This window comes from Diabrotica virgifera, chromosome 3 (genome assembly GCF_917563875.1).
Source record: "Diabrotica virgifera virgifera chromosome 3, PGI_DIABVI_V3a".
NCBI classification, from domain to species: domain Eukaryota; kingdom Metazoa; phylum Arthropoda; class Insecta; order Coleoptera; family Chrysomelidae; genus Diabrotica; species Diabrotica virgifera.
Window position 1 is genome coordinate 201899385 of NC_065445.1, and position 72089 is coordinate 201971473.

The 72089-nt window shown below is 34.6% G+C and overlaps 1 protein-coding gene and 1 long non-coding RNA gene across 2 annotated transcripts; one reads left to right on the forward strand and one right to left on the reverse strand.

The window, feature by feature from the left end:
• Positions 1 to 7461: 7461 nt before the first annotated feature.
• On the reverse strand, positions 7462 to 11813 carry LOC126882309 (uncharacterized). The gene is made up of 2 exons (XR_007697264.1): positions 9255 to 11813; positions 7462 to 7636 (listed from the first exon to the last, which is right to left on the reverse strand). It is a non-coding gene; the product is annotated as an uncharacterized LOC126882309 (long non-coding RNA).
• Positions 11814 to 14542: 2729 nt separating this feature from the next.
• Positions 14543 to 50648, forward strand: LOC114329621 (beta-ureidopropionase). The gene is made up of 8 exons (XM_028278792.1): positions 14543 to 14791; positions 20395 to 20654; positions 20717 to 20811; positions 31740 to 31946; positions 36834 to 36944; positions 37747 to 37953; positions 39147 to 39233; positions 50464 to 50648. The coding sequence occupies exons 1-8, from the start codon at positions 14691 to 14693 to the stop codon at positions 50548 to 50550; spliced, it is 1155 nt and encodes a 384-aa protein (XP_028134593.1). The 5' UTR covers positions 14543 to 14690; the 3' UTR covers positions 50551 to 50648.
• Positions 50649 to 72089: the final 21441 nt, after the last annotated feature.

The following is a 72089-nucleotide window of genomic DNA, read 5'->3' on the forward strand; positions in this document are numbered from 1 at the left end:
TTTGAGCTTGTTTCCAAATAAACTTTGCATTTTTCTTCATTAAATCAGATAATGGCTTGGACACTTCCGCAAAATTGGGAATGAATCTTCGGAACCAACTGCAAGTTTGAAGAAAAGATTGAACGTGTTTCACGTTACGTGGAGCCCGCATCGCAACTACAGCTTCTACCTTGCTTGGATCTGTAGCGATACCTGATGGGGTTATCAGATGTCCTAAATATCGTACAAATGGTCGGACAAAAGTACATTTATCGCGATTGACGCATAAGTTAAAGGTTCGGAGTCTTTCTAAAACACAACCAAGTTCCTGAAGATGTTTTTCAAAGGTGTCTGATATTACAATCATATCATTTAAGTACGCTAATATTAGTATACCCTGTAAACCACGCCGGTAACGGTCAATCAACCGCTGAAAAGTTGCCGGTGCATTGCGTAATCCAAATGCCATACGGTTGAAACGGTATATACCAAATGGAGTGATAAATGCGGTATTGTCTCTATCAGCCTCTCGCACAGATACCTGATGGTAACCACTCTTCAGATCCAGAGTAGACATGTACAAAGTTCTACTCGCAGCATGCATTAAATCGTCCATCCTTGGAAGAGGGTATCTATCCGGTATAGTGATACTGTTGAGCCGACGGTAATCAACGCACATTCTATAACTACCATCCTTCTTAGCAACCAATACGGTGGGTGCGGCATAGGCGGAATCATATTCCTCTATTATGCCCTTATCTAGCAGGGAGTCAACTTCGGATCGTAAGATCTGTGACTTTTGAGGTGTCACCCGGTATGGTGGCACAGCTATAGGCGTATCGCTTGTTAAATTTATACAATGCTCTGCATAAGGAGTGGGCTTATTTTTCTCTTCGAAAACATCCCTATTTTCGTCAATAACTGTTTGTAACTGCTTTCGTTCCGTATCACTCAGTTGTGTGCCCTCATCCTCGCGCAGAGACACTTCGAGTAAATTCACACAAGTAGTCAAAGAGACAGCTTCTTTCACAAAGTCGTACTGGACGTGAGGAGAAGAAGTGAAGGCAAACTTCATCTGAGGAACATTTATAATCAGATTTGCATTGGTGATAAAATCTACACCAAGAAGGGGTTTGGCAGAGGAATGTTCTGGAATAGCAACAAAAGTTGTTGGAATAACCTTGTCCATAAGAATGACAGGACATTCAAATACATGAGCACACACGATGCGCGACTCGCCATCCGCAAGGACCATAGTTGTATCCTTGATACTATAAGGAACATTAGCATCGATTAGATGATTATATAACCTTGAACCAGCGATGCTACATTTAGCACCGGTATCGACATATGCACATCCTTGTAAGCCTAGGATCGATATAGGAAGAAGGGGTCTCAGATTATTAGAATCTGTATCTGCCATAAGAAGTTCTAAGGAGGCAACATTTTGTGTTGAAGTTGACGCACGTGCGGTATTTTTGCAAGTAGGACAGTTAGAACGGATGAAACCTGGCGTATTACAGCCATAACAATAAATTGTCGGAGTCCGTGAATCTGTAGAAGAAGGTTTGGATGCCACATTTGCTTTGTTTTCTTTGGATTGGCTAGCAAGATGTTTCTCATATTTTCGGCAATCGGCCTGGAGGTGCCCGAAATTTTTGCAAAACGTGCACTTGGGTCTAACCTTAGATTTTACTTGATTCGGTTCTTGCATCCTCACGGGATGCGACTTCGTTTGTTCGTTATCGATACTTAACTTAGATTCCAGCAACGAAGCTTCAATATCTCTTGTTTCTTTTAGCAAATCTTGAAATGTTTGAAATCTATTACGCGGAAGTCTTTTTCTTATCTTCCGTTGCAGTAATCCGTACATCATATCCAATTCTGCTTCTTCTGACAGAGTGTACGGTAACTGTGCGAGTAATGCTCGTACATTGCAAACGAACAATTCGGTCTGTTCATCTGTGTTTTGTTCGCGCGCGAATATCTCTCGAAAAATTAAATAGGGCGGTAGCTTTTTGGAGAAAGAATCCTTTAGTGCTTGCACTGCATTGGCCCAGGTTAAAATGGAGGCTTTTATCCCCTGCCACCAAGTTGCGGCAGTACCATTAAGTAACATGGACAATCCACGTAGTGCATTGTCATCGCTCACATGTGTACATTCCTTAAACGTAAGAATATTATCCAGAAACGCTTCTACATTGGCATGCTCACTACCGTCGAAACGAGCTGTGCACTTTACGAAATTTCCCGTCATTTGTGACATTGTAGGAGTAGCCGAACTCTCACGTAGTCGGGTCAAAAGTTCTTCGTTAGTTCCCAATGTCGAACTTCGCAATTCTTGAATTAAGGTAGTAAATTGAGCGTTTGACATTGCAATCATATTTTCAGAGACTGAGCTGACCTGTGCATCACTAGTACGTCTACGTGGCATGTTGTAAAAAATAAATAATAACTTTCAAAACCTAAAGTATAAATTCAAATACAAAATATAGGTATTTTATTATATAAATGCCAAGACTACCATGCAATTTCTCAAAGAAAAGTGAAACAAAACAGAATATTTTAAAATTGTTGAAAACTTTTTACTTTGAATTGAAATTGAAATCAGAAAACCCAAAATTAGTTAATTTCAGACCACGATCTGGCAACGATAAGCAATCAGTAACACTTTCTACGAAAAATATCGTTGAACTATTAAGTAGGCAACCAATACTACCAGTTGAATTTATAATCGATTAACGATCGCAATCGGTTTTGGTTGATTGATAATCGGTATTGAAAATCGAAAAGATCCTACCTTTTGCGTCTGCGATTTTCGAAGCACCATGCACTCACTTTGGAGGTTATGTCCTTAAAACCGGACCGAATTAACAAAATGTTATTAATTGCACCAAAATACGCACACCGAAAATGTCCAATTTTATCACAGCCCCACGTTGGGCGCCAGCTTGTAAGGGGTAAAGGGGTTCTGGTGATAAATTATGGTCACACGGTGGATAGGGAGCAATGGCGGGAGGTAAAAGGACTTATGGTGAAAATGCAGTAACTTTCGGTTCACACCACATTTATTCCGTGATTAGCAAAACATGAACAAACAGTATAGGTAGTTACTACAATAGTAATGCAATAATAATAAAATTTAACATTTCAGTCTATTTTCGCAGAGACCAGGTACGCGGCGGTATCCCTGGCTGGGGTCTTCTGGCGCGCCGTCGCTTCGATGTGTATCGAATGAACATTCGATTCTTCAAGGTCTTTGTTTAACGGGTGGATCGGAGAAGCACAGGGCCGGCTCGTTACAAAATACATTTTACTGCTCCCAGAAAACAGAACAAAATGTTTATTTAAAAAATATTCATGCCTTTTCGCTTAAATTAAATGTCCTAACTGTCACGAGGCTGCTGGGTGGCTGATTGAATATTGAATTTAAGCAAAAAACAATATTTATTTGCCAAATAAACATTTTTTCCTGTTTTCTGATAGCAGTAAAATGTATTTTGAATTAAATAAATTACACACATTCTTCTTTTTATGTCAATAAAATTAATTCCTTTATTCAATAAAATTAATTCAAAAACAATTTTTTTGGACACCCTGTATAAATAATTATGTTAACGTTTATATTACTGAATAGAAAATTGAATTACCTTTCAAATGAGCTATCACACAATCTCGATTTTCATTTAAAAAAATCATCGATGACGTCATCACGCCCAGATGGGTGACGTCACTAGTATAATATATATGCCAAAAAGTCGTAATTTAAAAATAAAAATTGACCTGTTTTAGGATTTTTTCCAAAATCGTCCATTCTCGAGAAAATGAATTTAATCCAACCTTTACGTGCTCACTGTATATCTAGTATACGCCTAGCAAACATTTATTCACGATGACGCACGTTCCTGATGAAACATCAATCAGTCGTGTGATGAATAATTATCGAAGTTATTTTTAACGTTTGCGTTAAAGTTAACATAACTATAAAATATAACTATCTCCATAACTATAAAACGAAAAATCGGTGTAATGGATCATCCACCGTTATGAGATGAGTTATTTCTCAGACGTTATCGGGCGGAAGAAAATCTGCCCTGTGATGGATGACCGAAGTTATCGTTAACGTAAAGTTATCCTGTAGTTATGTTATAACCATCGAATTGGTGTGATGTATCATACTTAACTTAACTATTTGCGTTATTTCTTGACAGTTCTTGAGTTATCTGGTCACTTTATAACGCGACGTTAAACCTCAAGTTATGAGATAACTCTGTAGTTATGCAAGGTTAGGTTCATCTTTTGACTTGTTTTTAGACAGAAATCAAGTGAATTTAGAAGCTAGTAATTTAATAATTAAGAATAGAAGGGTAATACAATTTTAAAAATTATACAAAAATCAAATCGAGCGATATAAGTTGAAATTTTATTTTAAGTACCTACTGAGCTTTCTATCCAGAGTTGCCAGATGATATTTTATAAATCCCCCACTTAGAAACTGAAATTCCCTGAAATTGAAGCTCAAATACCCCAAAGTCCCCAAATTTAAATTGTTGCCGCATTTTAATAAATTATTAGTCAAATGAAGAGAACAGTAAAGCAAAATTCATACTACAATATCAACGAGGGCCATGGAAATAATTCATAGTTCCTATCGTCTTCGATTATATGGGAGTATAATATACAGTTCTATGTACATTCGCAAATTTAATTTACCATGACCCCTTAAAATCATCCATAATTTTCCGCTCCCAAAAAATCCCACTACAATTTCTGCTTAGAAAAATTTCAATAGACGCTTTCAAATTAACCCAAAATTTTGGGAAAATACACCAATCTGGCAACCCTGTTTCTGTCTACCGTTTGAAAGCAACTTAGAAACACCAAGGAACCCAAACAGCTGTTTGCTGTTCGGTCATCGGCAGTAGCCGACGACGGGTATGTTCGGAACAATCTCTCGCGCTCACTCCAACTTGTACTATTTGTACATAAGGTTCTCTTTGTTACTTCAAAATTTGTTCCTCAAAACTTCTTTCTAATATAACGTTGATGATATAACTATTTCATAACTGGGAGCGATACATCACACCAAATTTTACCTATACAGTTATGAGCACGTTATTCCTGAGAGTTATCTTAACTTTAACTCAAACGTTAAACTTAACTTCGGTCATCCATCACACGACTGAATATTAAGTTGTCTAAAAAGAGAACCTTATGTACAATCAGTATAAGTTGGAGCGAGAAAGAGAATCACGAGAAGACCGGCTACTGATGACTGAACAGCTGTTCGCTGTTCGGTGTGGTTCGGTGGTGAATCGTAAAAGTAGATACTTAATTGCTTAAACTAAATATACAATCAAGATGCAATAGAAATAAACAAACCAAGACACGTTAAATGCTACTAGTAGCACTCTCGGATAATAATTTACAATGTATAAACTTTGGAAATCATGATTTGGGATTTACAATGTATATTGGTACATTGTAAATTACGATTCGGGAGTGCTTCTAGTAGCATTTAACGTGTCTTGGTTTGTTTATTTCTACTGTATCTTGATTGTGAATTTAGTATTATAAAACGCTTGGATTTGGATGTTTATAAATATAAATTTCAATTTGTATCTCTCGATTTGATTTTTGTATAACTTTTACCCTTCTAGTTTTTTTTTTCATTTTTATTATTGTTTTAATTTTATTACCTACGTGTTTTTAATTGTTATCTTAGGTCTATGTTTTTGATAATTTTGTGCTGCTTTATATTTGATCTTAAGTTTGATTTATTAAAAATAAAATGCCGCACAAGGTCCTGGGACAACCTGAAGCAGCGTTCTACGTTTAATATTCACTTGATTTCTATCTAAAAACAAATCAAAACATAAACCTAACCTTACAATCCTTAACATAACTACAGAGTTATCTCATAACTTGAGGTTTAACGTCGCGTTATAAAGTGACAGTTGATATACCAGATAACTCAAGAACTGTCAAGAAATGTTAAAGATGCCCTCTGGCCAGTGGCGGATCTACGGGGAGGGAAAATGAGGAAATTTCCCACCCTAACAAGGTCCAAAATTAAAGAAAAAATTGTTCAAACATAAAAATGTATTAACTGACATATAATCGAAACCACAGAACGACAAATTCATTCCAATAAACACTCTAATTATGAAAATTAAGGAACTTCATGCCTATATGTTATTATTTATGTCTTTTATGTAATCTTATAATGATATGATGCCCACAGCTAGCGATCGGCAGATCGACCGTAGATGATAGAAGGAGTATTCATGTTGGCGCATCCCCTCTACATACCCCACTAAAAGAAACTGAAGGAAAAATGGCACGGAGAGCGTATTTAAGATGAGGAGGAGAATCATAAAGTCAGTCCTTCTTGACGGATTGAATCAAGAAGGGCTCAATGGCAGAGATGCGGCGGGTTGAGCCAGTACTTTGCCGAGGTAGGCGCCTCAGTATTGACGTGGCGTTTCACCGGAACCGTTACCACAGTGAGCGGTAGTGACGATGGACGGGCGACTGTGTGTCGCTGTTTAATGTTATCGCATTGGGTTGAAATGCGATGACTCCGAGTCTGAATGTGTAGATAGGTTGATTCCTTGTAGCGAGATTGCTACTCTATATATTGTGTTGTGTATCATTTTAATTGCTATTATGTTTTGATGAGAGTAATAAGTATAATGTTATTTTTCCTTTGCAGAAGATATAATTATATTTTATTTTATTTGTTTTTAACTGTATATACCCTAATAACACAAAACATTCCATGAATGTTCCTAGAATGTACTCACAGGACATTCCAAACATTCCTGGAATGTCCCCAAATGCACACGAATGTCCCTGGAAAGTCCCTGGAATGTGCTGTGTCAGCATTTTAAATATTCTTAGAATGTTCTGTTGGAACATTCCATGAATGTCTACGAATGTTCTTTGGACATTCACAGTATATGTTTTAGACTGAATGTCTTGTTGGAACATTCCATGAATGTTCTTTGGACATTCACAGTATATTTTTAGACTGAATGTCTTGTTGGGACATTCCATGAATGTTGGAACATTCCATGAATGTTCTTTGGACATTCACAGTATATTTTTTAGACTAAATGTCTTGTTGGAACATTCCATGAATGTCTACGAACGTTCTTTGAACATTCACAGTATATTTTTTAGACATTCTCTGAAATATATCGTCAGTGCTGTGACAATACCTCCTATATCTTTTTTCATGAGGTTTGCAGGAGACGAAAAACATTTTTTAAGGTCACCTCCTGTTGCATACGTAAGTTCTGGCTTGTTTTGTAGTAAATAGATAGTTAAATTTACTGCAAAACAAGTCAAAAAATATATGAAAACAGGAGGTGGCCCAAACAAGTTTTTAGTCTATCTTACAAATCTCATGAAAAAACAGATAGGAGGTATTGTCACATCACTGACGATATGTGGCCATACCAAATAATGCATCCTTGATAAATATAAACATTTTTATTGCAAAAAATTTTTTCATACATTTTTTTAATGTAATTTACTGATATTCCTATAAAAAAATGTGTCACATTTGCTTTGTAAACCTTTCTTTTGCCTTTCATAGTCACATATTCCATTTCCTTCCTGGTTTTTTGTAGACCATTTCTCTCAGCTGATTCTAAAAGAAAATAAAATAAATGGTAATTTTTCTATCCTTTACAATTAACAATCAGAAGAAATATTTACAGGTAATAATATGCATATAATAATAATAATAAAATAAATAATAAATTAAATAATATTTAAATAAATAATAAATAATATTTAATAAAGAAAATAATAAAACATTTTGTATTTTGACAACGACGTCCGATGTGGAAGTAGAAACCATAATAAAGTTATTTTTTCAAGTAAATTCTGGCTTATTTCCCCATTAAAATAGTTACAATAATTACAAAAATGCCACAAAGAAATAGCTTTTTCACAAACTAATAAGTATTTTGTTTTATTATATTTATTGTTTTTATTATTTACTTTAACTTAAGATTATAACTTAATTCTTGTTTTCTATTTCTGATGTTTTTATTTATTTGCATTCAATATTAATCTGTTTTCTTGTATAATCTACTTCGCAATAATTATGTGATATATTGGACTTAAAATGAATTCAAAAATTTTTTGTAATTGGGCAACAATGTCAACTTAGATCTCTGATGTAGATAATGAAGAACAACGGTATCTACAGTTGGAAAAATGAAAGAATAGGGCTTTTCATCAATTGTCATTTGTTTCGAGCTTCTGTCATGTGTCACATAATATTAATATATCTACGTCATATGTCTTTGGTTTGTATCTATTATTGTATATACCAATAACGTATGTCGTAGATATATTAATATTATGTGACACATGACAAAAGCTCGAAACAAATGACTGTGAATGAAAAGCCCTATACCCATGAACGATCACATCAATCACTTATTTTGTATTTGCTATCTTTTTCTATTTTAGAACAAATAGAAAATGATATAAAAACATTAAAAATAAAAAACTGGAGAAAAAAAGCACGAAACAGATCAGAGTGGAGAAGAATCCTGGAACAGGCCAAGACCCAGAAAGGGCTGTCGAGCCAATGATGATGATGATCTTTTTCTATAGGTAACAAACGTTTGTGATTTATAGAAAAAGACAGCAAATAGGGCTTTTCATCAACTGTCATTTGTTTCGAGCTTCTGTCATGTGTCACATAATATTAATATATCTACGTCATACGTCTTTGGTTTGTATCATTGGTATATGCCAATAACTTATGACGTAGATATAGTAATATTGTGTGACACATGACAGAAGCTCGAAACAAATGACTGTGAATGAAAAGCCCTATACAAAATAAGTGATTGATGTGATCGTTCATGGTTATAGGGTTTTTCATTCAGTCATTTGTTTCGAGCTTCTGTCATGTGTCACATAATATTAATATATCTACGTCATACGTTATTGATATAATCAATGATACAAACCAAAGACGTATGACGTAGATATATTAATATATGTGACACATGACAGAAGCTCGAAACAAATGACAATGAACAAAGCCCTATATTGCTTTTCATCGATTGTCATTTGTTTCGAGCTTCTGTCATATGTTATATAATCTGTGTATAATATTAATACAACACGGATTATACGACATATGACAGTAGCTCGAAACAAATGACTGTAAATGAAAAGCCCTATTCTTTAATTTTTCCAACTGTATATTGTAATTGTATTATTAATTGGGTTAAGCATATTACCTGTGTGATATAAGCTATTGGAATAGCACAGTCTCTCAAACGGTTGAAAGTGAAGTTCACGGTTGAAAGTGAAGTTCTGTCAATATCTTTTTCTAAAAAATGTTTTGAACATACTGCTCTATTAACAAATCTGATCAATACTTCATGCCTTCTTCGCAGGATCTTCTGGAAAGCTAAAAATACAAAATATATGCATTACTGAGCATTATTAACAAATTTTAGTTTTAAATAAAAAATATGATTAATGAACTCACAAAATATTATAAAAAGCAGCTTAGAAATTGTTTATTAGTATAGTCGTTTCCCTAGCCACAACTGGCTAGTGATTTTAGTAGGTAATTTTTTTGTTTTTGGCCATTTTTGCCAAAATTACTAACTATTTAGTTATTTTTTTGCCAATTTTACCAAATTGTCAAAATTATTTACTAAAATCACTAGCCAGTTGTGTCTGAGACTAAGTTTAGCGAACCGACTGTACTATTCATACTGTGTATTCATTAGTTGGTACTATTATAGTGTGTGGTCTACCATCCTGTTTATAAACGCATACATTAGCAAAAACGCAAAAAAAATTTTAATTTTACAAATAATCCGTTTGTTATTATCTCTATTTACTATTTTTGTTAGGAATAAGCAAGTTTGTGGCTTATTCGCAATTATTAAAATAATAAATGGATATTTTCTGAAATAGGGGCATGCCTTTGTTTACATATTTGCATATACTAACCTTTGAAACATTATTCCTGCAGATTTTTTATCTACATTGCTTCTGCTACTCCAACTGATTTTATGCACTATATTAATAATACTATTAAAGTTATTATAAAAGTATCCGAATTAAAAAATATTCTTAAAAAGCACAAATAAAAACAAACAACGATCACGCACGGCAAGGTGGCCAAGGCCAAGATGCATGTCAAGATGGCCGAAGCACCGAAGTCTGAAGTGAGGTCATTGGTCGTTTTTAGTCACGTGATGCCCTCTCTAAGCACCATGCACAAATACATGCGCCGTGAGTTTGAAAATGAACATATTAACAAAAGGAACATTGGTAGTATGTTCACAGAATGTCTTATGGTAACATTCCACGAATAATTTAATCAGATGTTCACCGAATGTTCCCTAAATGTCCAGGACATTCAAATATTGATAGAACTTTGGTAGTACATTCCTGGAATGTTGTGTGTTAGGGTAAATGTCTTAAATATATTTACTTTGTTTTTAACCTGTGTTTTACTGAGTCTGTCGCCCTGAAAGAGTTACCGTTAAAATCTGAGTTTATATTTTTTGTCTTTTAGTTGGTTTTCATTGGAATTTCCCCCTAAGGCAAATTTTCCCTTCTAAGGCAAATTTTTAGATCCGCTACAGCCTCTGCCGTGAAAAAATCTTTAATTCTAGTCCTTAATTCCGAAATGGAAGATGGTGAATCTGTGTGACTCCTTCAGCATTCCTCATATGTACGCATCTGGTGGCGTTAGTTCTGGTGAGTGGCAACTCCCAAAATGATCGGGCAGTATTCGAAGAAGAGGGTCCCTGGCCGTATGACAGGTTGTCCCGTTCTACTGAAACAAATGTTAATTTTAAGTTTGGACCGTTTTCGTGACCTTTTCCGTATGACCGAAAATAGTACTCCATCATAATTTTTTTTCTGTAAAACTGAGAACCATTCTGAAGCACCTAACATTATCACGACATTCACATACGTTATACGACCGTCGTTCGAAACCACTCAGTACGTTTCGGTGCGTGACACATACAAATTTGAGGCATACGAATTTTAGTTCTGTTTATTTTGCCGCAAACCGTATATAAAAAGGAACGTCCAAGATTGTATTACATGATATATGTTATATTCGTTTATAGCAACCAAGTAGCCTTAATGATTAAGTACCCATTTCCCATTAGTATCAGGTGTCGGTCATCTGAACCGATGACGAACCGATGACCGACGCATCCAGTGTCAACAATGTCAGCGGAACTACGACGTCCACACATTCTCACAATCCATTTTGTTAATTGCATAAAACCATCTATCGGGATTAATTATTCGTTAACAAATATTTAGATTTATAGCAAGTAACTTTGATTTTTAAAATAAATATTTTTATAAAAACTAAAAAGTGCTTATTGATATAAGAATTGCCTCAGTCAGTAGGATCTGGAAACGTTAGCAGAGCACGGAAAACCTAACTAAGAACAGTGGATTCCAACCCTTTATTCAGAAACGAACCAGAAAACTCTAAAAAGCTGAGCCGTCATCATTTTGCAGAAATCTATGGTGGACGAAACACCTGGTGAAGCCCCTGGTAGACAAGCTGTCGAGAACTAGACTACTAATGTTTATGAAACTAATGTAAGTCTAATATTGCATTATCTCGTATATAACATATTTACAAGGCCATGCAGAAAGCTGTACTACTCGCAACGGCCAGATGTGTACGAAAATTCTTGGGTGATACTGATACACCTGCATACCAAGTCACCTAGGTCTCGATAACACGGAAAGAGTCCCACCAGAGCTCAATCCTTTTGATACCGTAGGTATCTGGGATGAGTCAATTTTCCCCTTAGAGAGAGTGTGAGCCGTATGTCCCGTATATTATTATTATTTTTTATTATTATTGAATACTGTTCGATATTCCAATATTGATTATTTTGCAAATCAATAAATACAACTAAATATTTTTTTCTCATTGCTTTGTTAATTATTTGACGTTTATTCTGTTAATTGTCATTTTTTTATTTTTTTATTATCAGTATTGTTGTTATAATAAAAATGCTGGTCATAAATTAAATCACATTTTCTGGGACCAAAAATAGATCGATTGATATGAACCTAACTTACCTTTGTACAAATGTGCACATAAAAAAAGTTATAGCCCTTTAAAGTTACAAAACGAAAATCGATTTTTTTCAATATATCGAAAACTATTACAGATTTTTTATTGAAAATGGACTTTTGGCATTCTTATGGCAGGAACATCTTAAAAAAATTATAGTGAAAGGACCCCGCAGAAACCTTATGGGAAATGGCTCTCTGTCAAATGATCTAAAACTTTGGATTCTGGTAGTCTTTGATAATATGTAGAACAAAAGACTCCATGGGCGCGTAGCTCCAAAAAATCATAGTTCTAAGATATAAGCCTCTGAAGTTATAGGTACAGTGAGGACGTTTGAGTTGGACATTTTCTCGAGAATGGGAGACTCTGGAGATAAATTACGAATCAGCTCGATTTTTATTTTTAAATTATAATTTTTTGGCGTATATATCATACTAGTGACGTCATCCATCTGGGAGTGATGGCGCAATCGATGATTTTTTTAAATAGGAATAGGATCGTGTGATCATATTCCGATGTTTAAAGAATATCTACCTACCTTGGCAACATTGAAATTTTCAGTTAAATGTCCAATTCAGGGTTAAAAATGGCCGATTTCGCAATTTTTACATTTTTAATCGCTTATAAAATATGTCAAAAACTTTTAACCTAAGAGAAAAGTCACTAAAGACCATTTCTGTTTGGAATGATTCAAAAAACCTAACAAAAACTTTGTTCGATGCAAAAAAAATAATTTTAGGAAGAAACCCTAATCTTTCCCCTCGCCTGGCAAGGTCTTATGCTGTTCAGAATCGCCTGTCATTGTACACATTTCTTCTAAATGACTTACTCAAACACATACTTAAATTTAAACTTTAGAGGGGAAAGTTTATTTTACCCCCCAAACTATGCACTTTTCGACTCACCTGGTAGATACACGTGCAGGGCTGATACCTTGCAGGTCATGGTTTTGGTGTGCTATGAATTATCACTATACTTTATGGGAAATAAATATGGGAAATATGGGATATATGCCCAAAAAATTTTTTTGAATTAAATTAATTGAGACAAAAAGAAGAATGTATATAATTTATTTAATTCGAAATACATTTTAATGTCCGAAAACAGGAAAAAATGTTTATTTGATAAATAAATATTTTTTCCGCTTAAATTCAATATTAAAGCTGCAACCCACCTGTCTCTTAGCAGTTTGAACATTTAATTTAAGCGAAAAGCAATGTTTATTTTTCAAATTAACATTTATTCTGTTTTCTGATACCAGTAAAATGTATTTATAATTAAATAAATTATATACATTCTTTTTTTTAATCTCAATTAATTTAATTAAAAAAAATTTTGGGCACCCTGTATAAATAATTATGTTAATGTTTATATTATTGAATAGAGAATTAAATAACCTTTCAAATGAGCTATCACAAGACCCCTTTCGCTTAAATTAAATGTTCAAACTGCTAAGAGGCATGTGAATAGCAGCTTTAATATTGAATTTAAGTGAAAAACAATATTTATTTATCAAATAAACATTTTTTTCTGGTTTCGGACAACAGTAAAATGTATGAATAATATTGTTAATATTTATATTATTGAATAGAGAATTGAATCACCTTTCAAATGAGCTATCACACGACCCCTATTCTTATTTAAAAAAATCATCCATTGCGTCATCACGCCCAGATGGATGACGTCACTAGCATGATATATATGCCAAAAAATTATAACTTAAAAATAAAAATCGACCTAATTCGTAATTTATCTCCAGAGTCGCCCATTCTCGTGAAAATAAATTTATTCCAACTCAAACGTCCTCATTGTAACTATAACTTCAGAGGCTTATATCTTAAGACCATGATTTTTTGGAGCTATATACGCGCCCATTGAGTCTTTTGTTCTACACATCAAGGACTACCAGAACCCAAAGTTTCAGAGCATTTGACAGAGAGCCATTTCCCATAAGGTTTCTGCAGGGTCCTTTCTAGCCTTACAGGAAGACCGTTACTCGGAGGGTTCACGAGCTCTTAGACTATAACTAAAATGATTATTTTATTATTTTTATTAGTTCTACTCCTATTCTGAGTACTGGGAACTAATCTTTGGTGGAATTTTACCGTGCTGGACAGGCGGGTAGTGAGATGCAACCTGCACATTTAGTGAGATGCACATTTTAGAAGCCACTAATGGTGTAACCAGAAGATTAGCTTTAATAAAGATTTATTTTTAATATTGTTAATATTAAAAGTAAAACTTTCGTTTGTTTATTTAGGTATGTCTTTGAATAGATAAATTAATTTTCTTTCTAGGTTTTTGTCCAAACGAAACAAAAGGTTATCTAAAATAGATTGTTCTCTTGAATGTGAATGCATTATTGTAAAATAATGGTTATATAATAACCTATTTAAATAACATATTTACCAAATGAAAACAATTGTGTGTCTAAAGATTTAAATTGACGTTTTATTATCATTTAACACTGAACGCAAACAAGGTGAAGTTATTTATACATTATACGAGTACCACAGTATTAAAAACAAACGAGTACTATCTACTAGAACGCTAGAAAGTTATTGTAAACGTACATTTACATTTTTTATTGTTAAACATGTCAGCAATAGAATTAGATAGTATAGAGAGTGTGTTAAAAACGCTTTCCATTGAAGATTATGAAAAAGTGTGTGGTTTATTATATGGGAAAGGAGTAAGGTAACTGTTTTCATAAATAATTTAATTAATATAACATATAAATCAATGATTATAATATGATTATAAAAGTATCACATAAAAAGATGTTGGTTTTGGATATAAAATAATAGTAGGGAAGGCAAGTATGCTAAATTTGCAGTTACTCGAGCGTTATGGGGACCTATTGGGTTGTAAAGATTAGGTCCTAAAACATTAGGTCCTAAAAGTTAAGTAAAGTTTTCCATTTAAGTGGGGACTTTCCATATTTTAATTTAATTTTCCATTTCTAACAATCGTTTATTCCGATTATAGCGCGATCTATGAATAATTCGAAAAAATGTCTCGAATAAAAGTTACTTATATTTACGTAAGGAATTCAAATCTGCAATAAAATATGGGGGTTCCTGTTTAAGATTTTAAAGTAATCCGTTACTCCACCTCCGTGGAGGTCGTGTTTGGTGTCATTCGATAGATTTTTCAAAAATATTGAATACGTGTATTTTGCAATTTTTCGATTTGATGTTCATTTCGCGAAATATCACGGGGTTCCTATCTAAAATTTTAAATTTACCCCCACCCCTCTTCGTGGGAGGTCGTGTTTAGTATCATTCGATAGATTTTTGAAAATATTGAACACGTATTTTTTAGTTTTTCGATCTGATGTTTATTTCTCGAAATATTCGCTTTTTTTGTGAAACTTTGTGACTCACCCATTTCCTTACGCTCATCGTCAGATTTTTGAAATATACACTCTTTTGCATGTACTTAACTTACCTTATCTTAATCTGACGATTTCGTGTTTTTCTAAGGATAGATTTTTTTTCGAATATCCCTTAACGAACTCCCCTGTATTCAGATCCCATTTATGTTAGGGGTGCAATTATAGGGTATAAGGTTTCTCCCCATGTGATAATCTGACGCGCTCAAGTAACTGCAAAAATCCCCGTTTGGGCTCCCCTAACATTAGGTCCTACAATAGAAGGCATTCTAGTAGGAACTGCTTTTCAGTCATTAAGGAAAGATGAGTTTCTTGGTCAGAAAATCACTGAGAAAATACTTGGATGGTTTGGATATTCTTTTCACTCTTCATAAGTAAATTTAAATGCAGCCCATTTTAATAACTTCGAATAATTCGAAAGGTTGTTTTTATTAGTTAAAATTACTTATCTTAAGATAAATAGAAATCTCAAGATAAAAAAATCTTCACGTAGCTTTGTAAACAATACAAAAATATAACAGCGCGATCATTAATAAAAGTTAAACTGTTTGGAAATTAATATTGTTTAGAGAGATATTATACGGCAAGGAAATAATATATAATATACACTGCCAGGCATATGTTAAGGAAATAAAAAATGTAAAAAATATAAAAATATAAAAAAGCAAACTATATTGTCAAAAATTATTTATATCAAATGTCATTTATAAATGTTTAAATTGAGAAAATTACTGTAAAAATGAATAAAACACCTTAAAAGTCATGATAATTCTCATATAAAACGAAGTCCCGCCAAAAGAATCCTATCTGAAGTTATTCGCAATCCTTTGTTGAACTTTATTAGAGATTTTCGTAGGTCCGATAAACAAAATTTAACGTTAACTGAATTAGTGAGAAGAGGAGCCCAAATTTGAAGAAAGATGAGCGAAATAGACTATTTAATTCCTTTTTATAAACTTTAAGATAAATTCATGTCGTTTTATAATCAAAATTTAACCCTCATGCACAAGTTTTAGTCCATGTGACTAACAACTTCAGTGAGAACTTGGGTTTATTATTATGTACTAAATGCTACAAATAAACTCTATTATTATTATATTATTCTATCTATTATTATTATTCCACATTTAGCCATACGGCTCACACTCCCTCTAAGGGGAAAATTGACTCATCCCAGATACCTACGGTATCAAAAGGATTGAGGTCTGGTGGGACTCTTTCCGTGTTATCGAGCCCTAGGTGACTTGGTATGCAGGTGTATCTCCCTCCAGATTTAGCCATACGGCTCACACTCCCTCATGATTTATAAGTACCAACTGTTTCTTCTTCTTTCAGCTTGTTCATTGGCGGATTGATACCTCTAAGGAAGGTTGTTACTCCATCTTTTGCGCGGTTGGCCGAAACTTCTTCTACTGATTGGTGATTTATCTCTTTCCCCCCTCCCATTAATAATGGGTCTCCCCCATTCTTCTCATGTAGTTATTCCATGCTTTTTTTTCTATTTATTTTCCATTCGTTTATACAGTGCGCTGGAATAAGTGTTACCCCCTTTATTAACTTATTTATTTTTAGCACATAAGGAAAACGCTCGGACAGGTCGATTTTTATAATAATCACTGTATACTGTACGTTGCATTGTCTTCTAATATCTTCACTCCTCTTTCGATCTATCAGCGTATTTCCTGTAATTCTTCTCAGTACTCTCATCTCTGCCGTTTCCAATATAGACCAGGGCATTTAGCACTTAAAACACCCGAATAAATAAATTTTTAAATACAGCACCTAGAGACTTGCAGTTTTTTGCATTATGTTCAGGATGACGTCAGGAAAAAAGTCTACTATTCATATATGGGTGAAACTGCATAATTGCACTGTAAAATGCATCAGATGCATCCAAAATTGCATAAATATAAAAATAAAGTCAAAATCAGTATACTAAGGAATAAAATTTATTATTTCGGGGTTTTTGGGGTCACTGAATATGATTACGCCATCAGAACTGACTCCCGGATCACCTGGTGCCCAAGGTCATGGAAAGAGACGTCATCCTCTGGAGTTTCGATGGTTTTCGCCATTAAATCGATGCAAACGGATAACTCACGGGTTTTAGGGGTCGCTAAATACGAATATGCCATCAGAATTTACCTCCGGAGTACCTGGTGCCCAGGGTACGTCATCCTCTGGAGTTTGGAGGGATTTCGGCACTAAATTGATGCAAAGGGACTATTCGGGGGGGTTTTGAGGTGGTTAAACACGAATATGCCATCAGAACAGACCTCTGGATCACCTGGTGCCCAAGGTCACTGCAAGGGGCGTCACCTTCTAGAGTTTCGAGGGCTTTCGGTTTAAATTGATGCAAACGGATTACTTGCGGGTTTTTGCTGTCGCTAATCACGAATATATCATCAGAATTGACCTCCGGAGTACCTGGAGCCCAGGGTCGCTACAAAGGCACGTCATCTGGAGTTTCGAGGGATTTCGGTACTAAATTGATGTAACTGGACTACTCGGGGGGTTTTTGAGGTGGTTAAACACGAAGATGCCATCAGAACAGACCTTAGGATCACTTGGTGCCCAAGGCCACTGTAAGGGACGTCATCTTCTGGAGTTTCGAGAGCTTTCGGTATCAAATTGATGCAAACGAATTACTTACGGGTTTTTGAGGTCACTTAACACGAATATGCCATCAAAACTGACTCCTTATGCACCTGGAGCCCAAGCTCACTGCAACGGGCGTCCTCTTCTGGAGTTAGAGAAATTTCGACATTAAATTGCTAAAAATGGATTACTCAAAGGTTTTTGAGTCGTTAAACACGAATATGCCATCAGAATAGACCACCGGATCACCTGGTGCCCATGGTCACTGCAAGGGACGTCATTTTCTGGAGTTTCGAGGGCTTTCGGTATTAAAGTGATTACTTGCGGGGTTTTGGGGTCGCTAATCACGAATATGTCATCAGAATTTGATTCCGGAGCACCTGTTGCCTAGGATCGCTACTAAGGCACGTCATCTTCTGGAGTTTCGAGGGTTTTCGGCATAAAATGGATTCAAATGGATTACTCGGGGGTTTTGAGGTCGCCAAACACGAATATGCCATTAGAACAGACCCACGGGGCACCTGGTGACCATGGTCACTGCAAGGAACATCACTGTGCTATTCAATTTTCTTACTTATGTATATATAAAATTTACATAAACTGTATTTATATCTGACAATGTTTTTCCTTTATTTATTTCCAGGTCGATTTAATATATTCTATTATGACAATGTTATTATGCGTTAACGTTATTTTTGATCATCGTAATCACTAGATACTCCAGAATGCTTCATCTTGTGTTCATCAACCCCAAAAACCCAAAAGTAATTTGTTTGCATGAATTTCGTACCGAAAACTCACGCAACTTCAGAAGATAACGTTCCTTGGGCTCCAGGTGCTCCAGTGTGTGTTCTAACGGCGTATTCATATTCACCAACCTAAAAAAGCCATGAGTAATCCGTTTAAATAAATTTAGTACCGAAAACTTTCGAAACTCCAGAAGATAGCTTACCCTAGGCACCAGCTGGTCCGGTGTCTGTTCTGATGGCATATTCGTGTTCAGCAACCCCAAAAACCTACAAGTAATCGGTTTGCGTCAATATAGTACCGAAAAACCTCGCCCAGAGGATGACGCCCCTTGGAGTGACCGCGGGCACCAGGTGCTACGATGGTCTGTTTAGATCGCATGTTCGTGTTTAACGACTTTAAAATCCCCCCGAGTAATCCATTTTCATCAATTTAATGCCAAAATCCCTCAAAACTTCAGAAGATGATGTCTCTTGCAGTGACCTTGGGCACCAGGTGCACAAGGTGTTGGTTCTGATGGCATATTCGTGTTTAGCGACCTCAAAAATCCTCCAGTAATCCATTTGCATCAATTTAATACCGAAAGCACTCGAAACTCCAGAAGATGACGTCCCTTGCAGTGACCTTGGGCACCAGGTAATGGGGTGGTCTATTCTGATGGCATATTCGTGTTTGGCGACCTCAAAAACTCCCGAGTAATCCGTTTGCACCAATTTAATACCAAAAGTCCAGAAGATGACGCCCCTTGCAGTGACCTTGGGCACCAGGTGATCCAGAGGTGCCCAAGGTGCCTGATGGCGTAATCGTATTCAGTGACCCCAAAAACCCCCAAATAATAAATTTTGTTCCTTAGTATACTGATTTTGACTTTATTTTTATATTTATGCCATTTTGGATACATTTGATGCACTTTACAGTGCAATTATGCATTTCCACCCCTTTTTGAATAGTAGACTTTTTTCCTGACGTCATCGTGAACATAATGCAAAAAACTGCAAGTCTCTAGGTGCTGTATTTAAAAATTTATTTATTTTGTTCTAAATGCCCTCGTCTAATAGTCTTTGTGCTGTTGTATCGGTTGTCCATTTATTCTGACCTTGATTTTGTTGTTTTGGTAGGTACATGTTTTCAATAGTTTTTATGATATCTAGGGGGACTTCTCTATTATATAGGAGATGGATTACATCTTTGAGTTTCACTCTGCCAAATAGAAATGCTGGTCTATTATACTCTAGTGATTTCTCAGTAATTTTCTTTATGACGAATATTCCATCTGTACACGATATTCCATTACGAAAACCCTGTTGTTCGTCTGCTAAACTTATCCTCTGATTCATTAGTTCTTGTATAATTTTAGTTGTAATTTTGAGGGTAGTATTCTAGTATTTAACAAGTTGATACCTTTGTAGTTTTCTGGCTGCTTTTTTTATCTTTTTTGAATAGTAGAAATTGTATAACATAAATAAAAAGAAATCCTGTAGAAATTATTTATTAGTAATATCAACATGTTTCTGATAGTCAAAATACGAATTACCCATAATAGGTGTATATATGTTTTTAGCAAAATTACTTTAAAAGAGGAGGTACTTCATCTTGCTGAGAAGTACGACATAGAAGTTGCAATTGAAAAATTCATTTCCCAAGAAGAACAACTCCGTTCTCCTAGAAATACCCGTGTTGGTCTTTTCCAGCACAAGACGCCTCTTCCAACATGGAGTCGTATCAAAGAAATGAGGGACGCTATGTTCAAACTAGCCTCAGAAGCTTTGGAGATTGCATACAAAGGAGGCGTTAACGTATTTTGTTTCCAGGAAGCATGGAGTAAGAAGAAATGTTTTATTGTTGAATAGAATATTTTGGTGATATATATGGTGATGTTTTAGATATGCCGTTTGCCTTTTGTACGAGGGAAAAATCACCATGGTGTGAATATGCAGAGGAAGCAGAACATGGACCAACTACAGAATTTTTGAAAGGGGTATGGTATATAATATATTTATTTTAGTGTGCTAGGAATCATTATCATTAAATCTTCGCTTGTTTACTGCTGGACATAGATCTCCCTCATAATTTTAATTCTGTTTCGATCTTGTGCTCTTGCATAAAATTCCTATGGCAACGTTTTAGATCGTCAGTCCAACGTGTTGGTGGACGATTTCTACTTTGGTAGTTATCATTTGGTCTCCATTCCAATACTCGCTTTGTCCATCTGTTATCCGTCAGTCGAGCCACGTGACCTGCCCAGTTCCTCTTCAATGTTGCTATTCTCTCTGCATATAGTTTTGCCTCATACTGTATCTTCTTTTTACGGCACCTATCCATTCCGGATGTTGGCGATCAGCATGGCTATCCTAACTTTGCGTGCTGCTATTCGAAATAGTTTGGTTGTAGATGTATTTAACCACTTTCTCAGGTTTTGAAGCAAGATATTCTTCTTCTTGCTGGTCCTCTCTTTCCAAATACCTGACCCTAAAGAATGAGTTGTAACAAGCCATATCTGTTCATTCGTCATAACATGACCAAGATATTATAGATTGCGCTATTTAATTGTGTTAATAATCTCGCATTCCTTGCCCCTTCTACTTAGCACCTCAACATTAGTCACAGGATCCATCAATGAAATTCTCAAAATTCGTCTGTAACACCACATCCCGAAGGCCTCGAGATTTCTTAAAGAAGCTTCAGAAAATGTCCAGGCCTCTACTTCATATAATAACGTAGAAAATATACAGCAGCATCTGATAATAGAGATTTTGGTACCAAGTGGTAAATTCTGACTTCTGAAAAGAGACTTCATCGTTACGAACGCTGATCTTGCTTTTCCTATGTGTTGTTTTATTTTAGTAGAGTGGTCCCATTGGTCGTTTATGTTTGTACCAAGGTATGTGTAACTGTCGTCCACCTGTTTCAATTGGTTCTTGGTTAACCAAAAACCCTGTATTTAATAGTTCGCGCTTACCGACTACCATATATGTACTTTGTTTTTTTTTTCTTATTGAGGTCAAGTCCATATTCTCTACCTATATCTGATATGCGCGACATTATTCTTTGCAAACCATCTAAGCTATCTGCAAAAAATACTGGGTCGTCGGCATATCTAATGTTGTTTAGACGCACTCCGTTGACTAATATGACTTCCTTTAGTTCAGCCAGTGCCTGCTTGAAGATAAGTTCAGAGTACATATTAAATAACAGCGGGGACACAATGCATCCTTGTTTCACTCCTCTACCTATGGAGATTGCCTCTGTCAACTGGTCATCCACTTTAATGTTGGAAGTTTGGTTGTAATATAAATTATATTTGATTATAAAGTCTCTCGGGCTAATAACCGGCAAAATATCACAAAAGATGGAAAACGTATTAAGTTGTGAGATAAAAAGAAATGATACTAGTCGAGCTGGGAAATTTAACGATATTAACTTATAAATTTACATTATATTGATTGTTTGCCACCTTTACACGTATCAAAGGAGTATGACAACTAAAACTGTCACTGTGACAGTGGCAGCTGCCAAACTCGTCCAATACGTCTAAAGGTGGGAAACAATCAATATAATAATGCATATTGATAAGTTAATATCGACCGCAGACGTTCGGAAACAATTAGCGTCTCTTTGCAAAGACAATGACGTCGACTTTGCAAAGTAACAAGACACTTACTCAACACACACACTACACATTACTCCCCTGACTTAGTAATAAGTTATACAATTACGTGGCTAAAGGTTCTAGTTCTAAACCAAAGCCAGAATCAGAGAAAAAAAAAAAAAAAAAAAAAGTTAATATCGCTAAATTTTCCAGCTCGACTAGTTTTATTTCTTTTTATCTCACAACTTAATACGTTTTCCATCTTTTGTGCTATTTTGCTGGTTATTAGCGCGCTCATCACTGTATACGTCACAGTTGACATTCCTACACTTCTGTATAAGCACGTGGACAGAGAATAGAGCCTCTGGGGTGCTCAAGGTAACGCGCGATCCAAATTGTATCCATGATACTTTTGCTCTTCGAATTTTTCTCTTAGACAAGGCGAAAACGGCGGGTTCTTTAGAGAAAATATTCCCATGAGATTTATTTGCAGAATCACATTCGTGAGACATTCCAGAATAAGATTCAAGAAGTCGCCCACGTGAAAAGTGGTCCAAATTTATTTTTTTTAACAATTTTTTTTAATCAAATTGCAAAAATCAAAATTTTTGGCGGAAACAAATTTTTTTTAGGTTTTTTGGACCATTCTGGATAAAAAAGGTCTCTTATAATTTTTCTCTAAAGTTAATCGTTTTCGAGGTAAAAGCATTTTAAAATTGAAAAAAACGAAAAATGGCAATTTTCAAGGCGTAATAACTCGGTTAAAAGTTATTACAATGAAAGTCAGAAAATAACTAAATCAAAGTTTAAAGTCCCCCTACAAGATCCTGAAGAAATTTTTGTCATTATTTGATTACTAAGCTGTTATTTTTAAGTAAAAATAATGAGCGCTATGCACGTATTAGGCGGACGTCCATGATGAGTGCGAAAGAGATGCCATTCAGGCAGTCCAATGGCGCATCTCACTCACACTGAAATTTACAGCGGCGTCAATACGATCTTACCACTCATTATTAATAATTAAAAATAACAGCTTAGTAATAAATTAATGACACAAATTTCTTCAGGATCATGAAGGGGGCTTTAAATTTGATTTAGTCACTTTCTGACTTTCATAATAATTATTTTTAACCAAGTTAAGTCTTAAAAATGGCCATTTTCGCGTTTTTCAAATTTTAAATTGCTTTTAACTCAAACACGATCAACTTTAGAGAAAAATTATGAGAGACCTTTTCTGTCCGGAATGGTCCTAAAAATCTAAAAAAAAATTCTTCGGGCTAAAAATATTGATTTTTGCAATTTGATTAAAAAAATTGTTAAAAAAAAATTGGACCACTTTTCGCGTGGGCGACTTCTTGAACCTTATTCTGGGGTGTCTCACGAATGTGATTATGCACAAATATCTCATGGGAATATTTTTCCAACGAACCCGCCGTTTTCGCCTTGTCTAACTGTATATTAGGTTTTTTCCAGATCTTCTTCGCATTTTGGCTAATTTTATTGTGAAGTATTCTTAGAAACATCGTAGGGGTGTGGCTCATTAGGCTAATTAATCGATATTCTGAACATTTCCTAGCATTGTGTTTTTAGGTATGTCTGTGGGACACGCTCAGTGTTATATTTTGCGTTATAAAGTTTTACTACTACTTTTATGTTATCTTCATCTATTGGTGTCTGAAACTCAGTCGATGTATTATCTGGATCACCAGATTTCCTAATTTTAGCATTTTTTATAGCGTGTTCCACTTCTAGTGTCATAATTTTTGGACCGCCATGCCTGTACAATTTGGAAAAAATTCAATATTATTATTTCTGTCTTCGTTTTTGTCACTGGATTCGTTTTAACCTTAGTTATCTGCCACAAGAGTGTGGTGAAAAGATCAAGTATTTTGTCCTGAATATGTAGTGAGTTTTTTAACTGCATTTCGGAAGCGTTCACTTACAAGTAGGCATATGTTCTATTTAATTTCTTGAAGACTTCACCCTGTCCTCGATCGTTACGTTGTCTAAAACCATAAAACCATAAGGAGCTACAGTTTGACCTCGTCAAAATTCCTCAATTTTTGGTTAGATGTCGCCTATAATACAGGGTGTTTGGTAAAAAGTGAGCCATAGCTTAACCTTGGATTCCTGAGCTTAAAATAGGTAGATTTAAGCTAACTTACCTTAGTACAAAAGTTGATAACCGAAATACAGGGTGTCAAAGTTAAACTTTTATTTTATTTCTTTTTGAATATTTCCTGACAGGCATGGGACAATAACACGAAATTTTATATGTAGTCCTGGTATTGTACAATTTACTAAATTATGTTAAACAAATGTTTCTGGCTAGTACCAGAGGCGTACGACAGTGGAGTGTGAATTGTTGACCCTTCCCGATTTCTACGCCACTGGCGAAATTGCTATTTTAGTGCAATTTTTTGATTCTCTAAAACTTTCCATGTAAAAACATACTACTCATTCGTAACGATAAAGCCATTAGTTTTAGAGATATTTGAAGCTAAAAACGAAGGAGCATAATACATTAATCAAAATAAGTGTGCCTCTTCATTTTTAACATCAAATATCTCGAAAACTAATGACTTTATCTTTACGAATGAAGAGTATATTATTTGCATAGAAAGTCTTAAAAATCTAAAAATTATGCTAAAATGTTTCATCAGTGGCGTAGAATTTGGGAAGGTTCAACCATTCACTTTCCCCTGTCGTACGCCTCTGGTAGTAGCCAGAAACGATAATTTTACATAATTTAGTAGGATGCACAGTGCCTACACTTTCTGCCAAGTATCACATGGATATGTCAAATTATTTTAAAGTATTCTTTTTTTAAATAATTTATTCTTTATTTAAAACTTTAAGAACTATGTGTGCCCGGTACTATAAAACTATTTGACATATCCTTATGGTACTTGGCAGAAAGTGTAGGTACTGTACACTCTACTAAATTATGTTAAATAATCGTTTGTGGTTAATACCAGAGGCGTACGACAGGGGAAAGTGAATGGTTGACCCTTCCCAAATTCTACGCCACTGATGAAACTGCCATCTTAGCATGATTTTTAGATTCTCCAATACTTTCTATGCAAATAATATACTCTTCATTCGTAACGATTAAGTCATTATTTTTCGAGATATTTGAAGTTAAAAATGAAAAGGCACACTTATTTTGATTAATGTTATGCTCTTTAGTTTTTAGTTTCAAATATCTCGAAAACTAATGGCTTTATGGTTACGAATGAAGAGTATGTTTTTTACATAGAAAGCATTGGAGAATCAAAAATAGCACTAAAATAGCAATTCCGCCAGTGGCGTAGAATTTGGGAAGGGTCAACCATTCATGTTCCCCCGTCGTACGCCTCTGGTAGTAGCCGGAAACGTTTGTTTGACATAATTTAGTAGATTGTATAATACCAGCACCACTTACCAAATTTTGTTTTGTTGTCTCATACCTGTCAGGAAATATTCAAAAATAAATAAAATAAAAGTTTAACTTTGACACCCTGTATTTAGGTTATTATCAACTTTTGTACTAAGGTAAGTTAGCTTAAATCGACCTATTTTAAACTCAGGAATCTAAGGTTAAGCTATGGCCCATTCTTTACCAAACATCTTGTATAAAAAATCCGTCTTTATTACGCTTCCCTAAGACATTCAAGATTTGATCATAGTACTTTTCGACTTCATCCTCATAGTTCCTATCTGTAGTCGGAGCATAGATTTGAAGTCACCTATTATAATTTATTAGGTATATGTATTTCTTGGAGAATTATCACATATTTTTTTCTAATTCTTGATGAAGCTCATGTTTTATTTTTAATTCGTATCGCTCTGTAGCATTGATCTGCTTCTTCCAGTGGCATCTCTGCGACGGAGGTCGGCAATCATCATAGCTATTGGGACTTTAAAGACGGCTGCTCTGAAAACTTCATTTTTTATGTACATTCATACCATTCTCTCAGGTTGCGCAGCCACAATATTCTTCATCTCCCTATACTTGTTTGTCTTTGTATCATTCCCTGCATATCAGTTGGAGCCAGTTGTATCTCTCCTCATGTGTAATATGTCAGAGATACTCTTTGTTTCTTATTTTATCTCGTAGCATTGATAATAATAGACATAAAAAATGTTTTTTTATTCTTAATTTACCTAGGCTCCCATTTTCTGCTTGATATCCTGCTTGAACTTATTATAAATTACAGAGGATACCCCAAATTCCGTATTTCCGCTCCCATATCCACTGTACTCGTATAGTTTTTCAATTTCTTACTCAGTCATACTTTTTCCTGGTTAATTCTAGTCTATAGTACATCGTCCTGTTTGGAAGATGATTAGAAAAGTCTTAAAAATGTTCTTAACTGCTTGGTTTAAGCGAGCCCACAACTTTCTGAAAAATTTCAGAGTGCAATTTGGACGCGTTTCTGGGTCCCGCGTCATTACGTTGTTGGACTAACGAAACGCGGCTGTAAATTTGTCGGACAAGAGATCGACTTCTTCTTCCTGTGTCGTGCTCGATTATCGAGCGTTGGCTATCAAATTGGCTATAGTAATTTTGTTGACGGCAGCTCGGAAAAGGGATGCAGAGGATCTGTTAAATCATTCTCTCAGGTTTTTAAGCCATGACGTTCTTTTTTGACCTGGCCCGCTTCTTCCGTCTACCTTGCCTTGTATTAATAAATGGAGCACTTACATTATATCTCTCTGGGTATCGCATAACATGGTCAAAATATTCAAGTTTTCGATTTTTAACTGTTCTGACGACTTCCGTGACTTTTTTCATCCGGTGCAAAACAACTTAGCTACGAACTCTATCCACCCAACTTATCTGTAGGATTCTCCGATATAGGGGAGAGTTGGACAAAACCGGGTAGGTTGATAAAACCGGGTACCTCTTAATTCTTCTAACTGTCTACTGCTATCTATTAGACAATGTTAAAATTAGTGTCCCTTTACCACCAACAGTCGTGTGTATTTATTTCTGCCTCATTTGAGTAATCTGTGCCGGAGCAGTAAGACCTCACCTCTTTTTTGATGCAGGAAACTCGATTTTTAAGGTAAGTTTATAGCTGTTTTCTCCTCTAAAGAATAACTAATGGCCATTTCAAAATTTAATACATGTAACCTAGTATATTACCTTTAATTGGGCCAAAAATTTTGAATATTATTTCATAACTTAAAAATTTAAATAACATTTAATGTCTTGTTTACGAGTTTGACAAAACCGGGTAGTCAGAAAATCGACAAAACCGGGTACCCGATTTTATCAGACCTGCTGTTACTTCCAGTTTCTGCAGTGGTTTTTTTGCTTTTAGTAAACTACAACACGTGGCTTCTTCTGTTGAAGAAGCTAGTTAGAAAGCTAGTAGGAAAAAAAATTAAAACTAAATGAACTGGACAAAAAAAAAAGAAAAAAACGTGGTAAAAGGGGCTGCACCAAAAACAAAATTTTGGAGAGTTTGGAGAAAGAAGATAATAATTACGATACGTGTTTATATTACAATTAACTATTTTCAAATTATAATGCGAAAGAAGGCTGGATAAAATGTGTCTTGAACCAAATGGGCTTATGACGCCTGTAGTGCCTATGATGATGTAGATGAAGTTTTTATTTGTTACTTCTGTTCATAGATTTTTGATTTTTGTTCACATACTTTTAATAAATATTTTATGTTCTGCCCATTAGTCTTTTACATGGTAATTAAGTTACTACCCGGTTTTATCATACCGGTTGGACAAAACCGGGTATTTTGCAATATTTTCATAAAAATAAAAGAAAATTAAAAATCTAAGAATATTTTTAAAAATTGACATTGGTATATCAAACTTAAGTCATTTGAGAATATTTTAATCTGCAGCAAACATTTGCTACTCTCACATAGCAAAAGATACAGACGGTTTTTGGAGTGGTACCCGGTTTTGTCCAACTTTCCCCTACCTACCCAGATTTCAAAGGCTTCCAATTTCTTAAGATCAACAATCTTTATTAATTAACTATAAGTACTTTAAATTGAAAATTAAGAGTTTTGTAATAACAAAATCGTATCGTCCGACCAGGGCCGCGCCAAGGCTTTCAAGCGCCCCGGGGCAAGTAATTTTAGCAGTAATTGTAAGTAGTTTTTTGCAACTTAGTGAATAAGTCCATTTATTCACGGTTTTTGCTTCGGATTTTAAAGCAGAGCTTGGATTGAAATAAAACTTGGCATAAGCGTAGCTAACATGTCAAAGAAAAACAGTGATATTGTGCCGATGTGTGCTTTTGCTCAGAGGATGAGTTTTACCCCTTCTCGGGGTTGAAAAACTATATGTTCAAAATAAGTCCGGAAATGGATAAAATGACTAATTCTAAGCCACTTTTGTTCTATAGAGTTTTTTCACTAAGTCAACACTTTTCGATTATTTGCGAGTGAATATGTCCATTTTTCAACAAAAAAAAACACGTTTTTCGCAAATAACTCAAAAAATATTTTATCGAAAAAACATTCTTAGGGAAAATATAGCTTATAAAAAAGTGAAAAAAATGGTGTATGCATGAAGTGAGTAGACCCAGATGAAGCAGAATTTTAGCTAATGAAAACTAGGTTCTTATTCGTCAAATTCCAAATCAAATGCCTATTTCAACGAGAAATAAACAATAAATGCACTTTTCGGGGTAAACTCATTACAACTTTTTTAAAGTGTTTAAAAAAACTTAATTTTTGAAGTTACACTTCTTTAGGCGCGATTGGAAATAATGTTGAGAGTGAATTTTTTTATAAAAGCGACAGTATGAAGCAGGCGCGTACCGACAGTATCAAGTTAGTTGCTAAATCTTCCAAGTTACGTATGTATCAATGGAGATAAAGTTTGAAAAAAAATATATTGGTGTTTTTAGTAAATATATTTATTTAACTTTTGTATCTTTGGATTTGTTTTCGTTGGGATAATTAGTATTAAAATATGATGAAAAGAAAATTAAAAAATTGTATAGAAAATCTGAGGGTTTTTAGGTTTTCTACGATTGATCAAGGGAAAAGTAATTGCGGGGAGGCTACAGTTCATAAAGAATGACATATTAACGTTATTTTTAATTTTTGGTATTATTTTAAATATTAAAATTAGTTTAATATTTAAATAAAAATACAATTAAACTGTTTAAAATATATTTATTTCGCCGAAATCATAATAATAGAAGTATAACTTCTTACGTGCGTACAAGATACACACACTCTTTTTTTGTTGTTTAAAAAAGTTTCTAGCATCAAAAGTAAATAAGTTACGCTAAAATAATGATGGTCCCTTTTTTTGGTAAACAAAAATCGTAAAAATCACCTCTTAATTAGCATATCAAATGAAATTAATTGTTACCGCTTCACAAGTTACTTTACTTATGTATTGTTTATATATAAGTTTCATCGGTTCAAAGTGCTTGTTTTAAAAAAAATGGCTTTAAAGTAATTTTTTTTAATTTGGAAAAAATGACATTTTTTTTTAAAAACTTAAAAATTATTAGTGATACCAAAAATCTCAAAGAGTAAAAAATCTACGTTTTGCTTTTCTGAATATTTTGGTTTTTTGTTTTTCTATTGGTTAATAGAGCAGCATCATCGGTAAAAAAATGTAAAACCGTGGAATTTTGAGAAATAACACCGATTTTAATAAAAAATTGCATTTAAGCTCGGTTGACCCCCTTCTTCAAAATCTACCCAATGCCGAACCGGGCTTTTGCCCTGGGGGTGAAAACAACCCCATCTAGGAAATGCAAATTTTTCAATCAAAATAACTATGGAAATCGTTAGATTGACCAATTTTAAGTAAATTTTGTTCTACAATTTTTTTTGCAAAGTTGATATTTTCCAAGTATATTAGCGATTGAAACTATGCATTTTTCCTTGAAAAAACTCACGTTTTATAACCGTTTTTTACATTGTATAAAAAACTTACAATTTATAAAAAATTTCACTACATTCGAGTTATTTGAGATTGATGGTTCTCCATTTCGAGGTTCTTCAAAAATAACCACCCCTTTAAAGAGCAATAACTTAGTGGTGGTTATTGGGTTTACATAGTTTTTTTACATATTTGTCATGTGTTTAGGAAAGTAACATACCTACCGATAAATTATTATGAATACTATAAATATTTACAAAAAACAACGATTACACCATCAGAGAACAAATATGGTTCAGTTTAATAAGAGAAATAAGGGTTCGTACAATTATGGGATCAAAGTAATACTAACTGCCATTTTTATACCTACCTACGATTGGTAAGTTTTAAATTTTACAAGATAATAAAATATAACTAATATTTCTGGTAATTTCGGTATTGTCAAAAAAAAATTTTCGGCTCCTACTGGCGCCTTTTGAATACGGCGCCGGGGGGCTCCGCCCCCCTTCGCCCTTATGGACGGCGCGGGCCTGCGTCCGACACCCGCAAGATGTCTCTCTAGCGCGGTAGTTTTGTTGTTACAAAACTCTTAATTTTCAGGTCAAACCGGCAAAAAGGTGTATGTTCTCAAAAAAATTGAAAGTGTGTAAAAAAAGTGTGTTTTTTTACACACTTTCAATTTCTTTGAGAACATACACCTGTTTGCCGGTTTGACCTATTTAGAAGTGTGTACAAGTCATACAGTCTGTTTCAATTCTTAATTTTCAATTCTTATATTTAATTAATAAAGATTATAGATCTCTTGTCCGACAAATTTACAGCCGCGTTTCGTTAGTCCGACAACGTAAATATGTTAATGACGCGAGACGCGGAAACGCGTCCAAGCTAGACTCTAAAATTTTTCAGAAAGTCCATTTTTAAGACTTTTGTAATCATCTTCCAAAAAGGACGATGTACTGTGGACTATTCGTTTTATTAAGGGGAAAGGCGCAAAATGTCTTCTTTCAAAATTTTCAATGTGTTTTAAATGTATTCATTTTTTTTTTTCGAATCTTGAGAAAACTAATAAGTATTTTTGAAAATTTTAAACGTAGAATGAAAGATTACGTTATTACCGAGGGCCGAAATTCCCTTAGAATAAATAAAATATTTCTTTAGAATAAAATATTTGCAATTAAAAATCACACTAAATTTTCTCTATTATTTTTACCCTGTAACTTATTAAAATAATCATTATAACATTATAGAAGTTTTCAGGGACTTTCGGGACTCGGTAATAAAATAATATTTCATTCATCATAATACTTTTCTCGGAATTCAAAAAAAATGAATACATTTAAAACACATTTAACATTTTGACAGGCGACATTTTGAGCCTTTCCGCTTAATATTTTTTGTAACCTCGATCATTCGCAACATGTATTAAAATTTATGGTTAAATATTTGTTTTTTAGCTTGCCAAGCGGTATAATATGGTGATCCTTTCGTCAATCTTGGAAAGGGATTCTGTACATGGGGACACAATTTGGAATACCTGTGTTGTGATTGATAATCATGGTGAGTATCTTGGGAAACATAGGAAGAACCATATCCCAAGAGTAGGCGATTTCAACGAGTCGACATATTACTTTGAAGGAAATACCGGACATCCTGTGTTCAAGGTAGGCAATGTCTATACGCTGTGAGCTCGTACGTAGAGGGGATATTTACAAATTCGCGAGCGCCAGTAGTGGCAAGTCTGTAAACGTTTACCGGAAATTTGACATAAATGTCAAAGTGATTAATTTAAAATTAAAATTAAAAACATTAATTATAAAAAATATTATTTGGTCAAAGCTGTGGTATATATTTTTACCTTAAATATACTTACGTTTTAAATACTGAATTTAAGTTTTTTTAATGTTCCATTATATGTAATTATAATTTAATCTAAAACTCTTAGCGCCATCTACACGATAATTGTGAAAGTATCCGAAGTAAGAAATTCATATTTTATCAATAGAACGTCAAAATGATTAGCAAAATCTTAAAAAAATCGATTACAATTTAATTACTTTTTTGCGTTGTAAATGTTAAGCGATAACAATTAAATAATAAATTTAAAAATTACCGGTGAAAGTTGAATTAGTAATCCGCTAGGAGCGCCACCAGCGAAGCTCAGAGCGTATATCAGAATTTTTTATGTACCTGTTTTTGTATGATCACTTTATAGGCGAGGCAATGAAGCAGAAAAAGCTGAAAACCTACCAAATTTTTGCATTAAAGCTCTGGTTTCCTCGAAAGCGGCACTGGAAAATTGCGACCGCAATATTGCGACGAATGGCGTCATAGAAAACTGTACCACGCACAACGATAGCAGTGGTTTTCAAAGAAGCGGTAGAATCCACTGCAATGCAACATAATTTCTGCTCACGAGTCAATAGAATTGGAACACGGAACACAACCTAAGACGTAATCAAATAAGACCGGCGTCAAAGGAAAATATTATTTTAACCTATTTCCGTTAGTATGTATATGACTACAACTTAATATTTGTTTTGCAATCTCTACAGTTCTATTTTTAAAAAGATCAGACTCATTTCTTCTATGAATTTCTTTCTCTGATTCCTCACCATCTAGTACTACTAAAAGAGCAACGTCGAGGTTGTCCATGGTCACTCGTTTTCAACGCATAACCCCTACTGACGACGCTTTCTGAGTTTACACATTTCATTGCCGCAATAAAGAAACCAGATTTTTCCACCGCAATCTGACGTCATTCATCGCATTATTACGGCCCAATTTGCCTGTACCGCTTTCAAGAAAACCAAAGCTTTAGATGAATCTCAATAAAACTTTTTGCATTTGACTTGCAAATTATTCTGTTACCAGAATGTTCACGGAGCAAATTTATGGAGCGTTCGGCTGTATGGCTTGTTGCGCCATCCTGTGGAAACCATTGCCTCATGATTCTTAAATTACGTGTGTGACAACAGGTCTTTAAATCAATGGCAAAAGGTTTCACAATATTATGTCTGTAGTGCTCTTGATTGACAGTAACTGGCTGCTCATTCTCGTCTTCAAAAAAATAAGGACCAATTATCCCATGACCAGACACAGCAACCCAAATGGTTACTCGAGCACTGTGGAGAAGTTTTTCTCCAATGGCATCAGGACGTTAAAACTCAAGGAATCCATTTATTTGTCGGTTGATGTAAGCGTTGAGGTGAATGTAATTTCGTCAGAAATCTATACGTTTCTTAAAAAATCGTGATCTTCATACACTAAGCTCAGCACGGGTCCACAGTAAATTTCTCTTTCACGTTTATCCGCAACATTTAGTCGTTGTCCCATTTTAATTTGGTATGGAAAGCCGCCAATAGATTTGAACGTTCAACGTGTACCTATGTAGATGTTTCACTTATATTCAGTTTACGTGCTGTTCGTACAAGACTTCTTTGCGGATAGTTGATGATTTGGTTAAACACGCGCCCTTCATTAGCATTAGTACAAACTACTGCTCTTTGTACCAAAACGACCTGAAGAGCCTTTACGTTAACATAATATACTACCAGTTCGACGAAATTTCTCAACTACCGCTAGTATTAGAGCTTTACTAGGGGACGCCTTATTAAAATGTTGATATCTTTCTGACACTTGTTTTAAACATGGGCTAACCATTATTCTGTCCAACTCCGTATGAGTGGAAATAATGTTCTACTAAATGGTAGGTACTAACCTTAATGTCACGTAATATTTTAACCGTAACGTAATGTCAATGTGACTCAGAATGGGAAGAAAATAGTTCGGTGTTGGTCGAATTGTACCTGAGATCATTCGCATTGTCTGGTTTAATTGGGTGTCAATGATCTTCGTGTGTTTGCTATTGAGCCATACCGGCGAAGCATATTCAGCCGCCGAGTATACGAGTCCGAGAGCGGATGATCTGAGTACGGAGGCTGAGGACCCCCATGTGGTGCCACATAGCTTTTGGATTATGTTATTTCGCGTCTTCAGTTTTTCTGCCGTTCTTTGTAGGTGTTCCTTAAAACTTAAAGTTCTGTCAATAGTCACTCCAAGATATTTTGTTGTTGAGTTATGAGTGAGTAGTCTGTTTTCAAAGTGAACGGAGAGTTTTTTGTTGGCTTGGGCATTGTTCAGATGGAAACAGCACACTTCAGTTTTCGTTGCATTGGGCCGTAACCTCCATTTGCGAAAATATTTACCCATAACAGCAAAGTCATCCGTCAGTATTGTTTCTGTAACATTCATGTTATTATGTCTTGCTGCAATGGCCCAATCGTCAGCGTAGCCAAATTTCTGCGAAGTTGTCCTAGGTAGGTCCGCGATGTATAAATTAAAGAGTAGGGGTGCAAAAACAGATCCCTGTGGCAGTCCATTGCTGAGCTTCATTTGGACACTTCTTAAGTTGCCCATTGTGACGTGAAAAGGTCTGTCAGTGAGCATGCTATCAATGAGTTTTAACTATTTATAATGGGAAATAAGCCACAATATTATTAAAAAATGATTTTTATTAACGTTTCGACGCCCAAATCGGGTGCCGTTGTCAAAATACAAAATACTATTAACATAAACAAAAATGTTGTTGCTTAGTAAAAAAATTCTTCTAATAATTTATTTAATTTGACTCATTTATATCGGCAATTCAGATACATAATATGATACATTTTAAAGTAGAAGACTTTAAAATGATATTGCCAATATTTATGAGTTGCGTTCCTGGGACGACTTTACTGAAAGATAGTTCATTCGATTACATGAAATCAACCCCAACTCAAGAATATCCGTCACAAAAAATTTATTTATCCATTTCACATCACATAAAATTGTAAAAATGCCACAAGAAAATAGCTTCAGAACAACATCAATGAGTTTGGTTACCTTTTGGCATGGGATGGCACGGATCAGTTTGCAGATTAGTCCTTGTCTCTAGACGGTGTCGTATGCAGCTGATAGGTCAATGAAAGCAACGGATATTTTTTGCTTTCTTTGAAAACCTGCTTCAATATGTGTTGTTAGGGATAGGATCTGATCTGTGCAGCTGCGGTTAGGTCTGAACCCTGCTTGGTCAATAGGTATCACCCCAAATATGTTGTTACTAATTCTGTTGTGGATTAAGCGTTCCAACAGTTTATCGACACAGTTCAGCATTGCAATCAGTCGTAAGTTTTGGGGTTGATCATTTGCTTTTCCTGGTTTCAATATGGCTATAATGAAGGCCTTTTTAAGGGAATGGCGGATTTTTCCTGATTTTAATATATCTGTGTAGAAATCAGCCAGCCATTTCCTAGCATATTTGCCACAATGGAGTAAGAATTCTGGATGTATTTTATCGGAACCGGGTGCCTTTCCAGACTTAATTTCTGATATTGCTGAGGTAACTTTTTCTGGAGTAAACTCGTCAGAGTATTCAGATGTAGGCGGGCATGCAGACTTTAGTATTTTTAGTTCTTGTTTTACTTTGGTGGTGTGGTCACGATCTCTAGGTGCCCTTGAGTTTACTACAATGTGGGAGGCCACTCTGTTGGGAACTATTGGTACTTTGTCTCTAGTTGAGTGTCTGCTACTACCAAGTTTTCTAAGTAAGGACCACGCTTTTCTGCTTGATTTACTAAAGTCTAGTTTTTCCACAGTTTCCATCCATTTTTGCCGTCTGGCTGCATCCAAACTATGCAGCAGTTCGTCCGCAATTTCTCGGTCTTGGCTTTCGTTGTATTCTTGATACAATTTTTCGCATTTTTCATCCCATCCTGGGACATAATCTCTACGATATCCTCTGGGTATAGTTTTCTTCGCTGTAGATATAACCGCGCCAACAAATCTCATATAGTTTGTACGTGTTGGGGTTATCCATCCGAGACATTTGTCCAACGAGTTGACAACTAATGACAAGTATATCAATAGTATATTATGCAACGAGCATTTAATGATGGTCATTATGAAGCGAGTTCCAGTTAGCATCTCTAGCCTCTTCTACTCAATTCCTAATCCGATTACGGTAGGCATGGCACGTGGTCCGCATGCATGAGTATGAGGCGTATGCGGCGAGTTTCGTATAGAGTACGAGCTTCATAATGATAATTAAATGCAAGTTGTATACACTATTTCTTCTATGATCATTCACAACAAAAAATATATTCAAATTTATTAATTTTGTAACACAAATAAATTCAGTAGTTTATCAGTTTGACGGTTTGTTTACATATTGAGAACTGTCAAAGCGTATGTATTTGACTCGCCATTGGTCACTGCGCGTGTACCACCTTTATCGCAAATGCCGTATCGCGATTCTATTGGTTAAAAATCTGTATCTTAATGAAAATCTGTATCATAATGAAGTTCATTAGGATACAGGTAGTGACATCATAATTGATATATTATAGTATGAGAATAGAAAAATAAGTATTATATTATAAATGCAACTTGGGTGCGCAATTTCACAGCCCTCTTAATTTAGGTACTGTTTATTTTGGCGGATACCATATTAGATTTTTTGATCGTTATTTTTTTAATGGTGATGTTTTTATACATTACATTTAATATTTTAGACTGAGTTTGGAAAAATTGCCATTAACATTTGTTATGGAAGACATCATCCACTGAATTGGCTAGGGTTTGCATTGAACGGTGCGGAAATTGTGTTTAATCCTTCAGCTACTGTAAGTATAGAATCAAAATAATATAAGCTTGTTCAATTGAAACATAGCTTTGGTCAGATTAGCCTTGGAAACAATTGTAATCACTCAACTCTGATCAATGCACGTCACACTGATCAGTTCCTATCATGTGTATTTGACTACTTAAGTATAGTGACTTCAAAATGGCACTTGTTGTTAACAATCCGGCCAAATATAATCCAGCTTGCGGCCATACCAACTTCAACCTTCTGCGCACAAGGTCATGTTAACATGTCTTTTCAACTGTGAAGGACCCTTACTAATGGAGTTTTTGGAACCTTGAGTGCATATTAATGAAAAGCTTTACATATAGGAAAACTTTAAACAAGGTTTATCAAGCAATATGACCAAAACGTCCAGAAAAGCTTGTCATTCTTCTGCACGACAATGCTCTGCTTTATGTCGCTGAAGAAGTGAAAAAATATACAACGAAAGAAATAGAGGATATTATAGTATTTACGCTATATATCTGATTTATCGCTCTACGATTTTCACATCTTTGGGCCACAGAAAATGGCGTTAAGAAGTAATCGTTAAAAGGTAATGGACGAAGAAATACAAAATGCTGTTAAAGAATTCTTCAACCTACAGCCACAAAAATTCTTTAAACAGGGTATGCATCGGTTGATGGAACAATGGAATATGTGCCTTAAATATAGTAGTACTTATTTGTAGATATGTTTACCGTTTTACCGATAAATTTTTAATGGATCAAAGATACGTTTCAATTGAACAAGTCTAGTATGTATGTACAATGTATCTAACAAGGGTTAAAATGTTTCAGATTGGTGGTTTAAGTGAACCTTTGTGGGGCGTAGAAGCAAGAAATGCAGCAATAGCAAATTCTTATTATACTTGTGCTATTAACAGAGTTGGGACAGAAGTTTTTCAAAATGAGTTCACGTCTGGAAATGGCCAACCAGCTCATAAGGATTTTGGACATTTTTATGGGTCCAGTTATGTAACCGCTCCAAATGGTTCTAGAACACATGTAAGTAATTATTAACTATATTAGAATCAACTTTAATATGATCAGAATAACAGGAGACTGGAACGATAGGATAGAAAATGGTATAAACAAAGGACAGGGATGCATGGAAGAATACTGATGAATGGAAAGAAATAGAAATTGATATAGAATGATCCAATTCTGTATTTCCAATAATATGAAACTAGGAAACAACCTATGGGAACAATAAATAATTCAAAGATATACCTTCACAGCCGAGGAAAGAGGAGCAAGAAGCATCATAGATTACATAACATATTCCCAAGATATACCTACCTAAATAAATGAGAAAATGATAAAAGAAGTAAAAGCAAGAAATGAAGCAGAACTAAACTTACAAAATAGATAAGTAATAGGTAGCAGTTACAGATAGCAATAAGTAATAACTTAAAATCTTAAATAGGAACCCACATTTTTTTATTACCAATTTGGATTCCTCGTGAAAAAATAAGGAATATTTATTCGATACATTTTTTAGAATTGTTGATAGATGGCGCTGTAATTGGAAAAATACGATGTATTAGCGCCATCTATCAACAAATCTAAAAAGTGTCTCGAATAAATGTTACTTACTTTTTTATGAGGTATTCAAATCTGCAATAAATAATGGGGGTTCCTATTTAAGATTTTAGAGTTACTCCCACCCCACCTCCATGGGATAGAGTGTAGGGTCGTGTTTAGTATTATTCGATAACTTTTTGAAAAATATTAAACACGTGTTATTGGTTTTTATTTAGAAGTGTATTTCTCGAAATATTAGACCGTTTCTATAATTTACCTAGCGCCATCTATCCACAATTCGAAAAAATATCCCGAATAAAAGTAACTTATTTTTACGTAAGAAATCCGAATCTACAATAAAAAATGTGGGTTTTTTTTTAAGATTTTATAGTTATCTTCTACCATACCTCTAGTTTGTGGAGGAGGGTGTCGTGTTTGGTGTCACTCGATAGATTTTGAAAAATGTGGAAAACGTATTCTTCAGTTTTTTTATTCAATGTATATTTCGTGAGATATTCGACCGTCCCACTACTTTTGGGGCATCCTATATATAATTTATACATTTCTTTATTCTAAAATTTTACATATTGCCTGTTCTCGCATACTCTTTTGTATAATTTTGTGAATTTTGTTATACTTTTTAAAGCACTTTATATAAATCTGTGTTTTTGTAGGGTTTATCACGAACAAGAAATGGTTTGCTTATTGCTGAACTAGACCTTAATCTATGTCGCCAAGTAAGAGACGTATGGGGATTCCAAGTAAGTAACACACAAATGTATTACAGTAACTTCTGTACTTGATATAGGCAGTCGTACATTGAAACATATTATTATGTGGACGGCATCCAAGAGCTTTGAACATGAATACAGTAACTTTCTTCAGTGAATCAGTCATTAAGTAGTAACAAACATAAAAAACATAATAAATATTATTGTTAAAAGTATAAACACCTATAGAGGCAAATATTAACAGATACCATACACTAGTAACAGCAAAATTAAAAAAATAGTTGCCAATAATTTCCAAATCTGTTAGAGATATATTAACTAATTAGAGCGCCTTCAAGAGAACCAGATAATAAACAGACTACAGGAAGAAATAAATAAAAGACTAAAGGATCCAGTCAAGCAGAAAATGGAAGAAGCAGACCATAAAGACAGTTGAAAGCAGCGGAAAAGTGTTTAGGAAAAGTGCATATAAAGAGACTCCAAGACTGGTTCGACAAAGACTATCTGAATACCTTGGCAAGAAGAAACAGGGAAAAAGTACAAAGAGACAGAGGAAACACACAAAATACGATAGAAAAATATGTGGCTAGAAGAAGAAAAGTAAAAATAGTTTTTGGATATTATTTATCCGCAGCGGATATTATTGAGGAAAGGGAGCAGCTAGAAAAGCAAATGAAAAACGTAGAAGAATCCTGAGATTTTTAAGTTGGGCGACGAAAGCCTGAAAAAAATAATATTCCGTTTAACATTAATAGTTTGAGAAAAGTAAGAAATGCCGAAACAATAAAATAGCGCTCTTATTTGACCGATCTACAAAAAAAGGCGACAAAACGGAATGCAAAAACTATAGAGGTATATTCCTATTAGAAGTGGTAAAAAATATTAGTAGGTAAAAAGAAGTAGTAAAAAAATAATAATTAAAAAATAATCTATATCTGTAGAGTGGGGAGGGCGAGTCAAGTCCTGTAGCACTTAGGCCAAAATTGACCCATTGAGCATCCTCCCAGGGGGTTGTCACCCTTAGCTCATTATCCATCCTGCCATTCCAGGAAGGCGGACAAATCACCAGAGGGCATCTCCCATATGTCGACAGGTGATAACTTCTGACATTCACATTGGACATGCTCGACAGTTTGATCATCTCGTTCACACTTCCTGCACAGAGGTGTGTCTACTAACTCCAAAGTGTGCACTGGCGGATCCAGGGGGGTGTCACGGGGGTCATGACCCCCCCCCATAATTGTAAACCCACGTATACTAGGGTTAGTAAGACTAAGTGACCTTGCCTCAGAGAAAGGTAATTAAATCACCCTCAAGACCCATGACCCCCCCCCCCCAAAAAACATTTCTGGATCCGCCACTGAAAGTGTGGAGGTGATTTCTTAGTTGACAATGTCCAGTTAAAAAACCAACTGTAAGCGTAGGTTTTTCCTGGTCATTCTCAAGTAATTTTCTGATGCTGACTTCCCAAGGTTCCTTAGTGTTACCTTGGGAAGTCTACAGCCTGGCCCTTCTTCTTAACTTTTCACTGTTTGCGTGTGGGAGTAACATTTGGCAATTTCCGCGATTGTTCCAATTAACCAACCAAAAAGTTCACCAGGTCCTAAGAGTCTTAGGCCTGCTACCTTCCTAGCTAGTTGGTCCGCAATGCGGTTGCCTTTATTTCCGTTGTATCCTTTAACCCACCTCAGGATGATGTTGTTACCATCCGAAGCTTGGGCTAGTAACTCATGACACACCACTTCTAGCCCTGATATGACACAATGGCACGTGGTCTGTTCAGGGTTAGTAGCGCTTGTCTGCTGTCTGTGAAGATTATTATGGTTTTATCGGCTATTCGCGGTGTGCTAGTACTCGGAAGGGATACGCGAAACGATCGTGCGCGAATAGCGAAGAAATGTTGCAACTTTCTTAAATAATTCATATTGTCAATTGAAATTGTCAAATTGACGTACATTTCATGCCTATTGTCATTTAAGAAGAAAAATTATATATTGCTTCACAATATTGATATGTTATCGACGGCGGTTATAACATGAGTTACTTCGGTTTTTGCTTTAGAATAAGTGTATCGGCAGCTATTAAACAGCGGTTACAGCTGGGAAAGTTTCTGGAAGGCTTCCAAAAGGCTTTCCCAGCTCTAAAAGCTGTTTGTGTAATAGGTGACGATACACTTATTCTAAAGCGAAAACCGAAGTAACTCATTTTATACAAATTTTTCAGTTACGAGGTCCTGCCTTTCCGCCGTCGATATGCAATTATTATACAATAAAGGTAAATTTAATTAATTGTATTTTGCTTGCAGTACTGCATTTTAATAACTAATTTTATTTACTACATACAATTGTTTACGTTTTAATAACATAACCTAAATCTGATTTTTTCTTCTTATTATTTTTTTTGGACTATGGCCTTGACAATTATCCAGTAACCAGGACCATATGATTGGCCAATATAATTAAAAGTGCGAATAAAAGTGCAGAGCGAAGAAACCAGGTGTCGCTTTTTCGAACTTGCACGGTCCCAATACCTTTCCGGGTTATCTGTTTTGCGGCTATGGAGATATCAGCCAGTTCAGTCTGAACTATGCTGGCATTTTTGCCCATATCCCATTGTATACTAAGATTCAGTGATCTGGAGTATATCCTGCATCCTGAGCCCTCTTCCATTTTGGAGCCATCGGTGTAGATGCAATATGCATTTGTCAAGTTTGACTCCCTATGTTGTCTTGTTTCGATTTTGTAGGATTTGTCGAAGACAAACGTAGGTTTAATTGAGTCGCATCCATGACCTGCATGTAGCAGAGGCAGTGCCTCCAGCACACCCCCTCAGAAACGACAACTAAATTGTCCCATTCCTACAACAAGGTTTGCACCCGTTGAGAGCAATCTCATCATCCTCAAGAGCTTCACATCTTTGACATATATGTCTAAAGGGGTGATGCCAATGAGCAACTCCATTGCAGCAGTTGGTGTTGTTTTCACGGCACCTGTTTTATTTAGGTAAGCCCAGGGCCCCCGCTTCCATATGTGCAAAGTGTGCACTGCACACGGGCGGCATCCTTTAGGGGCGCCAAAACCAAGGGTCAAAAATTGCAAAAATATTTACAAAAAAAATCAAGAAGCAAAAATTGATTTTAAAATATAAGTTGAGAAATTAAATAGTTCAGTTTTACTTTTTTTGGATGGCATTATTAGTCTGTCTAAAAATTAAAATTCCCGCTATAAAAATAATAAACACCCATTCCGTAGACAAAACTGTAGATAAGAAATACCTAACTATGCCTTGATTTCGTAGAAATATTCCAAATTGTACACTGATTGAGCAATAGTGTGTGGGCGGTAATTTTATTTCATCGATAAGCGAACGATTGTGTGGTCTCAAATGATGAATCGACAAGATTTGAAAATCACATACCTATCAAATAACTAATTAGAGCGGGCTGTATCGTCGCCCCCATTAGCGAAATTATTCCGACTCGATTTTTTTACACAAACTTACTAAAAATGAGGTCCTTATAACAAATCCACAGGGAGCCAGGCGGTGCCGTTGTCGAAAAATTGTTAAAACAATTTTTTTTAAAACAAATTCATAAAAATAATTTTTTCATTTCGAACAATTTTTTTTTGGACGCTTGGGTTATTCTGAGTAAAAAAGGTCTCTTGTCATTTTTCACTAAAATTGATTATTGTGGAGTTATAAGCGATTATATTAAAAATTAAAAAAATGCGAAAATGGCCATTTTCAGTCAAAGTCAAAAAGTGACCAAATCAAAGTTTAAAACCCCTCCTTCAAGATCCTGAAAAAATGTTTGCCATTATTTTATTACAAAGCTGTTGTTTTTAATTATTAACAATTAGCGCTATAGTCCAGGCTTTATCGTTGTCCACGTTAGCGAAATTATTTCGATTGGATTTTTTGCAAAAACTTACTCAAAAACAGGTCCTTATAACAAATCCACAGGGTTCCAGGCGGTACCTTGGTCTAAAAATTGTTTAAACAATTTTTTTAACAAATTCACAAAAATGTCATGGCCATTTTCGCATTTTCAAATCTTAAATCGCGTATAACTCGACAACAATCAATTTTAGAGAAACATGACACCAAGGTCCCATAAAACATGGGACCTTTTATACTCAGAATGACCCAAGTTATCTAAAAAAAATTTGTTCGAAATGAAAATTTTTTTTTGTGAATATGTTTAAAAAAATTGTTTAAACAATTTTGCACCCTGTCGATTTGTTATAAGGACCTCTTTTTAGTAAGTTTGTGCAAAAAAATCGAATCGGGATAATTTCGCCAACGGAGGCGACGATACATCCCCGTCTAAATGGATAAAATTTGAAAATCGCGTTACTCTGGGTTCGTCATCCACAAAAAGGTGGGATGTTGTGAGAAAAAATGTTCTCGGGTTAAGTTTAAACCCTCTAAGTGTGACAAGATGGTCCAGCAGAATTGATTCAATAAAGCCCCTTAAACTTTATTCAATAAAGGTTTGCTATGGTGTTGCAATAGTGTTATTTGTTCCTATTTTGCTTTATTTCAAGCACCTACCTACCTACCTACCTTAAAAAAAATAAAAAAATATTATTAAAATGCCTTAAGGGGCGCCAAAATCCTTTTTTGCACACAGGCGCCAGTAGTTCTTACGGGGGCCCTGGGTAAGCCATCCGCTGAATATGGTTTAGTTTGTTGATCTTTGTTGCCTGTGGCACTTTTGGTACCCAAGCAACAGCTCCGTAAGTTAGCATTGGCCTAATGACAGTAGTGTAGATTCAGGCGACCCAATTCAAGTGCGTCCAAGTCAATAAATATTTTTTTAGCTCTACTATCTAAATGAGAGTTCCATAAGTAATCTATAATATACTTGCAACCATTACTAGGGATAGGTTACATAATGAAATAGAAAGATTAATGAAAATGATAGCCCAAGAGCTGGGAGCGGATTTTGTTCGTGATAAGTAATATGGAAAAACTATACGGGGATATGTTGAATTAGTTGTGTACATGACTTTACACAACGGGTGGAAACCAGAGTGGGGGACGAGGGTAGTTAGAAGGGGTCAAAGTGGCGGTTTTTATTTATTTTTTTTACGCTCATGATCGAGATATTGCACAAAAATTTGGAAATAAGTAGGTAATGACGTAACTAAGTAAAATCTCCAGGGGCGGAACGCTGCTTGGGGTACAAAGGGGTGGTAGGCAGGAGTGAATATAAAAATATAAGGGGTTTTTTGTGACGTTCGTGATCGAGATACCACCAGAGAGTGCACCAATATTTGGGAATAAGTAAATCATGACATAACTAAGTAAAATCCCCAGAGACAGAACGCTGCATGGGGGAGAAATGTTGTGCTGCGCCACAAAAAAAATAATAAAAAGTGCGACTTTGACCCCTTAAAACTACCCTTGTCCCCAACTCTGGTTTCCGCACCTGAACATTTTCCTTAGTTACGTCATGATCTACTTACTCCCACATTTTGGTTCGCTATCTCAATCACAAATGTCACAAAAAATCGCTTACATTCGCAAACTTATTCCCAAATTTTGGTGCACCATCTCGATCAAGAGCGTCACAAAAAAAAAATAATAAAAACCGCAACTTTGACCCCTTATAACGGCCTCGTCCCCACTCTGGTTTCCGCATCTGAGGATTTTACTCAGTTATATCAGGATCTATTTATCCCCAAATTTTGGTGCACTATCTCAATCACGAACGTCACAAAAAACCTCTTATAATTTTTATATTCACCCTTGCCCCAACCCCTTTGTCGCTCACCCAGCGTTCCGCCCCTGGAGATTTTACTTAGTTACGTAATGACCTATCTATTCAAAACTTTTGGTGCACAATCTCGATCATCAGCGTCACAAAAAAAAATAATAAAAACCGCGATTTTGACTCCTTATAACTACCCCCGTCCCCCACTGTGGTTTCCGCCTCTGGGGACTTTACTTAGTTATGCCATGGTCTACCTTTTCCTAAATTTTGGTGCACAATCTCAATCATCAGCGTCAAAAAAAATAATAAAAACCGCGATTTTGACTCCTTATAACTACCCCCGTCCCCCACTCTGGTTTCCGCCTCTGGGGACTTTACTTAGTTATGCCATGGTCTACCTTTTCCTAAATTTTGGTGCACAATCTCAATCATCAGCGTCAAAAAAAATAATAAAAACCGCGATTTTGACTCCTTATAACTACCCCTGTCCCCCACTCTGGTTTCTGCCTCTGGGGACTTTACTTAGTTATGCCATGGTCTACCTTTTCCTAAATTTTGGTGCACTATCTCGATCAGGAACGTCACAAAAAACCCCTTATAACTTTCACCCCTACCCCCACCCCTTTGTTGGCCCCGCAGCGTTCCGCCCCTGGAGATTGTACTTATCTACGTCATGACCTGCTTATTCCCAAATAATTTTGGTGCACTATCTAAATCACGAGCGTCACAAGAAAAATAATAAAAACCGCAACTTTGACCCCTTATAACTGCCTCGTCCCCCACTCTGGTTTCCGCCTCTGAGGATTTTACTTAGTTATATCAGGATCTATTTATTCCCAAATTTTGGTGCACTATCTCAATTACGAACGTCACAAAAAACCCCTTATAATTTTTATATTCATCCTTGCCCCCACCCCTTTGTCGCTCACCTAGCTTTCCGCCCCTGGAGATTTTACTTAGTTACGTAATGACCTATCTATTCAAAAATTTTGGTGCACTATCTCGATCATCAGCGTCACAAAAAAAATAATAAAAACCGCGATTTTGACCCCTTATAACTACCCCGTTCCCCACTAAGGTTTTCGCCTCTGGAGATTTTACTCAATTAGGTCATGGTCTACTTATTGCCAAATTTTGGTGCACTATCTCAATGACGAACGTCACAAAAAACCCCTTATAATTTGTATATTCACCCCTGCCCCCACCCCGTTGTCGGCCACGCAGCGTTCCGCCCCTGGAGATTTAACTTAGTTACGTCATAACCTACTTATTCCCAAATTTTGGTGCACTATCTCGATTATGAGCGTCACAAAAAAAATAATAAAAACCGCGACTTTGACCCTTTATAACTACCTTTGTCCCCCACTCTGGTTTCCGCCGTTGGGGAAAGTCATGTACGCAACTAATTCAACATATCCCCGTATAGTTTTTCCATGTTACTTATCACGAGCAAAATCCGCTTCTATCTCTCCGACTATGAGGGTTTAGACCACGAAGAACAACTACTGATCAAATAGGTATGTAATAGTAATAAACATTAATTCAAAATAACATCTACGAACAAAACTTATAATTGTATATAACTACAGACCTTAGAGGTCCTTAGCTTCAACAATCTTGACTAGATTCTTCTACTTTTTCCGGTGAATAATGCCAGACATAGGCACAGAGTCAGGTCAGAGTATAGACTAACTAGGTACTTACTATGTAGAAATAGTATGCATAAAATTTCCGTGACTAAGATTGACCGTAAATAAGAGAATTTTGCTGACACAATTAAATAATAAAATGGAATTGGAATGTAAAGGTATAGTATTATAAAGCATGCTAATTTTCTGTTAATATTTAAGATGATTTCATACAATCAAATAATAGACCAAATTATCAATAAAGGTATGATCATTGCCATGCCAAGTGAGATTGTTTTTTGGTACCTACTATATTTAATAGAAAATTCCACACCTGTAATTTTGAACCAATCAAAATACGTTATTTTGACAGATCACCATGGCAACGGAGGTATTTTATCGGAAATTTTTTGCTCGTGGGGTACCCAACAGCGAATTATAGTGGAAATTTTTTGACGTTTACAATAACAGAACATTTTTGACAGACTGGTTTTTATTTGTTTACATAATTTAGTTTTGATTCATTTTCTATCACTTGTAGTTACTCAAAACTTATGTAAAATTGAAGAATATACTATTTTCTATATTGAAATGGTATTCCCATGCAACTACAATGAGTAGAAATTACGAATTTGAAAGCCTAAATAATTGCTGACAAAGCTATGGCGCGCTATTAATCTGTTCATGCAGCTTTGGATTTTCAAATGCAAATTTGGTGTGGAATTTTCTTACCGAATACCACGCGAAGTCAAATTAATATCCGGAAATTTTTATTACTAGTGAAAATTCCACACCTGTAATTTTGAACCAATCAAAATACGTTATTTTGACAGATCACCATGGCAACGGAGGTATTTTATCGGAAATTTTTTGCTCGTGGGGTACCCAACAGCGAATTATAGTGGAAATTTTTTGACGTCTACAATAACAGAACATTTTTGACAGACTGGTTTTTATTTGTTTACATAATTTAGTTTTGATTCATTTTCTATCACTTGTAGTTACACAAAACTTATGTAAAATTGAAGAATATACTATTTTCTATCTTGAAATGGTATTCCCATGCAACTACAATGAGTAGAAATTACGAATTTGAAAGCCTAAATAATTGCTGACAAAGCTATGGCGCGCTATTAATCTGTTCATGCAGCTTTGGATTTTCAAATGCAAATTTGGTGTGGAATTTTCTTACCGAATACCACGCGAAGTCAAATTAATATCCGGAAATTTTTATTACTAGTGAAAATTCCACACCTGTAATTTTGAACCAATCAAAATACGTTATTTTGACAGATCACCATGGCAACGGAGGTATTTTATCGGAAATTTTTTGCTCGTGGGGTACCCAACAGCGAATTATAGTGGAAATTTTTTGACGTTTACAATAACAGAACATTTTTGACAGACTGGTTTTTATTTGTTTACATAATTTAGTTTTGATTCATTTTCTATCACTTGTAGTTACTCAAAACTTATGTAAAATTGAAGAATATACTATTTTCTATCTTGAAATGGTATTCCCATGCAACTACAATGAGTAGAAATTACGAATTTGAAAGCCTAAATAATTGCTGACAAAGCTATGGCGCGCTATTAATCTGTTCATGCAGCTTTGGATTTTCAAATGCAAATTTGGTGTGGAATTTTGTTACCGAATACCACGCGAAGTCAAATTAATATCCGGAAATTTTTATTACTAGTGAAAATTCCACACCTGTAATTTTGAACCAATCAAAATACGTTATTTTGACAGATCACCATGGCAACGGAGGTATTTTATCGGAAATTTTTTGCTCGTGGGGTACCCAACAGCGAATTATAGTGGAAATTTTTTGACGTTTACAATAACAGAACATTTTTGACAGACTGGTTTTTATTTGTTTACATAATTTAGTTTTGATTCATTTTCTATCACTTGTAGTTACACAAAACTTATGTAAAATTGAAGAATATACTATTTTCTATCTTGAAATGGTATTCCCATGCAACTACAATGAGTAGAAATTACGAATTTGAAAGCCTAAATAATTGCTGACAAAGCTATGGCGCGCTATTAATCTGTTCATGCAGCTTTGGATTTTCAAATGCAAATTTGGTGTGGAATTTTCACTAGTAATACCACTAGAGGTCAAATTATTTCCGGAAATTTTTTTGAGATCATGAATATTTTGAAAATTTCCCGAGTCGCAGACGAGGGAAATTTTCTAAAAATATTCATGATCAAAAAAAAATTTCCGGATATTAATTTGACTTCGCGTGGTATTCGGTAAGAAAATTCCACACCAAATTTGCATTTGAAAATCCAAAGCTGCATGAACAGATTAATAGCGCGCCATAGCTTTGTCAGCAATTATTTAGGCTTTCAAATTCGTAATTTCTACTCATTGTAGTTGCATGGGAATACCATTTCAAGATAGAAAATAGTATATTCTTCAATTTTACATAAGTTTTAAGTAACTACAAGTGATAGAAAATGAATCAAAACTAAATTATGTAAACAAATAAAAACCAGTCTGTCAAAAATGTTCTGTTATTGTAAACGTCAAAAAATTTCCACTATAATTCGCTGTTGGGTACCCCACGAGCAAAAAATTTCCGATAAAATACCTCCGTTGCCATGGTGATCTGTCAAAATAACGTATTTTGATTGGTTCAAAATTACAGGTGTGGAATTTTCTTACCGAATACCACGCGAAGTCAAATTAATATCCGGAAATTTTTTTTTTGATCATGAATATTTTTAGAAAATTTCCCTCGTCTGCGACTCGGGAAATTTTCAAAATATTCATGATCTCAAAAAAATTTCCGGAAATAATTTGACCTCTAGTGGTATTACTAGTGAAAATTTTATAGTTCTTTTTAGACTAACATTAACATGTAAACTTTTCAGCTTTATAGAAAAACAAAGTTAAAGCTGCAATTAGGTGAAGGAATAAAGTATTAGGTACACCTGTAACATTTTAGAGTAAGACTTCATTCGATTCGGGAGAGCTTCAGAAATATTCTTGACCACTTAGCAAATGAAAATTGCAGTTTTGTAGGCGAAAAATGCATTTTACAAAGTGCATCTCAAAGTATTCAAAAAATAAAAATTCACAACTCGGAAAATAATCAAGTAAATGATTTCAAATTTCATACTCTAGAGATTTTTTAAGTCGTTGAACAGGAATATCGGGTCGGAAAATCGGTAAGAGGTACCTGGTGCCCGGCATCCCGGTATTCACGTCGTTGCCCAGTTATGGGGTGTCCAAATTTCACTATAATTTTTTCTTAAGATGCTACTGCCATAAGAATGCCACATGTCCATTTTTAATAAAAAATCTCCAATAGTTTTCGATACTTTCGAAAAAATCGATTTTCATTTTGTAACTTAAAAGGGCTGTAACTTTTTTTATGCGCACATTTGTACTAAGGTAAGTTAGGTTCAATCGAATTATTTTTGGTCCCAAGAATATGTGATTAAATTTATGACCTATATTTTTGTTACACCCTGTATTTAAAATCAACGTATGTAGACGTGCATACCGGGATACGGGGCACCAGGTACCTCTTACAGCTTCGTCAACATGATTTTTTCTTTTCAGGGACCTCAAAACCCCCCGAGTATGAAACTTGAACTCATTTCCATAATTATTTTGCGAGTTGTGAATTTTTATTTTTTGAACACTTTGAGGTGCACTTTGAAAAAAGTATTTTCCGTCTACAAAACTGCAATTTTCATTTGTCGCTCATGCCAAGTGGTCAAGAATTTTTCCGAAGCTCTTCCGAATCGAATGCAAAAGGTTTCATAACGATCAGTTTTACTTTAAAAAAGGTAGAGGTTTAAGCGATTTTAGTGCTTTATTTCCTGCGTAAAGCTACAGTTTGTTTCCATGATAGGCAAATCAAAATAATAAATTTATTTTTATTTTAGATGACTCAAAGGCTGGATATGTATGCAGATCTACTGAAAGAAGCTATTAAGCCCGACTTTAAACCACAACTCATAGAGAAATCATAACTGCTCTAAAACTAAAGTATTTTTTGCACGAAAAATGTTTTTTTGTTTATTACATTTTATTTAATTTGATATTAAAAATGTGAGATCTTATTTTTTGATATTAATGTATTATTTTCAATATGATTTTAGATAGAGAAACAGAAAATTCACTATATAGGAACGCAGAATCCTTGGTGACCTATCTATTGCCTGAGCGTTTTACAAATTTATAAAGCATACAGGCCGATAAATAGTAGTGATGTTGATTATAGTTATAATACTTTCGAGTATTCGTTACAAATCGTTACTTTTGTATAAAGTAATCATTTACAGTATTCGTTACTTTGATTACTATGATTACTTTTGTATTTGAGTACCGGTAATCATATCGAGAATCGTATTTCTCAGTAGGTAGGTATTTTGTATAAGTATTCCGATATTATTATAACAACGACCTTCACCGATATGTTTAAGGGATAAACATGATTTGATTACTATGATTACTTTTGTTACTTTTGTATTTTAGTACCGGTAATCATATCGAGAATCGTATTTCTCAGTAGGTAGGTATTTTGTATAGGTATTCCGATATAACAACGACCTTCACCGATCTGTTTAATTGATAAAAATGATTTGATTACTATGATTACTTTTGTATTTGAGTACCGGTAATCATATCGAGAATCGTATTTCTCAGTAGGTAGGTATTTTGTAGGTATAGGTATTCCGATATAACAACGACCTTCACCGATCTGTTTAAGGGATAAAAATGATTTGACTACTACGATTACTTTTGTATTTTAGTATCGGTAATCATATCGAGAATCGTATTTCTCAGTAGGTAGGTATTTTGTATAGGTATAGATATAGATCTAGATAAAAATATAGGGTTCTCGCATTCGATCTTTGTTAATGACATACATTACATATTTTACGTATACCATTATACCTATCTCTGTTTCATCTTCTATCTGCTTCTCACCCTCACACCCTTAAAACGCTTCATACCGATAACGATATTCGATAACACTCGTAAAATACCGGTCCCGTCCGTTACTCGCTGGGATACGATTGGTAGAAAATAATCAAGTGTACCTAGGTTGTAGATACAATAGTCGTTACTCGCTCTGATACGATTGGTACGAAGTAACGAAGTAATCAGAGTAATTAAAGTAGATACAATAGTCGTTACTCGCTCTGATACGACTGGTACGAAGTAATCAGAGTAATCAAAGTAACGATTTGCCTCTTTGTATAGTAATCGTTACTTTCGGTATTCGTAAGTAACGAGTACTTTGTAACGAATAGATACTTTTTCAACATCTCTTAATAAATAGCGGACAATAGGAGAATGTACAATATACATTCATCACCTGCCCACTTATTTAGATAAAATTCCAACAGAATTCTGCATCCTTAGTACATATTCAAATATGAGTAAAATAAAATAGAGAAAGACTGCTTTAGATTTAATTCGATACGGGGGCCACCACCATCGGCTGACATATGTTTTTCTTTTCAGAGTCTTCAAAGCTGTGTGGGGATGGCTTTGAAAAAACATTCCTGAAAATTAAACTCCAAAACAGTTATTTACTGGGCTATTAAGGATAGCTAATATGAATATATTTTGATAGGCAATGCATGCAAGACGTCTTCTTGGCGACCATCATGGCAATCTGTACTTTGCACACTGGTGCTCTGAAAAGATTTGTAGTGGTTGTCTTGAACCACGTACGTGGATTTTTCAGCCAGGAAATTCTTCGCCTTCCTGATCCCCGCTTTCCTTCTACTTTTCCCTGCAAGATTAGTTGCAGCAGTCCATATCTTTCACTGTTCCTCATGATGTGACCGAGGTATTAGATTTTGGCTGTTTTTATTTTGATTAACAGCTAGCAAAACACCCTCATTATTAATGTGGTCGGTATAAGATATCTTCAGGATTCATATCTTCAGGATCTTCAGATCATGTTAACACATTAAGAAACATTGTAGAACAAACAATAGAATCTCAGAGCAAAATCTATATAAATTTCATTTACTTTAGACAAGCCTTTGACCAGATTAACAGAGACAAAATGTGGGAAATATTAAAGAGATATGGAATTCCATTAAAATACATAAGAATTATCAAAATGTTCTATGAAAACTATACCGCACAAATCATGCACAATGGGAAACTCACAGAACCAATCAACATAGACAGTGGAGTCAGAGAGGGGTGTATTCTATCTCCAACCATATTTTTGATCTTAATCGACTGGGTCATGAAGAAGGCAACGAAAAATAAAACAGGAATTAGATGGAATGCTTTCGGTCAGCTTGAAGATCTAGACTTTGCAGATGATATATGTCTGGTGTCCGAAAATAGACAACATATGCAGAAAAAACAGAAAAGGTGTCAAAAGAAGCAAGAAAAATAGGAGTAGAGATTAACACAAGAAAAACCAAACATATGAAGATAAATACGGAAATAGAAATGGGTATATTCATTGAAAGAGAAGAAGTAGAAAATGTACAGAAGTTTTGCTACCTGGGAAGCATAATTTATGCTAGCGGTGGAATAGAAGAGGAAATTAATGAAAGGATAACTAAAGCTCAAAATGCGTTCTATATGCTGAAGAAAACATGGGAGTCCAATAAATTAACAACCAAAACCAAAATCACGATATTTAATACAAATGTAAAGAGCATTTTGCTATATGCAGCAGAAACTTGGAAAATAGAGAAAAAGATTATACAAAAGGTTCAAACATTTGTAAATAGATGCCTTAGACGAATATTGCAAATATATTGGCCAAATCGGATAAGTAACAAGGAACTTTGGAGAAAAACTAATCAAGAGCCGATAGTCAAAACGATAAATAGACGCAAATGGAAGTTTATTGGACACACATCAAGGAAAAATGAAGATGATATAACCAAACAAGCCCTGGATTACCAACCAACTGGAAAAAGAAAACAAGGCAGACCAATGACATCCTGGAAAAGAAATATTACCAGAGAGCTAGAAGACAATGGGTTAACATGGAAAGAAGTGAAAGCACTGGCCAGAAACAGAGATGAATGGAGGGGGACTGTAGAGGCAGAGGCCCTATGTTCCAAATGGAATCAAGAGGAGTAAAGTAAGTAAGCATGCAAGACGTCTTCTTGGCGACCATCATGGCAATCTGTACTTTGCACACTGCTGCTCTGAAAAGATTTGTAGTGGTTTTCTTGAACCACGTACGTATATTTTTCAGCCAGGAAATCCTTCGCCTTCCTGGTCCCCGCTTTACTTCTACTTTTCCCTGCAAGATTAGTTGCAGCAGTCCATATCTTTCACTGTTCCTCATGATGGGACCGAGGTATTAGATTTTGGCTGTTTTTATTTTGATTAACAGCTATTTTTCTTTTTGCATTCTCAGCAAAACACCCTCATTAGTAATGTGGTCGATATAAGATATCTTCAGGATTCAACGATAAAGCCACATCTCAAAAGTATCAATTTTCTTGCAGGTGGCGTCTGTGAGAGTCCACGACTCAACTCCGTACAACAGTATAGGAAAGATGATATAACATCGTAGTAATCTGACTTTTATGGGTATCGACAAATCATGACATTTGAATAATTTTGCCATTTTTTGAAATGCAGATCTTGCTTTCTCTATCCTACATTTGATTTCTATAGAATGGTCCCAATTTTCATTTACGTTCGTACCAAGGTAGGTGTAGGTTTTTAATCTTTCTATTTGTTGACCATTCACACTGATTCGTCCAAATTGCTGTTCATTCTTAGAGATCATCATACATTTTGTTTTCTAAGTGTTTAGTGAAAGTCCGTATCTCTGACTGACTTCTGCGATTCTGTTCATTAACTCCTGGAGGGCTTCAGAACTGTTAGCGAATACCACAGTGTCGTCTGCGTATTTTATGTTATTGATATATTCTCCGTTAATTCGAATTCCGGCTTCAACGTCATCCACTGCTTCTTGAAAGATTTCCTCAGAGTAGATGTTAAACAGCAGTGAGGATAGTATACAACCCTGACGGACCCACGTTTGATTTTGATATCGTCGGATTCTCCTGCCTCTGTCCGGATAGATGATGTTTAATTCCAGTACAGATTGCTGATAATCCTTAAATCAGCTTGTCGTGCTTTACTGTATCGAACGCTTTATGGTAATCAATGAAACATGCATAAATATCGCAATTTACGTCTCTACATCGTTGAAATAGCACTTGTATACTAAATAGAGCCTCTCTTGTACCCACTGCATTTCGAAAACCAAACTGTGCTCGGCTGATTTTTTCTTCGCACAATCTATATACACTATACAGTGCGGTGGAATAAGTGTTGCCCCCCCCCCCCCGCCTGTTAACTTGTTTATTTTAAGAATATACGCAAAACGCTCGGACAGGTCGATTTTTAAACTAACCATAGTATATTATAGCATCAACGTTTCGAACTTTACGCGATCCCTCTTTAGGTGACGGGTATAACTTTGATTTTTTAAAATGGTAAGGTACATCATGTGACACGTCATTTAACAGATTTTGAAATACTGATTTCAAAAATGTATAATACTTTAATCCTTTTTGAGATCGTACGCGAAAATTTCGGTCGAACTCTTTTTAAACGCATTTATTTTTTTCGAATTCTGAGCAAACTAATAATTATTTTTGAAAAATTTAAACGCAGAATGAAAGATTAGATTATTACCGAGGGCTGACAGTCCCTTAGAATAAACAAAAAGTTTCTTTTGAATGATATATTTGAAATTAAAAATCACACTAAATTTTCTCTTTTTTTCACCACTGTGACTTATTAAAATAAACATTATAGGAGTTCTCAGAGACTTTTGACCATCGAGAATACTGTAATATTTCATTCTGCGTTTAAATTTTGTAAAAATATTTATTAGTTTTTTAAGGATTCGAAAAAAATGATTGCATTTAGAAAGAATTTGACCGAAATTTTGCGCCTACGCTCTCAAACAGGATTAAAGTATTATACATTTTTGAAATCAGTATTTTAAGAGCTTTTAAATGAGGTGTCACATGATGTACTTTCCCACTTAAAAAATCAAAGTTATGGCTGTCACCTGAAGAGGGATCGCGTAAATTTCGAAACGTTGATGCTATAATATATTATGGTTAGTTTAAAAATCGACCTGTCCGAGCGTTTTGCTTTAGTTAACAGGGGGGGGGGGGCAACACTTATTCCACCGCAGTGTATGTATCCTTTGATGTATAATTTTTAAAAATAATTTTAAAATATGGCTCATTAAGCTGATGGTTCGGAAATAGGGATGGCGGTTTTTGACAAAACACCGGTTTTCGGTTATACCGGTTTTTTTTTGCTTACGGTTTAACCTGGCGGTTATAACCGGATAAAAAAAACCGGTTTTTCCAAAAACCGGTTTTCGGTTTTTTTAATCCAATAGGTTACAATGTTACATTTACAATGTACTTTAGTTTGCTATACTACAGTCGACTCGATACTCGATATCAATATGATGAAAATTAGTACTATCGAAAGATCATCAATATCATAAATAAAACACAATTTTTAATAAAACCATATTATTCTATCAACTATTATATTTATTTAATATTCTATTATTATTATATATTTATTGATTATTATTAAATATAATATAGCGTAAGATTAATATATACATGTTGCAATAATTAATATAAAATTTAACCCAACTATTTCAACTTATAAAAATTTTCCAGACTCTTTCAAATGGGATTTAAAAAAATTAAATCAACATAAATATTTTACTTAAAAATAAATTGGATAATGCAATTTATCTTTTATTTTTACTACAATCAAAAAAATTATCATGTATTTCTTTTAACACGTTTGTATATTTGTATAATAGGTACATTTTAACTCATTTAATACTTCCTCTATGAGTGTGTCGTTTTGAAAACGTAGGGAAATCCTTGGAGATTCGTATTCGTAATCGGTAATTCAATATTCATAGTAAGAACATTATTTTAGTAATCAGAAAAAGTCATTCACCCACTTTCGATGTCAAGAGTCAAGTGTGAAAAATAGATGATGTTTGCGTCTACTTCAACCAGATCACTTCTTATGTAAATATTATGATTACAAATACCTTTTCAACGAAATATTATAATAAAACTTAATTGTTTCTGGCTGATGTGAGTTTGCACATTCAGTTTGCACTTTCAGTTTGCTTCTGTATTTATAAAATAAAATTTGAATTATGGTTTTGTTTGGAATAATTACTTGAGAGTAATAATTATGATTGGGATCCAAAATAATACCTAACCTAATCCTAGTCACCGTAAAAACCTAATAACCGGTTTTTACTTTAAAAAGAAAAAACCGGTTATAACCGGGAGAAAAAAACAACCGGTAAAACTGGTTATTGCGAAGTAAAAAAACCGGTTTTAGGTTTAAACCGGTAGGTTTTTCCCATCCCTATTCGGAAATCACTGCAGGATACGGATTTTGTTTCCTTTGGTAAAGCAATAAACGTCGACTTCAACCATGTTCTTGGTATTACTCCGCTTAAATATATATCTCTGGCGAGCGTGAATAAGTAGATAAGTCTCGAATTTTATGAAAGTGAGATAAGTCGATTTAATATTTCTATTTGGTTTCTTCTAGGCGTTAATAAGCAAATAAGTTCATATCCATAATATTTTCGTATTTTATTCTCATGTGAATACACAAACATGTCACATTTTTGGCAGCCTTCTGAAATAAGTCTAGTTATTTTTCTAATGTCGCTTGAACGACTTCGGGAATAAGCAGATAACTTTACTTATCTGGTTATTCACAGATTTTATTTCAAATCGTGCCGAATAATATGTCAACATATCCTACTGTCCACCTGACAATGATAATTGTTATAGCAGAAAGTGTCAGTTTACATTTTTTGTTTAAGCATTCAGACGTAAGATTTTGCGGTTAGAGTTCATGTGTATGTAAAAGCCTTTTTATTATTAGGTACCAGTAATAGTAGATAATACTTGAGTTCTAATAATGGATAGTCGTACATTACGTATGTTAAATTTGTGTCATCAAAGAGAGTCACTGACGTGACATGGATTTTTCTGACGATGACAGTGTAAAAGATCGTGATTTCGTTCCAGAAAAAAAGGATACTACAAGTAGTGAAGACGAAATCACAGAGCCTGTTATTAAGAAAATTAAAAAAGACTTAACCGGTCTGCATCAAGAAAAAAATGAACAAGGGAGAACTCAGAAAAATAGTATAGAGACGAAAAAAACTGGTCGAACTAGAAGGGAGAGAGCTTTAGCAAAGAAACAAAGAAATACTGGGCAAGAACAGAGAAGGGTGAAACTGTCAAATCAAGAATGCAAAATCCACTTACTGATTGCCGCATGAAATGTGAAAAAAGGTTCCCAACAAATGTACGACAAACGGTTTTCGAAGAATATTGGAAACAAGGGGAAAGAGATAAAAGATCCAATTACTTGTCGTCCTTGAATAAGTATTTTGGAAAAGAAATCCACAACAGAAAAACGTACATTAGAAAAGTTAAGGCAGTATACTTGCCGATATGAGTTGAGCATTAGTGGAAAAAGAGAAGCAATATGCAAAAAATGTTTTGTTAGTACTTTTGGGGAAACAAACGCCTTCATCAACCAAGTAATAATAAATAGACAAAATGTAGTCTCTGGAATACTCAAGGACGATCAACGAGGACGATCCGAACCCAAAAATAAATGGTCTCAAGAAATGCTTAACGATGTTCTACGACACATTAACAGCTTGCCAGCATACGAAAGCCATTACTGCAGGCAAACATCATCGAAGAAATATTTACAGTCAGATTTGTCCCTGACAAAAATGTTCGAACTTTATAAAGAGGACAGAGATAAATGCGTATTCAAAACAATTTATTCCCAACAGTTTCACAAACTTAACTTGGCCTTTAAGAAACCCCGAAAAGATATGTGTTATAATTACGACCTCCTAAAAATAAAACTTGCTTATGCACCCGAAGAAGAAAAAGAGACCCTACTGTTGGAGCAAACCAATCATCATCGGGCAGCAGAAGCTTACGGTGCTAAAGCAAGAGACAAACAAATTGCTAAAGAGCCCCCTGATACAGCTCTGTTTGCATTTGATTTGCAACAGTGCTTACCAACCCCATATTTAAAATCGTCAATTGCATTTTATAAGCGACAGTTGTGGACCTTTAATTTAACTGTCCATAACTTAGCGACCAACGAGTCCACGTGCTACGTCTGGGACGAATCTGTTTCTGGAAGGGGTGGTAACCAAATCGCGTCATGTTTATACAAACACATTATAAGTCTTCCGTCGGAAACCAAGAAAGTTTGCTTCTATTCAGACACTTGTGGGGGCCAAAACAAAAACAGCCATGTTGCTGCAATGTTTATAAAAGTGTTGAAAGAAAAAACAACCATCGAATCAATAGACCACAAGTTCTTGGTGAGTGGACATACGCATATGCAGTGCGATGTATATCATGCCACTATCGAGAAGGAAAAGAAGCGAACAACTATGAAAATTAACCATCCTTATGATTGGGTGCAGCTTATAAGAAGTTGTAGAAAAACAAATCCATTTACTGTCCACATTATGGAGACCGATATTTTTTTTATTTTGCCGCCCTCCTAAAAGGTCCTCTAGTACAAAAAAAAGTTTCTGAAAGCGGAGAACGGTTTTTGTGGAAAAATATTCAATGGTTACACTATGACCAAGAACACGACGGACTCATCCAATACAAAGAAACGTTAAGGAATGAGGAAAGTTTCACAACAATAAACTTTCAGCGTCGTGGAAGAAAGTCAACAAATCTAAAGGTGGAAAAACTTCACTCACGACCTGTACCCATAAATGAAAAGAAAAAGAAAAATTTGTTAGAACTGCTTCATTTAGTTGACAAGGAATTTCATCCATTTTACCAAAACCTAAAAGTATCCGATGTTCCAGATACTGATCCGGACCTCCTGGAAGTAGATCCAGATAAGCAGGATTAATACAAATAGATTCTTTGTAATTATTTTTTTTAATAAATTTGCACATTGTTTTTGGTAACAAAATATCTTTTATCCCAAGACCTCAACCAGATAACTGAAATTATATGTTGTTAAACACGTAAACCGAAATTGTGCTTAATCAGATAAGTCACTCAAAATCATCCAGCTGTAAATTTTAACAAAATTATGTATAATAAACCTCAGTATAATAATTATTATTATCTAGCAGAAAATAAAAAAAAAAAAAAGAATATATATATCACCGGATTTACTAGAAGTCCGAAAACCTATTATCTGCTCTCCTGAAAAATTTACTTATCGTGACATATCTGTGGACCGATTCTATAAGATCAACGCGAAACAATTACGTTCGTTATCCGACGGTTTGCTATTCTGTAAGCTAATTCGGGAAGAACCGGAGAAGCAGATCACGAAGCTGATTACAAAGCGAAAGCGATAACTTTTGGCTTGCGTTTCGTTTCGCTTTCGATAGTGATTGGTCGATCATTTTCACGTGGTACACAAGCGCAAGCGCTAAGCGGGTTGTTCGTTGTTGTTGATTCCACAAGAATTAAGAATTCTGTGTTTTTGTTTATAATGAATTCGTGATGCTCTTACACCATATCTTCCTCATAGATTAGGGGGTGAGGTAGATAGGGAACTCTATAGGCCAAATTGGTCCCATATTCCAACGCCGTCGATATTTTTGGAAGCCAACTAAGCCTTTACAGTTGGAAGATTTCTGTAACATTTTGGGAAGATATCTGTACCGTTTTGGAAGCTTCGCTATTCATACCAAATTCTATAATGTGCACGTTATTAATTTTTAGTTTTTGCAATAAAAATATTTTTATTACAGAAACCATAAAAATAAAAATAATTATTGCAAAAACAAAAAATTAATAACATACACAAACATAGAATTTAGCATGAGCAGCGATTATATTTAAAAAATGATAAGTATGTATGTAAGAACAATAATGAAACCAACAAATGACAGTAATAATTATTATTTATATAAATTTTGACATGAATTCATTGTTTTCATAACATATAATGTAAAATAATTGTCTTTCTACCTTAGGAATTATTAACATTACCTGGAAACAACTAGGCACAGTTGAGGGAAGAAATAGCTATTTGTATAACAAGGGAGGAAAGTGCTACTTTTCCTCCCGAGAATGAAGTAATCATTCAAGGGAGGAAAAGGCACTTTACTCCCATGTTATACATATGGTTTTTCCACCTTACTCAAATAGCAAGTCATTTTTTCATTTTTACTTAATTTATTTATGTAACTAACCAACAAAATTTATTAGAACTAAACTAACAAGTAGGTACAATATAACTGTCAACTGTCAAATATAAGTCAAATTATTAATGTAAACATTGTTAAATCAGAATAACAATTTACTATTTTTTACCATTCTGCAAAATACAGAGTGTTTTTAAATAAACGTTAAAATGTATAGATACTTACGTAATAGAAAATAGATATTGTACAGGGCGTCAATAAGTTATATTTCATGAATGAAATACCATGACGTCACTTTTACTTTTCCTCCCTAGGGAGGAAAAATATTTTCCTCCCTAGGGAGGAAAAGTACAACTTTGCTCCCTACAATCAGGTCCGGAAAAGTATACTTTCAGTAGAGGTAGGTGGAAAAATAATTTATACACTGTAAAAATGTCTATTAATAACTAAAATATGAAACATTCACTTCACTAATCACTTGGGTACGGGATAAAAACTTAATACACAAATATTGTATAAAATTGATATAAAACGCATACACAACACAACAATTACAAAATGACGCACTCAATTCAATACAAGACAACGTTGCCGTATTTTATTTAGGAAATATATTGCATGCTTGGCTAAAATCTACTAAATCAAGAATTAAAACTTTATTAACTTATTTGAATATAATTTAGGTTTTTTTATAATAAAAACAGCAGCTAACTTAACTAGAAATAAATAAGTATAACGTGAACGTAAAAAAACCAAACTTTTTTTATATTTTAACAGGGAAACAAAATGACCTAGGTACTTAATTAATTTTTATCAGTTTTATATTTAATATTTTTATATAATATTTTGTCATCCATTGATTTTAACATATGCATGTCTGGATCAAATTTGGTACAATTCCCAACCTCATTCATACCTTCTTTGACAAATAATCATGAAAATACATTTTTTTCTACAACCGTGTTAAAAATGCAATTTTTAGCACTCCATACGAGCGTTAAAAATGTTACTTCAAGGAACTAGTGCTTTAAAAATTTTAAGGCACTGCAGTTCGTATTGACCGCAATACGGCAATTTGATGTAATGTCAAAAAAATATAAAAATGGAATGTCAGTCAAGTTCAAGTAAAAGTTTTTGTAGATATTGTCCTGTAATTACGTTTGTAGAAAAAATATTGTGTGATATGCGTGTTAAAAAGTACATGTTTAAGGCACTCATGTGAATTTGCAGAACTCGCTTCGCTCATTCTGCAAACTGTGTACTCACATGCGTGCTTTAAACGTGTACTTTTAACACTTATATCATAAATAACTATTTATTCAAAAGTTTATTGCGATCATCAGTTGTAATACGATCAAAACCGGAAAAAAATCTTTCTCATTTTACGTTAATAGAAACGGGTAAACACATTATTTTTGCAAAGTTACATTTTACATACATATTTTAGTTTTCCGTGGTTAGCTTAATTTTAATAGCCTCACCGAACCGAATGTCAAAACTCTTCGTTATATAAATATTATCCGAAACACTACTGCACTGCTGCTTGAAACAAGAAAGTTTGGTATCAGACTCCAGTTTCATTTCTCTAATCTCTGTATTCATACCTACGTCCTGAATCTTATTTTCAGTAATGACATTAGGAAATTGTAACAAGATGTGAAAAATGTAAATACTATTAAAGAGTTAATTTCATTTTAGTCATAATGCATATAGCACAGAAAATGTTGATATACAGTGATGAGCGCGCTAATAACCGGCAAAATAGCTCAAAAGATGGAAAACATAATACATTGCGAAACAAAAAGAGATGAAACTAGTGGAGGTGGAAATTATCGTTAAGGCCGCGTCCCACGATCAAATAATTTGATCAAACTGGTTTGAGCAAACTGAAAGTGACAGTTAGTGACGTCACATCCTGAGTGTTCATTGTGGATAATAATGAAAAATTTTAATTTTAAATAAAGTACAAACAAGTTAGACAACTCAATACAAAAAATTTGATCAAACTAGACTGATAGTGAGAGCACAGATTTTTAGAATTTCAAAAAAACTGCAATTGTGACGTCACTTTGACGTACTTCTTCAAGTACGTCAGGTTTGCTCAAACTGTTTGATCAAATTATTTGATGGTGAGACGCGGCCTTTATAAACGTCTAAAATACCATTACATTACATAGTTTCTCACCTTTAGACGTATCAGAGGTATGACAACTGTCACTGTGAGAGTAGAATTTTATAAAATACTCCTGTCACAGACGTCTACAGGTGGAAAACTATGTAATGTAATGTTAATTAATACGTTTATAACGATAATTTCCACCTCCACTAGTTTCATCTCTTTTTGTTTCACAATGTATTATGTTTTCCATCTTTTGAGCTTTTTTGCCGGTTATTAGCGTGCTCATCACTGTATACCAAAAACCTACTAAAAAATATTGCTTACTAGAATTAAAAAAAAATATATCAAAAATCTATCCAAAAAGTAGAAATCTGCTGAATGTGGCAACGCTGTTACAAAATAAACACCACTGTCCAACTCAAAATTCAATTGTCAAATATTCTTCTTCTTTTCAATTAGCCTTGTACCACATATATTAGCGATCTACATTATGTGTCGCCATCTCTAATTCCGGAAGCTCACTATATATATGGAACCAATTTTTTCCATTGAGTTCGCAGCCCATGATCTTCCTGTAGCTCATCAAAAAGGAATCGAACTAGTTCTTTGCTTAAGCGAAAAATATCAATAAACCTTATATCTGTTAAACCAAATGGGTCACTTCTATCTCGAAGGAGCCCGCTTTCCTCTCGCGTTAACCGTAGATAGTTTCTTCGCGAGTTTTCCATAATATAGAACAAATTGCACCGGCAACATTTTTATTAAAATATAATAAAAATATAGTTATTCAAGGAAATAATTCAATCAAACTTGTGATTATAAGCCAATAAGGTTATATAAATACGTCATGTAACTGCTAGTTACTCTTCTTCTTTTTTTTTACTCCCTGCACGTATATTTGCAATGTTGCCGTAATTATTTATTCATACGTCGTTTAAACTCGTATATTATCGTATGCCGCTATGATAACGAAGCGAAAGCGAAAACTAACCTTATAGAATATGAACATAAATCAACTTCGCTATCGTTTAGCTTAGCTTTCGCGATAATAACGAAAATTATAGAATTCGCCTACTGCTTATTCACGCTCGCCAGAGATATGTCGTTAAATATTTTGGTTAGGCGTTGAGTACCGTCGGTGTTAAATAGTTTTATGAGTTCAGCCTATGCATTGTCAGGTCCAGGAGCTTTGTCATCTTTTAGTTGTGATATTGCTCTTTCCACTTCATCTGATGTGATTGGTAAGTGGTCAGGTTTGTTAACAACGCAACTGAATATTTCCGTAGATGGCGCTTCAAAAATCCGTAGAAATCCGTAGTGCAGAAATCTGACAGAAAATGACACTTGGCAGACCAAAAAAAGAAGAAGAATGACACTTGACAGACAAAAAGAAGAAGAATGACACTTGACAGACCAAAAAAAGAAGAAGAATGACACTTGACAGACCAAAAAGAAGAAGAATGACACTTGATAGGCCAAAAAAGAGGAAGAATGACACTTGACAGACCAAAAATAAGAAGAATGACACTTGATAGGCCAAAAAAAGAAGAAGAATGGCATTTGACAGACCAAAAAAGAAGAAGAATGACACCTTAAGAGTAAAAAAAACCTCATTTTAGCTTCTTATGGCTGCAGCTGAAAAATCCGTAGAAATGTGGTCGATATCTGAAAATCCGAAATCATTTCGAAAATCCGTAGATCTACGGAAAAATCCGTAGAGTTAACAACCCTGTAAGTGGTCGTCACATATGTAGGATGGAGGTTGTTTGGATCTAGTATCATCAAAGAGTTCCTGTATGTATTTTGTCCATATGCAGATTTCTTGATTTCTGTCTGTGATGATATTCCCCTGTTGGTCTCTCAATTTGCAAGACGTATTAATATGATATTTGATAAAAAAAATTTTCATTCGGTAAACAGAAGGATAAAGGTCGATCTAGATTCGGATCCCGTATTGATAAGTTCAAATTGCTTGGTATGGTATATCGGGACAGGGCCCACTTGTCAGCCCTTCAGACACAGACCTCCTACGGCGGGTCCATTGTATCACCCCTATGTTATGGACCAGCTCCGGGCTCTCATGTCTGTCAGAATCAGCAGGGTCTGCATTCTGCAAGTCTGCCGATGCCACCCCGAGCGTCTAATCCCCAGAAACCTTATGGCCTCACAGAAAGCCATAAGTCCCTTAAGAGGGTCAAAATACAGTCGAACCCGCTTATTAGAATAGCCTTCGTGCCAAGCAAAAATATTCCTATAACCGGGATATTCTAATAACCGATCAGTGGTGGCTAGCAGAAATATATGTACCGAATATACGTCGTAATAGTACAACACACTTTGTAGAGGTACATACTGTATGTACATGTACATAGTATGTATTTACATGTACATACATACGTTATGTACATATATTATGTATATGGTTCTATTTCTTTTTATGTCAATAATACAGTACCTAGTGTAACTATTACTTATTTTATTAAAACACCAAACTACATTATCTGTGCATGCATACCTACACAAATAAGTATGAAATGTATGCAATATGTAGATATACGTATACATATATATTTTCTTATTAACATATATCCAACAGACTTACTTTTTTTCTGGAAAAATAATCGGTAATCTGAGACTATTCGTTTTGTTACATAAGATATTAGCGTTGATTGAAATATTAATATGGGTCCAATACCTCAATCAACGATATTAGTCACTTGTTGCTCTAAAATTATAATATGTAAATAAAAAATTGACATTGGTTTTACCTTCCAGAAAATTTCAGCGGTTATTATATTACAAAGGGTTATTTATGACTTCCAACTGTTAAAAATCTAGACAGACAACGACGTGGCGGTGAGTGAGCAATAAGAATGTTTACACAATTGAAAAATTAGGTACCTACTTTACGATCGGTAAATGTTTGGCAGAAGGTAGAATTGGTACCCATAATAAAGTAAGTAATAAAATATTATCGACAGGTCCTATAAAACCAGAAAACATAAAAATTCGTGGGAAATTGTCCCTAAAAAGTTTTTGGTAACTTAGGATTATTAGATAAAGCGGGATTCTTTTACTAAAACGTATCACTATAAACGGTTAAATTTATTAAGGAGTAAATGGAAATGTTCCGGGATCTCAAAATTTTATTCCTTAAACCGGGATATTCCTATAAGCGGTACTCTAATAAGCGGGTTCGACTGTACTTACAACCTATTAATATTAAGAGAAACATACATCTACTAAAAATATATACTTTATTAAGTTGTCTACCAAACATCTTACAATAACTGCAATAAAATTAAATAAAATATATTGTAATATTTTGTGGTGATTTAATCATAAATAAGAACAATGCAATACCTAATTACCGCCTTTCTTATTGAACTAGACATATATCTAATTAATTATAATCCTTTATTAAATAAGAAATGGTTAAATCCATCAGATTTATTTCTTCGTTGGTACTAGGTTATCGTCCAGTTAAGGCCGGGCGCCCACTTATACGGAACGGACCGCATTTTAATATTTTCGTGTATTCAAATAGCTCAGCGCCTACTTTACGGAATCATAGCACATCGCGCTGAGCCATTTGAAGTCACGAACATATTAAAATGCCGATCGTCGCGGTCCGTTCCGTATAAATGGGCGCCGACCTTTAGGCCCGGCTCAAATTGAACCTAAGCGAGACAGAACCTGCGCCGGCGGGACGGGTGACCCGTGCAGTTATTTTTCTAGCGCACCGCATATTGAACACAACCTAACCCAAGCGTTGGCTGTCGGTGTTGGAAATAGAGACGGGCAAAATCAGTGCGGACGTGTAACAGTTACTTTTGATACCGGTTCTCAGTGATACTGAGTAGAAATACTATACTGACTACAAAATACTGATGTATCTCATCCTTGTACTGAATTGAGTAGGCAATTTTAAATCGGTATTTCCGTACTTGTAACTCGTAACGTTTTAAATATCCTACACGTCCCCAGTACTAGCGGTATGACTTTCGAAAACATCGAATTTGATCATAAGCGGGTGCATAAAAAGATATCTTATACTAAGTATTTTATTTCTGCACATAATACCTACATATTTAACCTTTAACTACCCGCGCATCAAGTTATAACATAACTACACGCATGGCGTACTTTATACGCCACAAGAAAATACACTTAAAAACAGCGGATTTGTTTTTTTTTTTTGAAAAAATACACTTAGTTGTTTGTTATAAACCTTATTCGGCATCAGTGAATACTTGGAGTTCCTTCTCAGTAAGCCAATTTGGATTTATAACTGGAATCATGCAATAACTGAATTCCCTGATAAATAAAAATACTAATAAAAAATTTTTGAAATGTGATTTTTTACAGGAGAAGAAGTATTGTTTATAAAGAAAAATATATTTTGTCCCATAATGACTAAAAAACAATTGAAATATGTACTTATCTTACTACTTATATTAATATAATCGTGGCGTATATTGTCCACCACAGGAAACAACAACTAATAAACTGTAAATTACGATCTTCCCAGAACGCCGATTATAACGAAACTAAAACCAAATTGTAAAGCACATTCCAGTAAAAGGTTAGAGAGATAAACAAGGTCAAAAATTAAATTTTAAAATATATTTGCAGTAGAATTCTTATATCTGGCGTACAAAATACGCCAGCGCGTGTAGTTAAAGGTTAAAATAATCTCAGAGTTATTTAATAATCCCTCCGCTACTGATCGGTCATAAAATATAACACTATCTGCATCTTTCGTTTTTAATTTTTAAGCATAAACAAAAATGTAATATGCCGACAAGTTGAATTTGGGGGTAATACGATATTTTTATTGATCACGGTTTTAAGTGACATAAATAATTTTTCATTGATAATCTGTAGATTTAAGAAATTATATAAAATTTTTATACCTATAGAAAGGGGATTACGCCATCATTATTTGTGACATCCTATTTAATTTTAAAGAAACCTTATTTTTCTAATATGTAATGTGTTATTGTAAAGGCATAACTTTGATTATTAATTTCGTATCGCCGTTTATTTAACCCTAGGATGCAAAACATCAGTCTAAGAGACTCAAGCGTACATTTACATATTCGTAAAATGTGATTAAAGCTATTTCGATCATTGCCTATTTAGGAATTCGTTTTTGACATGTATGACTGTTTGTTAGCACATAAAAATTTAAATAGTATGAATAAAAAAACTAAAAAAATAGCTATTTGTATAACAAGGGAGGAAAGTGCTACTTTTCCTCCCGAGAATGAAGTTTACTGCCCGACGCGTAGCGGAGGGCAGTAATCATTCAAGGGAGGAAAAGGCACTTTACTCCCATGTTATACATATGGTTTTTCCACCTTCCTCAAATTAATAACAAGTCATTTTTCATTTTTACTTAATTTATTTATGTAACTAACCAACAAAATGTATTAAAACTAAAACTAACAAGTAGGTACAATATAACTGTCAACTGTCAAATATAAGTCAAATTATTAATGTAAACATTGGTAAATCAAAATAACAATTTACTGTTTTTTACCATTCTGCAAAATACTGGGTGTTTTATAAATAAACGTTAAAATGTATAGATACTTACGTAATAGAAAATAGATATTGTACAGGGCATCAATAAGTTATATTTCATGAATGACGTCACTTTTACTTTTCCTCCCTAGGGAGGAAAAATATTTTCCTCCCTAGGGAGGAAAAGTACAACTTTGCTCCCTACAATCAGGTCCGGAAAAGTATACTTTCGGTAGAGGTAGGTGGAAAAATAATTTCCGTTCATACCCCTATAATGCATACAATGACTCCAGGAGACGCTTATCGACTTAATGTTCAAAGGTTTGTTGAGAATGACCGCGATCCTTCGGTGCACTCCCATTACGCATATTTATCTATTGCCTGAAATCTGAAATGGTTGTTGAACCTAGAAGAAAATAGAGAAACCAACCAAGTATTGGAGGCCAAGGGAAAGGTATGGCCAAAAATTGAACAGGACGAAATAAACGCATTTTTTGGCCTGCTGCTACTGGCTGGTGTCGAGCAGAAGTGGGATACCCCTGTCAGAGAGTTGTTCTTAGATAAATCATCAAACCCACTGTATAAAGTTAAAATGGCAGTAAATTGTTTTGAAAATATAAGACAATTCATCCGATTTTACGACCGATGAACGCGTTTAACTAGGTTGGAAACTGACAAATTTACGTATGTCCGATATGTATGGGAGTTGTTTGTGAATGTAACCATTGACGAACAGTTACTTGCATTTTTGGAGGTCGTTGTAATTTTATTCAAACATGCCATCGAAACCTGCAAAACACGGCATTAATTTTTTTGGCTTTGTGAAAGTGAAACAAGATATGCAGTTGATGGGCAGATATACTTAGGTCGTCAACCTGGTGAAAATATTCAACAAAATGTAGGGGAAAGTGTTGTAAGGTCCTTGGCCGCTTCCATAAAAAATCTGGTCGCAACTTGACAATTGACAACTATTTTATTAGCATCCCTTTAGCACAACATTTACTGTCTATAGGAATAACTTGTGTTGGGACATTACGATAAAATAAGAAAGAGATTTCCTACGAATTTCAAGCTTCAAAAGAAAGATGCGTTTTCCCTATATTTTTGGATTCAATGATAATTTGACTTTGGTAAGTTACGTGCCAAAAAAAAAATAAAGCTGTCATTCTTAGGTCAATGCACCATGATCAATCTTCAGATATTAAGAGTCCAGCAAAGAAGCCCGAAATTATCAAAATTTACAACAAAACAAAAGGTGGGGTTGATCAAATGGACCGAATGATACCTTACCGTTTGGTACATTATGGTTGTAGCAATTCTTAACGCGTTTCTCCTTTATACAAATCAAAATCAAAATTTTGCTGCATCAGGAAAAACAAATAAAAGAAGATACTTTCTCAAAGATTTAGTAAATGAGTTAGTTTTACCATTTATGAAAAGAAGGGCTGGAAACTCTAAACTTACAAAAACCATCCGAAGACATATGGGGAATTTTATCGAGTTGCCTCAAGAAAATTTAGGGATAGATTTGGCTTATAGAAAAAAAAAGGAGATGTTCTGAGTGCCCTTCACACATTGGAAGAATGAGCACACAAATTTGTCAGAAGAGTAAGTGTCCAATTTGCAAAGAACACGGTGTTTTAATATGCAAGAATTGGTTTGTGTAGTTCCTTACCAGGTATTTATTATTTGTTTATGCTTATATGAAATAAATTTATGCCTAAAATATTATATCATTATAAATAAAGAAATATTAAATAAATATTAGACAACTATTAAAGAAAATATCTACTTTAGTACTTTATTTACATAGCCAGTCTGCGAGGCTCATTTTATGATTATGCCATAACGTAGAAATATTTGTTATGCATCCTAGGGTTAAGTCTACTAGTAATAAAGTTATCATAATTTAATGACAAAGGCAAAGCAGTTTTCACTCGTGGTTTTGACTATGCTAATATTTTTATTTTTCACAATAAATTGTACTTAGGTACCATCCGTATTCATTTCATTTCCTATTTTCTCCCATACGTCGTGTTTCCGCGGGTATATCCCCAACGAGTTCAATTATTAGCTTCGATACGTCCATCTCGCAAGCAAAAACAAGTAAAAATAAACATCTGGCGGTGACTCACGCGTCCTACGACCTAAGAAAACTGTACGCCGATGACAAACGTTCCCAAGCGAGACTTGCGAACGCATGCACTGATCGTAAGATGGGTTCAATTTGCGGTCTCTCGCTTATAAGCGTGCTTGACAAAACTGTCCACGCAGTTCGCTGGTGCAGGTTGTGTCTGGCTTAAGATCAATTTACGCCGGGGCTTATCGTCCCGGACAGACTGCGTTTCCGCTTGACGTGTTGTCCTTAATTAGGTTATAATACTTTATGGTTAAAACATTCGGCATTTTGCAGTATTTTTTTACCTTTTAGCCTCACAACAATGTAAAAATCAGGATTTTTTCAGGAATGCTTCACTGGATACCGCCACCATTACGATTATTAAAAGCTATGTAATAGTGGAGTCACTGAAGGTGGATATGAGCTATTACCTCCGATTTCGTTCAACCTCCATCGATTTGCATGAAAATTGGTGAGTGGTTAGAGGATATCTCAAGAAACAAAGGTGACATGGTGCCAACTTTTACCCTGGGGGTGGATGCCACCCCTTCTCGGAGTGAAAATTATTTTATTAAAAATAACCCCATAATTAGATAGGGGGACAAATTCTAAGCAAAATTTGTTATATAAAGTTATTAAAATAAATCAAAACTTTTTGAGTTATTGAAGATCAAAAATTTTCATTTTTCGTAAGAAAAATGCATGTTTTTAACCGATTTTTCATATATAACTCAAAAAATTAAGTTTTTACAAAAAAGTTATTATTACAAAAATTGAAGCTAATAAAAAATTAAATAAACTCCTTACTAAAAAATTATAGGTAATTTAATGCATATTTTTTTCGGCGAGTACCAAAATCTAAGTATTCAAGCTTAAATTACGGGAAAATGATGCATTTTATAACATAAACTTATTAAACATTTGTGAATGTACTTAGAAATATCTATCAAACGAGATACCGAACAAGTTAATAGCATTAAAATTTATGCTCCAAAAATTTTTCAAACTTTATCTTTTAAAATTTTTTCCAAAAAATGTTATCGTTTTTTTTAATAACTCCGTTAACTTTTAAGATATCAGGTTCATCTAAAAACGGTTTGAAAGGTAATTCCAAAAGCTAATAAAACACGTTAAACGTAGTCTTTTAAACTACTTACTTTTTTAAAAATCAAAGATTAAATGGCCACGGTTACATGGTTCTCGCAGCAGAATTTAAGCTTTAAACGTTTCTATCTCGGTTATTTTTCACCCTACAGAAATGGTAAAAAGGTATAATATTTGACATAGAAAAAACTAAAATTTGGTTATGTACCATTTTTAACGTATAGTGAGTATTTTTATAGTTATTTTCAAAAGAAAATGAAAATGACGATAATTTTAAAAGTTCTGATTTTTTTAAATTATATCTTTTTTTCAAAAATATGCATTCTAAACCAGTGAAAATTGTTAAAATCATTACTTATGCTAATACAAACAAATTTTTGTAAGGATTACTATAAATTTTAATTTTGTGGAAATTACGTATGTTTTATTTTTCACTTTT

Bases quoted from the DNA above. Each gene is read 5' to 3' on its own strand.
- LOC114329621 (XM_028278792.1), top strand. From the start codon at position 14,691: ATGTCAGCAATAGAATTAGATAGTATAGAGAGTGTGTTAAAAACGCTT. The intron at 14,792-20,394 runs GTAACTGTTTTC...ATATGTTTTTAG, and splicing joins TTATATGGGAAAGGAGTAAG to CAAAATTACTTTAAAAGAGG. The intron at 37,954-39,146 runs GTAAGTAATTAT...GTGTTTTTGTAG, and splicing joins CAAATGGTTCTAGAACACAT to GGTTTATCACGAACAAGAAA.